Here is a 62,167-nt window from a genome sequence, read left to right as displayed (position 1 = left end):
GTCCCCCTTCTCAGGGCTGCAGTACAGAGGGAGAAAGATGTACAGAGATGCTTGGGGGGGGGGGGGGGCGGAAATGGAAGGAGGGGACTGGAGGCAAGCCAGAAGGCAGGGTGATGGGGTCAACATATCCAGCAAACCCCAAGTATGCCTGTGTATGGGGGGAGGGCCAGTGGGGGAGGGGGCTCTCCTGAAGCCATGTAATCTAGACCGGAGTGTGCACGTGCATCTGCGGGCGCTCCAGTCACCGTCAGTGGCGGAGGCTCCCCTCCTCCACCCCGCGCCTCCCTTCTCCAATTAATCACCAAGTCCTGTCAAATCAGCTCATAATCACTGCTCCAGCCCGCCCCACCTCTCTTCCTTGCTGCCACCTCGGCCTAGACCAAGGCAACCCCACTCTGGCCCAGGCCACGCACCTCGGCCTCTTCATGGCTCCCATGGTGTCTAGGCCCCACGTCTTCCCTCACCACGTCTGCCACGCCCCTAACCCTTCCATTCTGTGGATCCTGTCACGCCCCCAGCCTAGGACCCAACAACACTTGATGTTTTTCCTGGGGCAAAGTTAGCCTGGTGCTCATTTGCCCTTCCCTGGTCTCCCATCTCTCTCTCCTCCCAGCCATGTGAGCTGCTACAGGAGTCCTTAGGATCTCTCTGTTTCTGTGCCTTTGCACACGATTACGTGACTTTCATGGTTTTATTATTTTATTTTTTGGTGCCAGTACTGGGATTTGAACTCGGGCCCTCTCACTCTCATTTGGCTTTTTGACTCAAGGCTGGCAGTCCTATCACTTGAGCTATGCCTCCACATCTGGCTTTTTGGAGAGGAGTGTCTTGGAGAGCTGGGAATGTGTCTTAGCAGTAGAGTGCTTGCCTAGCATGCACAAAGCCCTGGGTTCAATTCCTGAACCCCACATACACAGAAAAAGCCAGAAGTGGCGCTGTGGCTTAAGTGGTAGAGTGCTAGCCTTGAGCAACAAAGCTCAGGGACAGTGCCCAGGCCCAGTACAAGCCCCAGGCTGGCATCAAACCTGGTGGTCTTCAGGTCTCAGCCTCCTGAGTACCTGGGATTAACAGGCCTGCGCCACCAGAGGGGCTGCAGGGCTCACCTCTGACAGGAAGCTTTCCAGGACTGCTGTGCCCCATGCTGGGTTAGGAACCTCCAGTCTCCTCATGACTTAGCTGCCCTCTCCCGGCCACACACACAGCTCAGCTCGTGTATTTCGAATGATTTTCTTTTCTTGAAATGTTGTAGATTTGGAAGAACAGAAAAATATACATTAAAAAACCCAAACCCACTCATGATCTTCTCGGATTAACTCAGTTTATTTCCTTCCAGACTATCTTTACATGAATTGATGCGATATTTTTATAAAATTGAGATCATCCATGTACGGTTTTGTTCCCTGCTTTGTTTCAGTTTTCATATGGTGAGCATTTCTCCAGGTTATTAAAAATTCTTCAAGAACATGACTTTTAAGGTTTGCATAATATTCTTATATTTGGATGTATCATAATTTATTTAACCACCCCTCTGCTGCTAGACATTTATGTTGGTTGTGACTTTTCACAGTTACAAATAACAGCAGCAAATATCCTTGTATGTGGTTCATTTTTGTTTTTTTTTTAACATCTTTGGTTATTTCTTAGATTGACTTCCTGAAAGTAGATTAATGGAAGCAGAGAGTCTGTTCGAAAAGCTGTTGACACCAGCACCCAATGGCCTTCTAGAAACGTCCTTCTAATTTACCCTTCCATCAGCAGAGTCTGAGAGTGGCCCAGATTTCAACTCTTATGAACACTGGTGCTGTCTTAAAACAAAACAACAACAAGACAAAGCAAAATAAAAACCTGTATTAATTTCAATAGCTGAAATCTGGTATTGTCTTGTTTTAATTTGCATTTCTTTGATTACTGGTGAGGATAAATCTTTTGTGCTCCTGTTTTTGTGTCAGGCATGGTTCACAATGAACTATAATTATATTTGTAGACACTGCCCCTGTCTCACCCACCTCGGCTCCTGAGGACGGGAGCTGGAAGAGAACAAACAACTCCTGTAGCGCTGGGTGGGTTGAGATGGAGATTGACTTCAGACTGAGCTTTGGCATCATTAATACCTGAGTTAGGCTGGCGCCCGTGGCTCACACCTGTAATCCTAGCTACTCAGGAGGCTGAGGTCTGAGGATAGTGGCTTGAAGCCAGCTCCAATAGAAAGTCCATGAGACTCTTGTTTTTGGTTTTGCCAGTCCTGGGGTTCAAACTCTAGGTTTGGGTGCTGTCCCTGAGCTCCTTTCTGCTCCAGGATAGTGCTTTACCACTTACTTGAGCTACAGTGCCACTTCCAGCTTTTTCTGTGATTAACTGGAGATAAGAGTCTCAAGGATTTTTCTTCCCTAGGCTGGCTATGAACCGAGACACTCAGATCTCAGCCACCTGAGTAGCTAGGATTACAGGTGTGAGACATGGGTGCCCTGCCTTCATGAGCCTCTTTTCTCCAGTAAACAATCCTGCAAAAAAGCTGGAAGTGGAGCTGTGGTTCAAAGTAGTAGAGCACTAGCCTTGAGCAAAAGAAGCTCAGGGTCAGCACCCAGGCTTTGAGTTCAAGTCCTGGGACCAGCACTAAAAAAAAAAAAAAGGCCTGAGTTAGCTTGGCTTTGAGACTTGAACGTGAGCAAAATCACTTCACCACTTGGCCTTGGTTTCCTTCTAGGTTAAGAGGATTTTGAGGAGCTCCGGGTACAGGGAAGGGTGTGAAGAGGCCAGGGTTAAGGACTGTGAGAGAGGGTGACTGGTGGAGGCTGGGACACCATTTTCTAGTTATCCCTGGAGTCTCGGCCTTGCACAGGGGAGCGTGAAGGCGTGGGCAGGGCCAGCTCCTCCCTCCCTGGGCCAAGATGGTGCTCACAAGCCTTTTGGTCCAGATGTGGGTGGGAACACAGAGTAGGGGTGTATGCATAAGGGGAAGGGTCATAGCACTGGACAGGCATGAGTTCAAGTCTAGCTGTGTCCTCATGTGAATCTAAGAGCAGTTCCATCGTCATCTGCAAGCTTTGTGTGCTGTGGGCCATTTATCTGTGCCTCTGGCTGGTGTGACTTGTTTACCAGGATTGATACCCAAGGAACAGAAAAGCAGAGTGCCTCTGCTTGGGTGGCACAGCACCTTTTCCGGAGCTGGCCCATTGCCACAGGGAGCATCTTAGAGACAAACCTCTGCCAGGGGTGCCTCACCCATTTTGTCTCAGGATGTGTTCCAACACAGACACACGCAATTTCTCCCTACATTACCAGCCTAATGACACTGTCGTGTGGAGTTGGGGAATGAGGAGGAATTGGCTTTTTCTCAGTAATTAATGTGAGTGATGGGCCTCGAGATGGAACAGCAGCCCCCCCCCCAAGTGAGAAGCAAGCTCTCAGGAGAGCCAGCTGGGCCCATCCCCCTGCCTCTGGGAAGTCGGGGTTTCCTCCTTGGCCTCTTCTTTGCCCCCTTTAGATGGGCTAGGCCTCCAGTCCTTCCTCTTCCTCTCAAGAGATCACTGTGCACCCATGGCTAGGAAGTTCCTTTCTGAGCCTGCCCACAGTCCTTCATGCTGCAGGCCAGTCTGCGCTAGAGAGCTGCCATTATTTTTAGGGAATCCTTAGCCATAGGAATGTTTTCTTCATGGCATTTATTGAAAACCAGATGTGCAAACACATCTGAGTGGGGTGGCAGTGGCTATTTCCGGCTTTGTGAGGGCTCAGTAAAAATCCCGGATGGTCTGTGAGCAGGTTTGGTTCTGATGAAAGCCGACCTGGCTTTCCTTTCTAAGAGAAGCATTCAACAGTACTTCTGTGCCTCAGTGTCCCCTCTGACATCAGCAGAGTGTGTTTACTCCATCCCTTTATCTTCTTGGATGGAGATGGGAGTTAAGTCAGCCCCCTCTGCCCCCCTGAGCAGCTCCAGAGACCCCAGCCCCCCCACCCCGGTGGGGTTTACAGAGAGCTCTGGGAAGGGAGGAGCTAATGCGAGGCCTGAGGATGCATTGGTGGCCAGCAAAGCATGTTGGAAGAGCAAGCTGTGCAGAGGGGCTTGCGAAGTTTTGAAAAAGAGTGCCTGGTTCTGGAATCCACAGAGGAGGTGGCAGGAGGGAGGGCTGGAGGGTCCACAGGAGCCTCATGGTGGAGGTTGGTGACACCAGGTGGCAGCTTGGACTTTTATTCTGACAGCACCAGGGGGCCATGGAGGTCCAAGCAAAGGAGGTGTGTGGCTGGGCTTCTTCTCCTCAGGGTCACTGCCTGGGGGAGATATGGGGAAGATGTAATGGGCGGGCCTCTGGGGTTCCAGGGGAGACCAAAGGACAAGACCAGAGACAAGCAGGGTGAAGGTGGGATGGGCGGTGGCTGGAGATCCGAGATCAGGAGTTCAACATGAGTCTCAGCACAGTCCCAGCCTCCCTCCCTGAACCATCCCTGGCTCCCAAGGTTCTCCAGGGGAATGTTTGTTTGCCTTCCCTGGAGGACAGAACCGGTGTGGCCTCCACTCCCTTCTCATCCTGTGCTCTGGCCTAAGGTGGTTTCTCCCTTACCCTTGAGCTCATTCCAGGATGCAGGGATTCTGTGACATCACCCAGGATTCGATGACATCACCTAGGATTCAATGACATCACCTTTCCTCCCCCCCTTCCTCCTCCGCAAAGCCAGCCTTGTATGCTCAGCTTCCCCTCCCCCCACTCCACCTTCCCTCCCTTTCCTTCTCTCACTCAGCACAGGCCTGGGCAGTCAGAATAAGCATACATAGTTGCTTAAAGATCCTCAAAGAAGCATTGCGGGCTTTGGCCCCGGCCAGGCCAGGAAGTTGCCGGCCATCCTCAGGGGCCATGGTGGGGCCAGGCCTGGGTGAGCAATCTTATCACAGATATCTTTCTTCAGCCAATGGAGCTGTCCTTATTGCTCCAAATTAGGCACCAATTTGCCCATGTAATTGTTTACTAATTGGCATGAAATCCTAATGTAATTAGTTGGGCCCCTTATCTGGGAGCCTGGGGAGCCAGAGGCAGTGGGGGGCCCGCTGGAGCAGGCAGGGTCTCAGGAGACTGGGGACAAGTGTTTGGGAGAGGAAGCCCTGCGCTACCATCAGGGATGAGTCAGGGTGACAGAAATGGCAGAACCTCACAGGCAAGGGGGCCATTGCAGAGACCAATGCTTGCCACCCATCTCACAGATAGGGAAACTGAGGACACAGGAACTTCCCAGAAGAAGGTAGCAGAGTTGTGGTGGATATCCAGGTCATCAGGGTGGCCTAGCCTGTGGCCTTCTGGTATGTTTCTAAAGAAAGGAGATAGGAAAAATGGGTGGGGTGGGGGTGGGGGTCCACCCACCTTTTCAGCACGAGGCAGAGGCCTGGCCTAGATGTCACAGGAGCAACAGGGGCAAATAAGAGGCACAGAGAAAACCTAGCTTTTCTTCTTCTACCAACAGGTGGAACGCCCCTACTCATCCCCCAGACTTCCCATCTCTCTAGAAAGGACCTGGAGAGGCCTCTAGAACAGGTTCCCCCCAGCTAGTGAGAGCTGCTTATTAAAGTTTTAGGAATCGTGCCAGCCAGTTGGCCATCCTGGGAGGATTTACACCCTGGGAACTGGCAGATGGTACGGACCAGGGCTACCCATCTCCAGCCCTGGGCCAGTTTGTTACCCAGGTACTGCCTTCATTATTGACTCAGTAATCTGACAGTGATGATGTCTCCCTAGAGGTTCTGGTCGTGCTCCAATGTCCCTCCGGTGCGGAAGCAGGCTCGGAGGCCCCTTGGGGAAGTTTGCGACCCAGGCCTTCCGGTGCTCCGACCAGGCTCCTCTTGGTCCTCAGGTTTGATAGCAGCTATGTGGAGGCTGCGGGGTGACTTGTGGAATCCAGCCTCAGCTTGAAGAAGGAGGAATTGCTTTGATTGACAGGATGGGGCGGGGGACAGTGGGAGGCCACAGGAGGCCATCTAGGAAGGGGCTCCGGTCAATAACCTAGCCTGTTTCCCTGTCTCTTTCTCAGGCAGTCAGGTAGGAATGGAGGAGGGGAGGCTGGTACAAAGGACCATTCTGGGAATGTCATTTTCATCACATGGCCCCCACATTTTAACCCTATCCCTACCTGCCAATCTCTCCACCATCAGTTCTTAGGCCTGCAGTTTTCCTCTGTATCAGTGCTGAGGCTTTAATCCCTATCTTTACCCAAATCACTCCTGTGTCCTGGTCACTGTCTCTGGATGTCCTGAAGGCACCTCAATGCAGCAAGTCCAAAATAGAAATGATCGACTTCCCACACGTCTTTCCCCATCTGAGTAAATGGCACGCTCCCCCACAGGGCCTTTGCACTTGCAGTTCCCCCGATTTGGATTGCTCTTCCTCCAAACACCTCTTACCTCCCTCAGGTGTCTGCTCCAATGTCACCTCAGAGACATCTTCCTCGGCTACCTTCTCTTAAAACAGCTCCCACCCTCCTCCTCCTCCTCCTCTCCTGGCCCCTTACTCAATATGGATTTCCTTCTTTGTCATTATTAACAGAGACAAACTCCCCATCTTTCTAGCACAGCAGTCTTGAGGATCTAGATGTTCCTTGGAGGTTGAGACTGAATTTGTTTGATGCACACAGTGCTGGATATTTAATTTCTCAGTAAGTGCTGGTTTTTCTTTTTTGGCCAGTCCTGGGGCTTGAACTCAGGGCCTGAGCACTGTCCCTGGCTTCTTTTTGCTCAAAACTAGCACTCTACCACTTGAGCCACAATACCACTTCTGCCTTTTTCTATATATATGGTGCTGAGGAATCGAACCCAGGGCTTCATGTATGTGAGGCAAGTACTCTATCACTAGGCCATATTCCCAGCCCCTTCAGTAAGTGCTTATTAAATGAATGAATCTACCTTTAGCCAGTGCCCTTCTCAAATACTTCTTATCTAGCCCAGTTCTTCCCTCCCCTTCCCTCCACTCTTTCCTTCCCTCCCTTCCTTCTTTCCTTCTTCCTCCTCCTCCTCCTCCTCCTCCTCCTCCTCCTCCTCCTCCTCCTCCTCCTCTTCTTCCTTCTCTCTCTCTCTCTTTCATTCATTGTCAGTACTGCATTTGAACCTGGGTATTGTCCCTTAGCTTTTTCACTCAAGACTGGCACTCTACCACTTCAGCCATAGCTCCACTTCTAGCTTTTGGGTGGTAAGCTGGAGATACAAATCTCATGGACTTTACTGCCTAGGCTGGCTTTGAACTGTGATCCTCAGACCTGAGCCTCCTGGTACTTAGGATTATAGGCATGAGCTACATAAGTCCCTGACTCCAGTTGTTTCTTTCTTTCTTTTCTTTTTTTTTTGTTTGCCAGTCCTGGGGCTTAAACTCAGGGCTTGGGCACTGTCCCTGAGTTTCTTTTGCTTAAGACTAGCACTCGGGCTGGGAGTATGGCCTAGTGGAAGAATGCTCGTCTCCTATACATGAAGCCCTGGGTTCGATTCCTCAGTATCACATATATAGAAAAAGCCAGAAGTGGCGCTGTGGCTCAAGTGGCAGAGTGCTAGCCTTGAGCAAAAAGAAGCCAGGGACAGTGCTCAGGCCCTGAGTCCAAGCCCCAGGACTGGCAAAAACAACAACAACAACAAAGACTAGCACTCTACCACTTGAGCCACAGCGCAAATCTGGCTCTTTCTGTGTATGGTGGTACTGAGGAATTAAACCCAGGGTTTCATGCATGCTAGGCAAACACTCTGCCACTGAGCTACATTCCCAGACATCTTTTTTTTTTTTTTTTTTTCAAATTGGTCGTAGGACTAGAACTCTGGGTCTGGGCACTGTCTCTAAGCTCTTCAGCTCAAGGCTAGCATTCTACCACTTGAGCCACAGTGCTACTTCCTTTTTTCTGAGTGGTTGATTGGAGATAAGAGTCTCAGGGACTTTCCTGCCCGGTTGGCTTTGAACCGAGATCCTCAGATCTCAGCCTCCTGAGTAGCTAGGACTACAGGCATGAGCCACTGGTGCCTGGCTTCCAGTTGTTGTTGTTGTTGTTTTTCTTTTTCTTTCTTTTTTTTTTTTTTTTGCCAGTCCTGAGGCTTGGGACTCGGGGCCTGAAAGCACTGTCCCTGGCTTCTTTTTGCTCAAGGCTAGCACTCTACCACTTGAGCCACAGCGCCACTTCTGTCTTTTTCTGTGTATGTGGTACTGAGGAATCGAACCCAGGGCTTCGTGCATGCTAGGCAAGCACTCTACTACTAAGCCACATTCCCAGTTGTTTCTTAAACAAACAGGACAGTGATTTTTTGCTATCCAAAACCATTCAGAGAGAGATCATCTTTTCTTTTGAAACAAAACCTACCTTTGGTTTTGCTTACCAGGCCCTCAGTTGTATGTTTCCACTTCCCACTTCACGCAGCCTCCCCCAAGCACATGGGCATGCGCAGACATGTACACATGCACACACATGCATGCACAGAGCTCGAGTCAGTGGTTCTTTGTCTGGACTCTCATTTCTCAGCTGTTTCTGCATTCCTCTGTTTGGTCGGTCAACCAGCATTGCTGCGCAGGTGCTGCGTGGCAGGCTCTTGGGAGAAGATGTCCTGGGAGAAGTCATCCCCCTCCCTTCCTCAGCGTGCTGTGGGTCTGGCAGGACAGGAGGCCCTGAAACCCTCATTCCATCTCTCCTTCCTCTTTCCTGACCCCAGGCATTCTGACATCACCTCCCAGCCTGTGCCCAGACAGTACTCCAGGGACCCCATGAAGAGGCAGCCTGCGGGCGGGGGGGGGGGGGGGCCTTAACAGCCTCTGGCTGTGGGACGGCCCCTTATGGATGAGAATGGATTTGGGTCTACCCCTTCCCCCAATCTTCGTTCCAACACTGCCAGATGCTGGGATGTGGGGTGAGCCCCCCTCTGGGTCCCCAAGCCAAGAATAGGTAGGGGGTTCACCAAGTGACTCAGGGCTGCTCTGTTCTCTGTAACTTCTGAGTCTTGGCCCTCTTTATTCCCAGGATTTAGGGCCCAAGAACGAGGGGTGGTGTTCAAAGGACCACGAGGTTGCCAGCACGCTGTGGGTGTCAGGGGTCCTTGGGAGTGTTGCCTGGCTGACTTAGGACTTGAGCATGTAAGCATGACTATGCTATTTAGACACAGTGGCGGCTCCAGACCCATGGTCCTGCCTGCACGCTAACTGGAGTCTCCACCCCAGCCATAGACTGCGAGGATCTATCTCACAGCGGGAAGGCCCATTGCCCAAGACAGATGAGTTGCCCTAAGCTCTCAGCAGAGCAAACAGTCAACCAGGGCCACCCGCCCTCCCTGGTAACGGCCCATCCTCTCCAGCCATTGCCTCCCCAGAGCCATCAAGCACCCACGGGTGGGTGCTCTGGCCGCTGCAGGGAGGGGCAGGCATGCCCCGGGGGGAAGGCGCCTTCCCTGTGCAGAGAGGGCCATGCAGAGCCCTCCCCGTGCCCAGAGAGGGCACACAGTTGCTCACCTGCATGGTGATCACACACTCACAACCACACACTCACACAGATGCACTTGCAAAGATGCACAGTGACAGCCAGGCACATAGCACACGCTTGCAGACATACACAGGGGCTGGAACACAAACACACGAAGACACGACTTGCCCAGCTCATCTGTAAGCTTGTTCCTAAAAATACACACAGAGGGGCTGTGCAAAGCCTCACACACAGCCTCACAGAGGCCAGCACAGAACATATGCTACACTCCCAGGCGCGTACTTGCAGACACACCAGCAACGCACACACAGTGGCCCAATGCGGTAGCACTTGGGGCCTTAGCTGCCTTTGAAATTCAAATCTGAGCTCCCTTCCTCCACTCAGTGGCCCTGCGGCCTGGGCACCCGCTGGCTCTGAGCTCATTGTGCCTCTGCCCTCCCCGAGCAAGCGGAAATTAAAATTCATTCCAGGGGAGACCTGGCCAGTCGTAGGGCACAGAGGGCCTTCCTTGGCTGTGGGGCCCTTTGTGAGTGGAGAGCCACATGGAGCCCTACACTGGGAGTACTTCTGGGTATCCTCTCCACCATGTGACCTTGGCCTGACCCTGTGCCAGAAGTCTTGGGGTTTCCACAGAAGAGGACTAGCCACAGGAAAGACAGGCACAGAGCTGGCCATGCCAACTGGCAGAGGGGGGCATGGTCAGGGTTTCAGACCACGAATGGGAGGGGCTGCCCAGAAGGCTAACACACACGTCCCCCGGCTTGCAGAGCTGCGGTTCCATACCACATGCTCACCTAGGCCCACAGCCTCCGGAGACACCGCGCAGTGGTGTCACTCGCAGACCCCACTAGAGGCCCAGAACCTCCTGGTTCTCCGGAGCTCATTCAGCAAAGGCAGGCAGAGACACACCAAACACCAACACACAAACACACAGACATATCACATCACATCCAAGCCTACAAAGCCACACACACACCAATGCCCAACACACAAATGCCTATGTTTTCCCTGTGGGCATGCGCACACACACACACACACACACTCACAGATACTGAGCATTCATACTCTGACAGCACACAAACTTCAAGGACACAAAAACACAGGTCTGTCAACCCCCATTTTCTTGATGCTGAGTGGATATGATGGCCCCAGCATGACACCGTACATACACGTACACAGGAAAAGTAATGCATGTATATGCACACACACACACGCTCACACACACACACACACACACACACACACACACAGAGCAGAGATCCCAGAGCCAGGACCAGGCTCCTGACGTACAAGGCCTAGGGAAAGCTACTGAGGCACACACCATATACACACACAGACTCTCCCCCTACACATTGACGCACACAACCACCCACTCGTGTACCCGAGCTCAGCCCCACTCACTCCCACTCTGACACAGAACACTTGCTCAACCAGGCACTCTGGGCCCTTCCCTTCCAATCACAACACTCAGGAGCCCTCTCCCCTTTCCCACCCCACTCACAGGCCTTCCCCTGGCCTAACCCTCCCCACCCCAAGTCAGCATTGAACCAGGGCTGGTGGAGAGCTAGAAGGCCCGACCCACCCAGCACTGCATGGCTGAAGCAGCAGCAGTGGGTACTGCCAGTGCCCTGCCCTGCCTGGGCTCCTGCTGGGGAGTGTTGCTGAGCTAAGGTGTCAGTGGTCCTGGGCCTTGACCTCAGCCCCCTCAGCAACCCTGGCCACCTGCCCCTGAATCTGGGCTGAGCACTGGGAGTCTGCCCCCCACCCCCTGCCCAGTCTCTCATCCTGAGGGAGCTGATCTTCTCTAGAAGATCAACTCTAATCCTGAAATAAATTGTTTTCCACAGCTGGTGCTTGGTTTGTCCTCTGGGGGTTGGCAAGGAGGACGAGACTGGGCCAGGACTGAAGCTGGGCTGAGGCTGGGCCTTACATGCACCCTGAGTGAGGTGGGGAGCCGTCCTGCTGGTCTCTTTCTAAGCCAGTTTCCCCATCTGTGCAATGGGGCAACCATACCATTTGGAGCCTTCTGAAGCAGGAGTGAAAAGCAGCAGATGCAGTCAGGCTACAGAGGGACATGGCAGCAGGGGCTAGCTCCCTCAACGTCTAGGTCCTTCTACCCTGTCTGCTCAGTCCATTGTGTCCTGCTTGGCACAGGGCTAGTTCAGCAGGCCCCAGGCAGAGGACCTGGTCCTCCTCAGCCAGTGTGCTGTGTTTGTGGAGAGTCCTAGCCCTTCCCCAAGGACTTCTCCTGTGCCACCCCTGGGCAGGAAGCTGGGAGCAGCTGCTGGCATGTCCATAGGCCTTCCATGTGATACTGTTGTTGCTGGTCATACGGAGTGACTGCCAGCGCCTGACCTTCAGGCATGGAGCAGGCCACTTTGGGATATATCTGACCCCAGCCTAGCACTAGGATTTGCGGGGGGGGGGGGGGGGGGGGAGGGGCTGAGGTTTTGTGTGTATGGTGTGACTTTTTTGGCCTGTACTAGTGTTTGAGCTGAGGGCCTAGGTGTTGTCCCTGAGCTTTTGTGCTCAAGGCTAGCGCTCTACTACCACTTGAGCCACAATCCACTTCCTGCTTTTTGGTGGTTAGAGATAAGAGTCTCATGGACTTTCCTGCCTGGCCAGGCTTTGAACCTCGATCCTCAGATCTCAGCCTCCTGAGTAGCCAGGATTATAGGCATGAGCCACCAATGGCCATCGTGTGTGTGTGTGTGTGTGTGTGTGTGTGTGTGTGTGTGTGTGTATGTGTGTGTGTGTGTGGTTATATACTTGCAAACCTCAGAAGAGCCTGTGGAGTAGGGACTAATTGGGTCAGTGTGTGAACAGGAGTTGTCTGACATGCTCGACCATGTACCTGTGTGTTTATACAACTCTAGCCAGCAGAAGAGCAAAAAGCTTCTAAAAAAGGGAGGGGAACCCTGTAAAGAAGATCTGGAGCTAGGTGCTAGTGGCTCACATCTGTAGTCCTCGCTACTCGGGAGGTATGAGGATCACAGTTCTTTTTTTAAAAAATTAATTGCATTTATTTTTTGCTTATGTGGTACTGTGGAATTTAACTCAGGGCCTCATGCATGGTAGGCAAGCACTCTACCACTAAGCCATATTCTCAGCCCCCGAGGATCACAGTTCTAAGCCAGCCTAGGAAGGAAAGTCTATCAGATTCTTATATCCAATTAATCACCAGAAAATCAGAAATGGGGCTGTGGCTCAAAGTGGCTCTAGCCTTGAGCAAAAGAGCTCAGAACAGTGCCCAGGTCCTGAGTTCAAGCCTCATGACTGGCCACAAAAAGTAGATCCTCTCTCAGTTTCTCTTCAGGGATCCAACATGCATGCTGACCTGGTCACATGGTCAGGACCAGAGTGTGGGATTCCTATGGTGTCACCCCGTACTTGGGATCCCTCTGGGCTCTTCTCTGAATGATCTCAGCAGATACATCTCCCCTTAGAGTGTGTGTGTGTGTGTGTGTGTGTGTGTGTGTGTGTGTGTGTGTAGCTGGAAAGGGATCAAGTTCAGGACCCCAATTCTGAGTCATCTCCATATCTTCAGTCTGAAAGGAACCCACATTCATGCAGATGACAGCACCCTGGACACAGCTCTGGGTGAAGTTCACTACCATGTCATCTCTGTGGCTTTGCTAAGTTGAGGTCATTATTTACATTTTTTCAGAAGGAAACACTGAGGCATTGAGAACGTAAGTGCCTTGTCAAAGGTCACATGACTGATGGGAACAATGCTATGGATCCAGATCACCCCAGAGCCTGAACTCTTTCTGGTTTTCCCTGCGGGAAATGGTAATGCTCCTCCACTGGCAAGCGTGGATCAAGGGTCACAGACAGGAAACCGAGAGGAAAGGCCCTCGGCTCACCCAACCATTCATTCACTCAACAAGCACTTACCTTGTGCTGGCAGAGTGTTAGGTGCCAGCTGTGCATGGAAGGACAAGGTCCCAGCCTTCACAGAAGTCACAGCTCACTCTGTGTGTGTGTGTGTGTGTGTGTGTGTGTGTGTGTGTGTGTGTGTGTGTGTAGTGGGGTGATGTATAAACAAAGAACAAGTCTTCAGAGTCATGAGTGCTCCCAAGGGAACATAGTGAGGGTATAGGATGGAACACCTAGGGGCGCTGTTTTTGAGGACTCCCGGAGGAGGTGATGTTGGAGCTGAGCCTTTCCTAATAGAGTTTGCCAAGAACAGCAAGGAGACCATGCAGCCCTGGCTGGGGCATTGTGCGGTGGGCCTAGGGGAGTAGAGATGGGTCTGGAGAGGCTGGTAGTGGCCAAGGCATTCAGGGCCGGGGAGGCCTCCAGATACAGTGCAGAGGGAAGCCCCTGGGGCATAAGAGCGGCCACTAAGTCACACATGGGAGAGATGGCTGATGGGAGAGGGGGTTTGGTACAGAAGGCAGGCGTAGGTGATGAGGTCCCAGCACTGGCTGATGGTGGCCAGAGCACTGTCTTGGCAGTGAGGATGTGAATAGAGCAGAGTGGAGATATTTTTGGAGGTAGAAGCAACTGCTGAATGTGCCGATGGACTGGATCCCAGTGCCTAGAACATAGCAAATGCTCGGTAAATACTTGTTGAATGAATGAAAAAATGAATCTTCTTGGTGTCGGGCACTGTAAACACTCCTGCATAACCTTCAGTGTGATATGTGTGTGAAAATTACCCAAGACCCTAAAAGGTTTCACCATCCTCTGCCCCATGGGTTCCAGGCCAGAGAACACAGGCTACACACAAACCAGCATTGGTCCTCTGGAGATTCTGGTGAGGGAGAAAGGAACCCTCACTCCCTTCCCAATTAAAGTACATACAAATTAAAAAAAAAACCCTTCAAAACAAACGAAGACAATCACCAAGATTGGGCCTAGCCCATTTGACTTCTGCAGCAGAAGGAGGGAAGCTAGCTCTGCAGGGTTTCTTGCAGGTGTAGAGGGCACTCTGCTTTTTCTAGGATAGCCCTTCAGGATCTGTGACACCTGGAGTAGCGAGGCATGGGCTATATGAGCCCTGAGGTAGACCTTGGTGAGATTGTCACATGGTGTTGAGTGTCTGTGGGGACATAGGCTCAGTTCCTGATAAACTGATGTCTGGGGTGTGTATGGGGCTGGAAGAGACCTGAGACCCAGAGCTTTAGGTGGCCCTGGGGTGCCCGGCTGAGTGGCCTTGGCAGGCAGGGGTTGAGTGGGGGTGCTCTAGGTCCCACCAGCTGGAAGGAAACCTGCCTAGGCGCTGGGCCAAATAAATCATTGGGAAAGGAAGAAGAACATTTTCTCATCTGTTTAAAGGGCAATGAAGCATATCGGCACTGGCCCAGCGGGAGGCAAGGCTGAGGCCAGGCGGGTGAAGCTAGGGAGCTCTGTGACTCGACACACCGTCCTCTCATGAGCTGCCCCATTGGCTTGTGCTTTCACGCCTGTGTGTTCTCCTAGCCGGGCCAGCAGGGTTGTTATTACTAACAGCAACAACAGCAAATACATTGCTTAATTAGTGATCATTATTAGCAAAGGCTCCTTTTCAGGGCCCAGCCCTTGCCAATCTATACTTTGATCCCTGGAATCCAGGCTGAGATGCTTTATACCATTTTACAATAAGGAAACTGAGGCCCAAAAAGCTGAAGGGACTTCCTCAAGGTCACCTTAGCATGACAGCATGAGAGCAGGGCAGGAGGCCTTGGTCTCTAGTCCTTGCAGGATTGGTCCCTCCACCTCGTTTGAGGTTCCAGAAGGGACCCCAATGGGGCCAGATGATATGGGTCACTGTCCAGGTGTGTGGTGGGGGTGGGGGAGGGCCCTACCACTCTGCCCAAGCCCTCCACCTTCCAGTTGTGGATGGTGCCCCTTCTGTGCCCCAGATTCCCTGGAGGCCCCTCCTGGGGCTAAGATTTGTTTTTCCCACCCCCGCCTGCACTGCTCAGAGAAGCAATTTCTCTTCAACCAGCTGGATTTGAATATGGAAACGATTTGTAATTACTCCAAGTCCTGCCAGGCAGGGTGGCATTATCCCCACGGTGAGTGTGGAAGGGCAGGGGCTCCTGGGGAAGGAGGTGGGGAAGCCCTGATGTGGGAGTCACCGCTGGGGGGAGAACTTCCAGAGCACACTTGCAGCCTTGCACACTGCCGAGAGCTCTGGCTCTCATCATCTGGCTCCCTCACAAGCCCCTCTTGCCTGGCTGACCTACCTAGTCTGCTCTGCAAGACTTGGGGGGGGGGGCGGGGGAATGGGGTACAATTCTGCCAGTCTCCTACTTTGTTCCACTCCCTGTCTCCCCTAGGGAGTACATTGTTGCAGCTGAATGAATGGGGTCAAGAAGTCAGAGGTCTACCAAGGAACTGAGAAGCAGACAAAAACTGGTTGCTAGAGCCAGCACCTCTGCCGCCCCACCTCAGCTGGATCAGGAGGTGGGGTTGGGGAGAGGAGAGGAAAGCCTTAGGAATCCAGCTGCATCACATCTGCAAGAGACCTGCCTGTTTATCCAAGTGCTGGGTCTCTAGTATGCAAATAATCATGAATATTCATGAGAGAGGCAGGCTACCTGTAAGAGAGCAAGAGGCTCAAGCCCTGGAGGATCTTGTTCTGGAGTCTTCTAAGGGTCTGTCTTGCCTCCTGATGGGCAGCCTGATGGCCATGTTCCCTGCTTTTGCTTAGCACCCTCTTTGCCTCTCTCAGTACCCAAGGAAGAAGGGACCCGGGATTTCCCACTGTGCCAGGAGGGCGCTCAACACTGCAGATGACAAGGCCCGCCTGGCTCAGCTTTCACAGTAGCAGCTGAGCCTTCACACTCAAAGATGCCAGGGTGCCCAGCAAGAATCCAGGAGCTCTGCCAGCCAGTGCTAGGCCCAAGGCACCGGTTTCCTTGGGTTCTGTTAGGGAAAGGGAAGGTGTCAGCCCAGCCTTCCTCTGTGCTTCATACAGTCTCATAAATTCCCTTAAGGTGACAGGTGAGATTCCTTCATCGCCCCTTATTACCTCCTTCCATTAAAGTCGATAATCTCTCACAATCACTCAAAACAAATGTCACTGCCACTGCTGGAGGGGGAGGGACAGAGGGAAGGAATAGAGGGGCCTGTCTTCTGCCCCCAGAGAAAGGTGGGCTTTTCTCATTTAGTCTCATTCTCTAGAGTGACAACCCTGGAGAGGTAGCATGGAAATGTGGAGTTAGGGTTGGGTGGACTGAGGACTTCCTTGCCCATCCTGGATTGGGCCCCTCCTGGCCAGAGAGCCATCAAAAGTATGTCCTGAAGCCATCCCACCCTCATTGCAAAGCTGCCCCCTGCTGGCCTCTCTGATCAAAGCCGTCAAATTAACCTACTTGTTCTGGCTGCAGTCAGTGGTGTGTCCCCAGTCTGCCCACCTTCCTGGTGGCAACATGCCCAGGCCACAAACCACCTGACCAGGGCCTTGAGCCATGGGCATCTCCCTGGGTACTGCTTCAGCCTTGTGGGCTCAGGCCCCACCCAACTGTTCCTGGGCACAGTGCCAGAGTGGGGAAGGGGTGGGTCTGTGCATCTCCTTGGCTTCTACACAAACAGATGCAACATGGGGGCGCCCCTGGCACCGGGAAAGGCACTTGTGAGAATAGATACTGGGGAAAACATGGAACACTGCACACGTGCAGCGTGCCCGTGCCTGAGGACATGCAACACCACAGCGTTCACACCAGGACATGCATGCATCCAACATGTCACACTGCGGTGTACACATGTGGCACCTGTGAACCTGTATGCTAGCTATATGCCTCCCGACGGTCCAGAAACAAGCAATCCGCATTCGGGACTTAAGCACATGTCAATGCACTGTGCATACGTGTAGCACTTGCATGCACAAGCCAGGCAACATTGTGGTGCACACGTAGGGCACCTGTATGCTTATGCAAAGTTCAGTGCCCACGAGTGGCACCTGCATGCACAGGGACATGCAATATGCAATGCATACGGGGGAGGAGGGGTGGTGAGAAGCAAACGTCTCAGCCTCCAGAGGCCGGGAGACCCCGGCGGTGCGAGATGACTGGCCTGGGGTATCGCTGGAGGGGCGTCGTGGATCGCCTCCCACTGCGGTCCCGGAGGCCACGAGCGGGGCGGGGGCTTACCCGGGGCTTCTCCCGCGCCGGCGCCAGGGGCCCAGGGCGGGGAGGGGGAGGGCGCGCTTGGCTCGGCTGGCGCTGCTCCCCCTTTAACAGGAGGCGGCGCGCGTCGCCCCCGCCCCCCGCCCCTTCTCCCGCGGCTCCTCGCGCCCGGCCCGGCGCGCGCCCCCTCCCGGGCCCGGCCCGCGCAGGCGCCGCGTCCCGCCTCGGCCGTCACTCGGCCCGGCGCGCGCTGCGGGCAGCGGCCGGAGCGGCCCGCGGAATCCGGCTCGGCGGCGGAGCTCGGAGACCGAGGAAGATGCGGCACCGGCGTTGCGAGCCTGGGGCTGCGGCCGCTGCCTGCGAATAGGAGGCGGCGCGCGGCGCGGGGCGCGCGGCGCGGGCGGTGCTCAGGGCGGGAGCGCGGGGGGCGGCGCGGCGAGGAGGCGGCGGCGGCGGCGGCGGCGGCGGCGGCAGGAGCCCGCGCCCGGCCCGGCGCCCGCCCGCCCCGCGCAGCTCCGCCGCGCGTTTTCTGCACCCGCCGCTCGGCGGAGCGGGAGCCACGGCCCCCGGCGCGGCTGCCGCGAGCTGCCCCGCGCCCGGCCCGGCCCCCGCCTTAGGGATGGCAAACTTGCGCCCCGTGGCCGCCTCCGCCCGCGCCGGCCCCCGCTCCTGCTGCTGACGGCGCCCAGGTGAGTGCTCGGCCCCCGACCGCGACCCGGACCGCACCGACCCCTCCCGGGGCGGCCCCGAGTTTCCGCACCAGCCCGCACTCGGGGCGCTCTCCCAGCCCGTCTCTGCTGAATTCTCCCCCAGCCCGAGCTGAGTCCGCTCCGCGCTCGCCCACCCCCGTCCTTTTGGGAACTCCCAAGCCTGGGGCCGAGGCCCCCCTCGTCTCTGGTGAGTCCCTTCTCGGTCCCCGCCCCCAGCCCCGGCCGACCCCCGCCACGTCGGTCTCACCGAAAGTCCCCCCACCTTTACACTCCGGACCCACGCCGTCCCCTCCTCGCCCCATCGAGTCTGTGCGGGTCTCGGCCCGGGTCCCGGCAATGCGCCCCACGCCTGGATTTAGAGCCCCCCTGTCCAACCTGCAGCTCGCCTGCACCCCCCCGCCCCCCCTCCGCCCCTGGCCTGGGCGTGAGATCCCGCGCCTCCCCTCCCACCTCCCGCCTGCCCGGAGCGGCTCCCCGCCCGGCCGCGTCGGTCCTGCCCTCCCCCGCGCCCGCGCCCCGGCCATGCTGCCCCTCTATTTCTGCCCTGGTGCCCCCGCCCCCATATCGGCCCAGAATCCCGCCTCCCCTCGCCAGTCTCTGCTGCAAGCCCCCTCCCCTCCCCCAGTCCAGAATTGGGGCCGCGTCCCCCCCCTGTCTTCCCGGAGCCCCCTCCCTCCGCTTGGGATCGCCATCGGACCCGCACTCCCGACTCCCCGGTTCATCGCTGGCCGGGCCCTCCCCCACCCTCCCCCTCCCGCCGCTGGGCACCGAGCCGGGCACCAGACGCGCCCTCCTGCAACCCCCGGGGCCCGTAGGACGGAGGGGGTGGGTTGTAGGCTGTGAAGTTGGCCGCCAATCCCGCAGTCGGCTGGGTCCGAGGGCGCCGCCGCGGGAAGTCCTCCGCGCCACGGCCGATGCGGAGCGGACGACGGGTCTGCTGCCCGCGGGGGGAGGGGCGCCCGGGCCGCGCGCGGCCGCCCGCCCGCTCGCCCGCCTCGCCAGCTGCCTGCCGGGCCCCTGGGCGTCCTCTGGCGCCCCCTGCCCGCGGCCTGGGACCCACCGCCCCTTCTCCTCTCGCGGGCACTCCCGGGGTTCCGCAGCCCGAACATTATAGCGGTGGCTGCGGGACTGGCGCTGGGGAGTTCCCTTGGGGAGATGAGGTTGGTGAGCGAGGCCCGGAGCCTCCTCGTGCCACCCGTGACCTAACACTCCCGGTGGCCAGGCGACATGCTTTGGGGACGGATGGATGGGGTGGGATGGATGGCGCATCCCCTCAGCAAGTCTGGAACCCTCTTGAGCATCAGGCGCAGACCGCTGGGCTGGCGCTGCCTTCAGGACGGTCTGGTTTGTTTGGGCTTAGGTAGATGTCCCTAGGGAACCCTCTGTCTGTCTACCTCATGACACTACCTACAGTGTGGGGGGCAGAGGTGGGTTTGGGCATGGAGTAAGCTGTGGAGGAATACATCTGACCCCACCGCGAAACCTAGCAGGAACCCAGGGAGCGAGGAGTGTCTCCTGCACCGACTCGGGGGTGCCGGTCAGTGTGGACACGGGGCATGTATGCACTGGTGATGGTGGTGGGGAGATGATGGACCCAGACAGAAAAGCCATGCTTCCCCTCTTCCCTTCCCTGCCTCCTTCCTCGCCCTCCTCCTCCTCCTCCTCACTTCTGCTCTCTTCCCCTCCTTGCTCCTAAGGAGGGGACAGGTCTAGTCTAGGGTGTTTGTCCATGGTGAGCAATTCTGTGAGATGAAAGGGAGTCCCAACGGTCTGTGCTCTCTTCCTTCCAATCCCCAAGTAGTGAAGCTGAGTAAGGAGTTAGGAACTCAGTTTTAGATCAGATGACCTGAGTTCACAAGAGGTGGGACCTGGGCAAGCTACTTAACCTCTCTGAGCCTCAGTTGGACCCTCTATAAAATGGGTCAGTGACTGCTGCTGCCTCATATAGCTCTTAGGACAATGAGATTAGATTGCTCTTATAGAGTGTTTGGCACCTATCAAAACCCAGCAATGATGGGTGTGTTAGGCTGTTTCTCTTCAGAATCAAGGTCAGGTCCCTTTTCCTCTCCTTTCCTAATCCTGGAGGAGATGACTGCAGAACAGATTCTGAAGCCTTCACTCCAGCCTTTAGGAAAATAAAGACAGGAAGTATCCTCTACACACACCACCATCCTGCCCACCGCATTGGTGCAGGGCGTCTGTGCTTGTCTTACCCCCTATGCCTTGCCTATTCGGCCACAAACCACCCGACCTCTGGGATGGCTCAGGCCACAGGGGCCACTGTGAACTCCTGTTGGCTGGGGTCTGGGTGCACATGTGAAGGCTGGCGACGCGAGATCAGTACAGGGAACTAACAAGTCAGGGTCTCCAAAGGCACCTGGCTATTGGGGGTGGTCCATGTGGAAAGTCAGCCACACCGAGGTCCAGAGGAGCCTCCAACGCCCTCCCACCTCGCCCCTCAGGAGATCAGGCACTTTGAGATCAGAACTTTTTGGGACCTCACTGCAGGTCCAAGTGAGGGGGAGACCTGCCCTTAGGGCCCCAGGAGTGGGGAGAATTTTGGATTTTGGTGAGAGTGGCCTGGTGAGGGGCGGTTAAGGGGAGCGAGGGGTCGCTAGTCTGGCCTTCTGGGCAGTGTGGCCGGACTTGGGTCCCCTCGGGCAGTGGCAGCCCCGCCCGCAGGGGCGACCCTGACATTGGGGAACAAAAGCTTGCGGTTCCTGTAGCAACCGCGGCTCCAGCAGCTGCAAAGTTCCGGGGAGGCGGGCGGAGGGCGGCTGAGTCACCGCCCCCTCCCCTCCGCCTGCCTCCCCGCCCCCGGGGCCTCCGGGGTCCGCCTGCCTTGCCCCCTTGGGGCGTGCTGGAGCCCCCCTCTTGTGACAGAGGGGGAAGGCCTCGTGAGGGTCCCGCCCCCCAGCTCGGGAGGCGGGGTGGAGGGCGCGCGCCTTCCCGGTGCCGGGGGCGATCTGGCTGGCCCCTGTCCGGTGCACGGGCCCGGAACCTGGAGGCCTTGCATGGGGGTCCCCGCCTTCGTGGAACCCGGGGCTCGTCCCCGCAGCGCGCACCCGGGAGATGAGTGACGGGCAGGCGAATTGGAGCTGCCAGGTGGATAAACGCGGAGGAAGTGCGGTGGCCCAGCCCCTCCCCCGCCCGCCGCCCGGACCACCGCCGCCCGGACCACCCCCTCCCGGGCCCGGCGACCCTGCTCACCCCGGGCCCGTCCCCCTGCCCCCCTCCCCCACCCCGAGGCCCGCCCGGCTCCGAGGCGCCCCTCCCTGTCCCTCTTAACCTCTCTGCGCCCCCTCCCCCTCTCAGCCTTCTCATGGCCTTTCCAGCTGCTGGCAGAAAGCAATGGGCTCTTTTCCGGTGTAGAGGGGGGAACCCGAGGCTGGGCAGACTCCAGGGGTCTGTGAGGATCAGGACCTGAATATACCTGGTCAGCGTGGGATCCCTGGGTGTGCTGGGTACAGACTCCCCTAGGCCGACCTGACTCCAGGCAGCTCCTCACCCACCTCAGCCCAGAGTCCTGGAGGGAAGAGGCCTTCGGATCCTTCCGTGATGCAGGAAATTCTTCCTCACAGCTGACATCAGTCCCTCTTCTTTCTTCCTCTTCTGCACTGGACTACTTTGTGGCCTTCCTGGGCTTGATGGTGGCAGAGCCACCCTGAGAGTTCCAAAGAGCTTTTCCCAGGCAATGGCCCGGGCCTGGCAGCCAAGAAGAGAGCTACTGCAGAGACCAGCTAGGGAACTGGTCAGAGTTGTTTTAGTGGGCCAGGCTCGGCTGGCTATTTGGTAGGAGGCCGAGAGGGAAGGTGGACATGGGCCCTCCATTTCAGTGAGGGAAACGGGCTTTGGTTTGGTTGCTCATGACTAATCGGCACTTGGGCTGCCCATGAGGCAAGATCCTTCTAAGTAAGACCCCTTCCAGAGGGTAGCTGGGGAGGGGGGTGCTTTGGGTCAGTTCCCTTAGAATGACAGGCCCTGGCCCTGCACTTCGACTCTCTGTGACCCAGCTTGGATTGGAGGAGTGGGAAGGACATAAAAGGGCCCATCACAGGTCTTATTCTGCAGCAGGAACTATGATGTCCGCACATGGCCAGGATGAAATTGCAAAATGGGTGTGAAGGTGTCTGGAGGAGACCGTGTGGATGAGGGGGGCTTAGGCAAGTGTTTACAGGTGGCTCAGTTCTGGAGAAACCAGGCTTTGGCTATGAACAGTGTGCCCCCAGTGCTTCCTAAAGGGTTGGGAATAGCAGAGATCCAGGAGGTGGAGCCAGGGGGTCGGTTTGTGCTCCCAGCTTCAGAAACACACACAAAAAAAGGGGTAATGGAGGCAGATCCAGCCAGCTAGCCCAATACCTATGTGTTCACATTGGGACTAGGTGCGCATCTCTTGGTGTGTGTGTGCACCCCTGCACACATGTGAAATCCAAGTTCTGTGGTTTTCTTGGTTGGTGTGCATGTCTGTGTGCATGCATATCTGTTCATATGCAGAACACCTGTGAACTCTGTCTTCACACACAGCTGTGCCTGCCTGCTTTTCTGTATGCATCTTCAGGGCAAAAGGATGTTCAGGCCCAAGCCTCTTGAGGTATGTGTCCGGATGCTCCCTGCCTTGCTCTAAGTAGGGGAGGGGAGGCCAGTTATAATGAGCCCCCACCTCTACTGCACCGAGCTATAGCCATGGCCTGAATTTTGCAGCCTGCTTAAAAATAATTGGGGGCAGCGGGGGGATTGGATGTCACTCATCATCAGCTGGGAGCTTCCTGGTGCTGCAGTAGGCTGGGTTAGCTGAACAGTTTGGGGCAGGCATGATGTAAGGTAGGGAAGGCCAAGGGTCTGGTCCTGGCTTCTTTGGTTCAAACCAGGGTGCTGGTGGAGGGAAGACAGCCTGTTCTGGTTTTTGTAGGGGTGGGGGAGCTCCTCCCTGTTGAATGGGCTTGCCAGGTGAGCCCTTGGTGGCCCTGTCCACTGTGTGGCTTTGTGATTGGCCCTGGCTCTGGGGGCAGCATGTGGGAATGGGGGATTTGGAGCACTGTGGATGCGGCAGCAGCGGTTGAAGTGCTGAGGTTCTGATTCCTGTGCCCCTCCTACTATTAGCAGCGCTAAGAGGAAATCTGTCCCTGGGGAGCAGCTGTGTCTGGGGAAAACGAAGCCACACCTGTGAGCTATCGTGTGTTTGTGATTCAGTACCCAGGTCCAATAGCATGTCCACTTGGCATGAATCCTGAGCAGCTAAGCAAAGGGAAGGAGCAAGATGCTCTACAGCAGGGAGGAACTGTGGGTGGGTGGGGGGGGGTGAGGTTCTGGATTCCAGTCCCTATCCCAGGCCACTCTCATGTGATCCTGAGCATGTGGCCTCCCTTCTCAAGGCCTCGTCTTTCCCCCTCTAATGTGGAATCACGGGGCTCTAGGGCCCCATCCAGAGCTGTGAGCTGTACTGCTGCAGGGAGCTGGGGAGCCACATGGATAACTTTTGGGGATAGGACTGGACGGCCAAGCTCTAGGCAATGGGGTGGAGCTGGGTGGCTTTGGCCAGTGTTTCTATCCTGGCCTAATGGATAGCAGGGCGACTGTAGTCCTCTGGCTTGACTGCTGCGTCTGGAGGGGGCCTGGGTCCTCCCATGTCCTCCCACCTGGAGTACACTCGCACCTGCTGGAGTCTCAGCTGGTTGCACCCCGGAGAGGAGGTAGAAGCTAACAAATCCTGGTCCTCACTCGTAGGTGCTAAGCCCTGGAGAAAGAGCAAGGGGATAGAGGGACATCCTGTGTCATTCTGTAGATGAGGAAACTGAGGCCATGACACTCAGCCAGGAAGTGACTGCCTAGGCTGGCACTAAAGCCCAGTGTCATCTTACCCAGCCCTTCTTGTTCTGACCAGGAAATCCATGGCAGTGATACTCATGGCGTTTGCACTGGCAGTGCCCTCCCTCCCATGGGCATGGCTGGGTTGTGCATGGTCCCAGGCACATGGTCTATGGCTCCATTCCTTTCTCTTTCGTTTACTGAAGAGAGTGATGGAGGATGACACTGTTGCAGGAATAACCTTGAATTGCTCTGATTTATAGAAAAGCAAATCGTTGTCAAACATCACCACTGTGACAATCACTGCTGGATTATTCGTGACACTCCTCACAGCTGATCACGACACAGTGTGATTGAGAGCAACAGTTATGGAGAATAAAGGCAGGGTGGTGGGGCTGGGTTTGGGTCTGAGCATCAGACCCAGATGCCTGTAGTTGATGGGCTGAACAGGAGGAATCATACATAGAACGGTGGTGACAAAAACTCAAGCCTGTGGAAATTCAGGGCTTACGAGATTCCAAGCATGTTCCTGAGCCCTTCCCCTCACTTATCTCATTTCGCCCTTGTAGGAGACCTGTGAGATAGGTACTGGCATCACTCCATTTTACAGGTAAGGAAACAGGCTCAGAGAGGTCAAGCGCCTGTCCAGATCACACAGGTGGATGTGAGTGACTTTGGAGGGTGTGGTCTGCACCCTAAGCCCACTACCCATGTCTGGCCTCTGGAACTGCAAAACCTATGCTAGCTGTGCTGGGCCCTGCTGACTTCTGTCTCTCTCCACAGGGCAAGGGACATAGGATGACCCCAGCCTGTCCCCTCTTACTGTCTGTGATTCTGTCCCTGCGCCTGGCCACCGCCTTCGACCCTGCCCCCAGTGCCTGCTCCGCCCTGGCCTCGGGTGTGCTCTACGGGGCCTTCTCACTGCAGGACCTCTTTCCTACCATCGCCTCAGGCTGTTCCTGGACCCTGGAGAACCCCGACCCCACCAAGTACTCCCTCTATCTGCGCTTCAACCGCCAGGAGCAGGTGTGCGCCCACTTTGCCCCCCGTCTGCTGCCCCTGGACCACTACCTGGTCAACTTCACCTGCCTGCGGCCTAGCCCCGAGGAGGCTGTGGCCCAGGCAGAGTCTGAGGTGGGGAGGCCAGAGGAGGAGGAGGAGGCGGCAGTGGGTTTGGAGCTGTGTGGTGGCTCAGGCCCCTTTACTTTCCTGCACTTCGACAAGAACTTTGTGCAGCTCTGTCTGTCAGCTGAGCCCTCAGAGGCCCCACGCCTGCTGGCGCCTGCTGCCCTAGCCTTCCGCTTTGTGGAGGTCTTGCTCATCAACAACAACAACTCCAGCCAGTTCACCTGTGGAGTGCTTTGCCGCTGGAGTGAGGAGTGTGGCCGAGCTGCGGGCAAGGCCTGTGGCTTTGCTCAGCCAGGCTGCAGCTGCCCTGGGGAGGCAGGGGCCAGCCCTGCCACCACTACACCTCCAGGTCCTCCTGCTGCCCACACCCTGTCCAATGCCCTGGTGCCTGGGGGTCCAGCCCCACCTGCCGAGGCCGACTTGCACTCGGGGAGCAGCAATGACCTATTCACCACCGAGATGAGATATGGTGAGTGTGCGCAGGGCCCTGGTGGGGTGGGGTGGGGTGGATAGGGGGCTGATGGTGTCTCCAGGTCTCGTCCTGGCAGCTTGTCATGGAGTCACTCATGTTTGTCACCTCTGTGCTCAGTCTTGAGCAGAAGTCGTTGGAATGGTACAGGGTTAGAGCTCACTCTGGAAGAGTGAGTGCACTGCCCAGTGAACGGTGAACGAATGGGGCCAGGCGAGGGTGCAAAGCCAGGTGAAACCCTGGGAGGCGACGCCCAGCTGGGCAGTCAACGGGAGACCTCGTGAAGGGATGGGCGCAGGACAGAGATCTGCAGAACAAGTGGGAGTGGTATGAGCCACGGAAGGGCATTCCAGGCAGATGGAGCAGTGTGCAAAGGCCCAAAGCTCACAGTGGCTCTGGCAGGCTCTGGCACTGTGAGTTGACAAGTTTGCCCAGGGGCTGGAGTAGGCAGGAAGCAGAGTTGTGTCCCTGCCCACACAGGTCAATGGTTTTTGGCAGTGCCCCACAGTCGGGGCACAAGGAGGCGAGGAAGAGTGTGGCTGGGTGACGAGGCCTGAGCCCTGAGGCTGCCTCGGAGGCCCCAGCTGGCCCAGCTCCCAGTGTCCCAACTCCCCCCTCCTCCCACCCCCCACCGGGCCCATGTCTTCTGGGACCGAGGCTGCCAGCTGCTGAAGCTTCTTGCTGACTGGGCAAAAACTCTTGAAGCCCTTGTGCCTGCCTGTTCCCACACCCACCCCAGCCCCAGAGCCATGGCCACCTTCCACTGCTCCACTTTCTGCAGCTTCTAGGCCCCAGGCCCTCTAGCTGGACTCTGCATGCCTGTAGCCAGTACTGAGCCAGGGACTGGCCTAGGGACCCAGCAAGGCCAAGGACAGGGGTGGAAGTGGGAGGAAAGCAAGTCTGGAAGCTGACCACTGTACAGGGAGACCCTGCCCCTCTCTGTGGCTTCATTTCCCCATTGGATAACAAGTACTGGCCTACCCCCAGAGGCTGGGGTCAGGGCTAGTGGGCTGGTGTAAAGGCTGCTGGGAGGGCTGGAGATTGTCGCCTTCTCCCATCACTGCTTTGGAGCCTAGCTCAGGAGCACCTGGACATGGCCTTTAGCTGTTACCTTGAATGAATGACCAGGGCATGGGTTTGTCTGTAAAATGGGAAGGTGTCCTTGAATTAGTTAGAGAGGGGACTTACAATGGCCGTAGCCTCTTCTAGTGCTTTGGATGGGGGCCTTTGTGGCTGCCTCCACGAGATATCTGCCATCATGCCCATCTACCGTGAGTGCCCAGTGGCCTTGCTGTGGCCTCTCTCCCAGGCCAGTTTGGACTCTAACTTCGGTCAATGAAGCCGTCCGAGTGACAGCTAGGCCGTGGGCAGGTTACAGGCCCTGGAGGCTGGCCTGGGATTTAGTGCCTGCAGGAAGAAATTGAATTTGCTTCTTTGTCGAACATCGGCGGAGAGCACCACGCGTATATCAGGAGGTTTATGGCTCTTCCTGCATGGCTGCCACCGCCTGTCACTCTGGAGGCCTCTCCCATTCTGCTTAGCCGAGGGCAGGTTCTTTTTTTTCTGGCATTTTCTGTGGTCCATTGGCCTAGTGGTCTGCAGTGGGCAGAGCAAGACTTTGCCCTCATGGGCTGGCACTGGCTGGGCAGGCTGCCATGTGGAGCACAGAGCCAGGAGCAGCCAGCTGGGCTTGGTGGAAGCCGGAAGCACGAGTTGATTGGTAGCCCGGTGTCGTCAGGGGTCAGGAAGACCAGGGACAGGAATGGCACTATCATCAGCGCCTCTGTAGAGCCCCCTGGGACTAGAGGCAAATGGAGATTGGATGGCTGATTGTTCTTGGGTAGAAGATGGTTTTCTGAGCAGGGATCCCTGGGTTGGGATTCCCAGCTCTTCCTAAGCTTGACCTTTGCTCTTGTCCTCTGTCCTACTTGGCATCTGTTCATGTAGTTGCTCTGCAAGAAGGGCCCCTGTAGACAGTAGACATGGGGCACGGTGGCCTCAGCCAGCATAAGTGAGCTCACATGGTACGCTTGTCCCCGGAGCTGGCTGGCATGGCCCCTTCATCTCCCCTGGCAGGTGGGAGGTTCCTCTGCTCTGCCACCTCCTCCCTCCTGCTCAACCTTTCTGGTGCGAGAGACAGCAGGCACGTGACTCAGTGTGTTCCATGTGGTGGGGCGTGTCTGTGGGCTGGAGGCATCATGAGGGCTTTGGAGTGTTCTGTGCCCCGGGGTGGGGGTGGGGGGGAGGACCACCTTCGCTCAGTCCTTGGGTCCTCTCCGTGCCCTGCTCCGTGCCTCACTGTGGGTGGGCTTCAAGGGAATGGGCTGGCACTCAAAGCTGCTAGAGAGTGAGGTTCATGGGGATCGTGGTGACCTGGAAGAGACCCTCATCCCAGCCCCTCTGCTGGGCACTGGAAGTAGAGAAGCTGGCCTCCCCTTCTCTTGGACGCCCTTGAGTGAGGTCAGCAGCAAGACCAAACAGAATGGGCTTAGGTTGGTCCTGGAGGAGCAAGGAGGCTGGGGGCAGCTGGGCAGTGACCCCTTGGGGTTCCTTGGCCTGCCTCAGAGCTGAGTGTATTTGACAAGAGGGTACAGGCGCCTGTTAATTTCACGCAAACTGCCTTTGATAGATCTCTTGTTATTTTTGGTGAGTTGAGCCATAAATTTGTGCCATCTTGCTGCCGCAATCTGTTAAGTGTGGGGAGAGGAAGAGAGGAAGGCAGGCAGGAAGGAGCTCGCGGAGGGCTGGCACAGGCCGGCTGAGGCTGAGACTCGGAGGTGGATGGCAGAAGCAGTGCCTGGTGCAGAGCCTACCTCCCGAGGACCAGCCTTGGCCTACAGCTCAGCCCACTGGTCCTCCTGTCCCCAGCAGGTACTGACCCATGAGGGCTGGCTGTGCAGAGTGAGCCCCGTGTGCGACACCTGCCCGCCTCTGCCAAATATCCCCTTTTCCTGGGGCACTGTCCCACCTCAGATGGATGCTGCTGCTAGTTAGTCCCAGGGCTTGAACTCTGGGCTTAGGCACTGTCCCTGAGCTCCTTGTTATTGCTTAAGGCTAGCACGCTACCATTTGAGACACAATGCACTTCCGGCTTTTTCTGTGACTAATTGGAGATGAGTCTCATGGACTTTCCTGCCCAGGCTGGAACTGCCATCCTCAGATCTCTCTCAGCCTCCCGAGTAGCTAGGATTACGGGCAAGGGTCACTGGTGCCCAGCTTATTTATTTATTTTTATTTGAAGAGACAAAAATCTTACTATATCTCCCTCAAACTAGCCTCAAACTCTCCATCTTTCTGCCTCTGCCTTTTGAGTTCTGGGATCGTGGACCCATGCCACCAGATCCAGCTGGTCTGCCTTCTAGAGATGTGGTCATTAGGGGAATCTGGGGGCTCCTGGGAGGCAAAAGTGGGTTCAGCTCTGACTCTGGTTCTGCTGTCATGTGACTTGGACAAGGTGATGCCCCGTCTTGGTGCCTCAGGATCCCCGATTCTCTGCATGACTTCTCTGATCCAGTGTCAGAGACCCTAGTTCTGCCAAAGCATCCCGACCTGGCATTCTAATCCCAACTCCATTTTGGGAACACTGCCATACTCTTTGGAGCCTCCTCTCCACTTCCCCCTCACCCGTTCAACTGCCGCCCTCTGTCCCCAGGTCCCCCTGCTTGTCAGCCTCCCTGCCTGTGCTTGGGCTGTTCCCTTCCTCTGAAACACCTTGCCCTCAGTTATGCAGAGATCTTCCTCCGTCTAAGCCACATGTACAATGTACTCCATCTTTGTTCCCACTTGGAAGGGCCTCTGACCTGCCCGATTGTGTTGTAAGAGTGGCCTTGCTCCTTGTTCAGGTCCTCTGGTCTGGTGTCAGGAAGTGGGGTCCCACTTGCCTGCTTGGGGCTCTGAGAGTGAGGAGGCAGGCCTTCGCTGAGAGCCAAGTCTGGCAGTGGGTTTTTCTGAAGGCTCTGTACTGTTGGAGAGCATATGCTCCTTTCCAGGATGGGGAATGGGGGAGTGGGGCTCAAACTCCCCCCAACCTCTCAGCAGATCATCCCTTATTAGTATAGGCCAGACCTTGGGTTGATTCTGGATGGGTGAGATGAGAGGGGAGTGAGGAGCCCTTTCTGCCCTCCAGCAGAGGGCCGTTACTGTATGGTCAAGGCCACAGACAGGAGTCAAACTGGCCCTGACCCTCAGCACTCTCTAGGTACATGACCATGACAAGTTGCTTCGCCAGCATTTTACCACCTGTGACATGGGGAGAGTGGGATCTGTTCCATAGAGCAGAGGGGAGGATGCGTGGGAATGTGGGTTAGCACCTAGCGCAGTGCTTCTCTGCGTTGGCTCATGTCCCGTTGCTACCAACACACTATCACAGGCTGGATAAGTTTAAAAGCAAGGAGGTTCATTTTGGCTCATGGTTTGTTTCAAGGTCAAGAGCCCATTATCCTGTGATGGTCTCTTTGCTGCAGAGTCCTATCATTTGGTGAGAGAAGGGAGTCAATGCGCCTAAGTATATTTGTTTCTCCTCTTCTAAAGCCACCAGAGTTCATCCTGGGGGCTCCACTCACCAAGGCCTCCCAGAGGCCCCACCTCTCAAAAACCCTATTCAGATTAAGTCTCCACTCTCTTACTACCTTGAAATGGAGATTCAGTTTCAACACATGAGCGCCTGGAACACCCTCAAGCCACATCCAAGCCTTAGCACTGGCATGCCATAGATCCCGAATAAATAGTGGTAGAGTTTAGCATGCCAGATAGGACTGCGTGAGCTGGATGCCGAGGGGGACGGGAGAGTGGGGAAGCAAACCGCAAAGGGACGGGGAAGGGAGTAGAGAAGTTCATTCAGAGTTGGGTTTTGAGGAGTGAAGAAGAATCTCACTAGCCTGTGAGGTTGCTCCTTAAGTTGAGTTGCTTTTCAAGTTTAATGTATTAGAGAGGTTTTTGAATCATAAATGGGCAGAGTATCACTGTCTGAAATTGAAGATAAGCAAGGAAACAACCACAGGGGAAATGAAGCAACCTTATAAAAATCTAGCTCCATGCCCGTCCTGCCTCTCCACTTGTTAGGGAAAGTAGCACGGTGGAGATCTGTGCAAGTGCAGAGCTGCACGGAGACTGGCCTCCATGCAGGTGGAAGGCTGCCTCTGAGGTGACCGCAGGGGAAGTGGCCTCTATTAATCATGGTAGGACAACAAACTCCAGTAGGACAACAACCCAACTATCTCAACCAGGCAGCATATTCTAGACACCCAGGAAGGGGCAACTTTCCCAGCCGGGGATGATGTGTTAGTTCATGGTCACGAGCCTCCCAAGCCACCCTGCCCTGTGCTTTGGGAAAGCCTCAAGGAAGGGCTATGGCGGCAGGGGGAACAGCCTGTGCAAAGGCGGAAAGGTGTGAAATATCCAGAGTAAGAGCTATAAGAGGATGAGCTGCTGGCTGGCAGCCCTGGTGGAGGGAGATGGGGCCAGGGCTCTGCCTGTCCTCCCAAGACAAGCTAGGACCTCATCCTGTTGGCTAGCAGCTTAAATAAGCAGCAAGAAATGGGGCGTCGCGGAAGAGATGGATTGAGTTCGATGTGGGTCCCTGCTCTTCAGGAGCTTCTGGCCACAGGAGAGGGCAGAATGGCCCAGCCAGCTCACGTGGGAGGCTGGGTGAGCAGGTCAGCTGCTGGGGGAGGGAGAATTCTTGCAGGGGAGTTGGACATGCTGTCTGCATGCCTGGTCTCACAGGGAGACCCTGTTGACTGGATTTGCAGGATAGAACCAGGAATTTCCAAAAGCATGGTACACTGTAGAGCCCAGAGGCCCTGCTGGGGCCGGGGAGCCACAGAGAGGGATAGCAGAGCCGTGTTTCAAGGGGACCAATAGGCACCCATTCAGGGCCCCGGGGTGGACCCCAAGAGGGTGCAGACATTGCTGGGAAGGGAGGCCTGCTGTGTACATCTGAGCACTCTTTCCCCATGGAAGTAGTGATTACCATGGTTATTTTTAACACATTCAGACACAGGAGGCTGAGAGGGCCAGGTTGTGTGGGGTTTGGGGAGCATGGCCTCGCAGGAATCCACAGCCCTGCAAAGTGGGGAAGAACTCATGAGCCCTGTCTGCTGAGGCCAGGCTGAACTGAGAGTGGCCTCTGTCAGTTGGTGGGGAAAGCCCCCAGTTTGTGGGATGCTTGTTTTGTGCTCTGCGTCCAGAGTCCAGGTCCTCTGTATGAGAGGGTGCTAGACGCTGAGACCCTTCCCTGGCGGCTGCAGAAGAATGAGCCAAGGTAATGATAGCTAGAGCAAAAGGTGACCTGGGGACTAGGCCACAGAAAAGGGATTAGCACCTCCAGAGCCCTGTGTGGCCCGCTTAGGAAGGCTTCTTGGAAGAGGTGGCACTTGACATGTTGCAGATGTTGGCAGATTGAGACGGAGGGAAGAGTATTATGAGAGGAAGGATGGAGGAAAGCATTTTCCCTACTCAAGGGATGGTGAGAAGGAGATGCCCCCAGCCCCATGTGGGAGGAGGCGCTACCTTTACTTTCTGTTGAAGAATCTGAAGCTCAGAGAGGTACAGCAAGATGGTGGCAGAGCTGAGCATCAAGCCCACCTCAGTCTGGCTCCAGAATCCGTGTCCTCCCTCCCACTGGTCCATGTGGCCTTGCAGTCTGCTTGCTGCCTTGTGGGAAGGGAAAACAAGACTGGATCTGTCAGTAGGGGGTGGAGGCTTATAACCAAGCCCTCACAGTGGGGAGCCGCTGGAGGCAACCAAGGAGATCCAGGTTCCTGCCAGGGGAAAGGGAAATACATGTGCCAAGGCCCCAGCTCTCGGCAGGCTTGAGAAATGACCTGGGTCCCGTAGCACCAGGGAAGGAGAGTCCAAGGAGGGCTGCATTTTGTCCATCAGACCCAGCATAGTTTAGTGGAGAAAGCAGACCCTGGGAATTAGGCAGGTCTGAGTTCATGTCCCACCTCGGCCTCTCTCCAGTGGGATGTGCTTTTGGAGCCTAGCTTTTCATTAGTGAGGTGGACAGACTGATCCTAGTGAGGACTGAGCACAGTGCTTGGCAGTGGAGTGCACAGTGACTGGTGCCTGCAGGTGTGTGGTGCGTTATCTTCATTCAAAACAAGAGACAGCAGGTGGTTGAGTGAGGAAGGATGTTGTAGGCAGCAGGTCTGTCTGTGTTTGATGCTGGTGGCTGATGGGAAAGCAGATGTACTGTAGGTCTTCAAGGACAGAGCCCTACAGGTACCTGTAAGAAGTACCTGCATAGCAGGTATCCACAGTCCTGCAAAGTGGTAAAGAGCTCATAAGCCCTGCCCGCAAGCCAGCCTCTACACTTGGGGCGCTCATGTACTAACATGGTTCCAGGCTCCTCCCAGTCCTCTTGGATGATGCGTGCCTTAGCTTTCCCTTCTGCCCTGTTGTAGACTCGGAGGCAGCTGGGGCCTGTGCATAGAGGCAGTATTAGGGTTCCTGGCAGCAAATGCCACCTGGTCTCTGTCTCCTCCCCCTTCTGGGATCACTGGCCCGGAGGTGGGGTGGGATGAATCACTGGCCTCTCCTGAGTGAGAGGAGCAGTCAGTGTAAGACCTCGCTGTGCCACCTCAAGCCTACTTCTTCCCTCCCAGCTCAGGAGACCAAGAAGGAGACCCAAAAGCTGGCTTGGGACTTCCTATAGGGCGTATGGCCTCCACATATATCATGGGGCTGGCCAGTCAATGGTTGGTGAGCAGTCTGAGAACCTGGTTCTTTGGGGAGCAGGCGAGTCCACAAGTGGCTCAGGTGGTCTCTGACATGGTCATATGGGAAGGGCTTATTGCATGCCAGGCTGTGGGGAGAGGGGCACTATCTAGAGCCAGTAATGGGCCTGGTGGCTAGGGGGCTAGGCAGGAGGATTGGGCCACACTTGGGACACAGCGTCTTCAGAGAGTTTATTGATAATCAGGTGCTGGGCTGGAGGTTGGTTCTGATAGAGGCCCAATATCGCATCCCAAAGCCTGTCTTAACATGACTACAATGAAGGTTGGCACTGCCAGTAGAGCTGACATCTTGTGGGGGACTATTTCCACTTACTCCCTCCCCGGCGGGGGAGTCAGCAGCATGGTGTTCATTGGCATTCATTTATTGATATTTTTCTGGTCTGGACTCTGTGCTGGTGTTCCCAGGGGCCAGAGAGATGACTCATATACAGCCTTCAGTCCTCAAAGGACTTGCAGTGGGGAGAGGGCATTTCAGACAGCCGGAAGACGAAACCATCTGTAATGAAAACGACATAGAAAAGGCTAGACCGTCCTACCCTGGGAGTGGACGAGAAGGAAGGGCTTCCTCCAGGAGAGGTTATTTGGGATGGGATCTGAAGGTTGAGTAGGAACTTTCTAAGTAAAGAAGGTGGAGAGCGAGCAGGTAGAAGCTCGAGAGGAGCTGACGAGTTTGGTGGTTAGGAGAGTTGTTCAAGAGTTCATACAGCTGTGCTGCACTGGACAGGCAGGGCCTGGATGTAATGACTAGGAGTGCTGGGGCAGAGGAGGCTCATTAAATGTTGGGGTGCATGTGCATTAAGAACAGGACAAAACATGATGTCTGCCGTGGGAAGCAGCAGGGAAGTAGATTGGTCAAGGGGACAAGACCCATAGAGCACCCCCCATACAGAGGTGGGGGGAGCATGTGTCAAGGCAGGAAGGCTAAGCGGGGCCTGCTGCAGCCCACGGTCCAGCGAGACGAGGCCTGTGAAGTGTCCCAGCATTTCACAGCCAGGAAGATGGTGATGACGATGCTGAGAATGGTTTCAGCAGAAGGATGTGGGCAGCCGCCGAACTGCAGGGGATCGACAGGGGAGGTGACATTTGAGCCAGGAAGTGGATGACAGGTGAGAAAGAGCTGTGGCAGCGCAGGAGCACTTGGCGTTGGAGGGCAGCCCGGGGCAGGCAGAGGAGGAGGACGGAGGGTGCAGGGAGGCCCCCCTAGAATGGAGGGTCGGTCATGGGCTGCCACGAGGAGAGGATGAGTTGGAAATGCCGGCTGGAGGCAGAACAGAAGGTGCAGGGCCAGGACTGGGGTGGCTTCTCCTTGAGGGAGAAGCAAAGCGAGGAAGTGGAGAGGGATGATGGGAAGCTAGGAAGCCCGAGCTCTACTCAGTGAAGAAGGCCATGGCTGAGACAGTGGCAAGGTGGGTTGGGTCCTCCGTGCCCAGAGGCCCTGCGTGCCTAGCCTGTCAAGTGCCAGTTGGCTCAGCTACAGATTCCCCAGCAGGCTGGGAGTGGGTGTGGAGAAGGCAGCTAGTCACAAGGCTGGGACGGCTGAGCGGGTGTGGCAGAGGGGCTGGGTGAGAGGACCGAGGAGCTGCTGCCATGGCCTGGTTCTCTTCTGCAATCGGCTAGAGGCAGGGAGGGTCTGTGGGAAGCCAGGAGGACCCCTGGAGGAGGCAGGGAGGCTGATGGATGGCTGAGGAGGGGGCCGTAGGGGTGAGAAGAGACAATCAAAGCGTTTCTAAAAACCTAATGAACGTTTACCCCAGACCAAGCCTAGGGCCCGTGGCTTTGCATTATGAGGTGCCAGGTGGGGATGATACGGGTAGTAGTCGCTGGACAGGAAGGCAGGGTCAGAGAGGGAAAGAAAGGACTTACTGTGTGCTAGCCTAGTCAGAAAGGGCTTTCAGGTGCAGAGCCTGGGCTGGGCAGCAGGGGTCATAGAGAGCACAGCCCTCTGGGGGTGCTTGTGTGGTGCCGCCCAGCTTTTACAAGTAAGGGAGAGATGTGGCTGGGAGAAAGTAGTACCTTGTAGTCTGGGGACAGCGTGGGCTGAGCCTTGTTCCCAAATGCTCTTGCAGTCCCCCTTCCCGGTGGCCCCTTCATGCCCCTACATGAGTAAGTCCTTTCCCCTCCCCCTCCCTGCTGCCTAATCTGAGGGCGTTAGTCACCTGTCCATGTGACTACCTGAGATGAAAGTACACTGATGAAGAGGGAAGGTTTATTTCACCTTACAGTTTTGGAGGTTTCAGCCCATGGCCAGTTAGTCCAGTTACTTTGGGGATTGGGGCAAGGCCACACACCATGGAGGGAGTATGTGGAAAAACAAGCCTGTCCTCCTTGTGGCGGGGATTGACAAGGAAGGGAAGACGGAAGGGGCAGGGTCCCTAATCCCCTTCAAGAGCATACTCCCTTATAACCAGAAGACCTCCCACCAAGAACTTCCCACCACCTCCAATATCCCTGACCTGAGAACATTCCAGATCCAAACTACAGCAGAGAGAGAGAGAAAGAGAGAGAGAGAGAGAGGGGCCTGGTGGGGCTCCTGCCTGTGTGGCAGAGCAGGCTAGGGAGAACAGGCCTCAGGGCTGGTGGGGACTGCCAAGGCCTAGACAAGACACATCAATCTAGCAGCTGAGAGGCCTCCTGGGGCACCTGCCGCTCTTCTGTCCGTAAGGGCAGTTGGAAGAGGGCTCTGAGTTGTAGGTCCCTGTTCTATCTCCTTGGGTCTCAGAGGAGTGACATTCCAATCTGCACCTCCACATCCCAATTCAGTACCACTTGTGGGGCAGAATTGCCCCATACCCAGCCCTAGGCCCAGCAGTTGTATTCCAGCTGAGCTTCGAGCTCACTGCGTTGGCAGTCCTTCCTAGGGAGAGGACAGGAGAGGCAGGTGTGGCCCAGAGCTCATTAATAGGGGTAGCCATTCTCCACATCTCCCATTTGGCCAAGGCAAGAGATGGAAAAGCCGTAGTTTCCTTCTCTGCAAAACGGTGGCAGGGAATGGGGCAGGATGAAATGCTCTCTCTGCATCTCCTGCAGTTGCTTCCAGGCCCTCAGGCTGAGGACCAGCAAGGCTGCTCTCTTTGTGCCACTGTGGCAGGACGGAGCTGGCTTTGCTGAGCCCCTGCCGCCACCTCCGTGTTCCAGGTGAGGAGCCGGAAGAGGAACCGAAGGTGAAAACCCAGTGGCCAAGGTCTGCAGATGAGCCTGGGCTATACATGGCGCAGACAGGTAACTCGGGCCCGCCTCCCTTCCTCTGTGGCGGGGGCCCGACTGTGTGGCGTCCGGTGGCATGTGTGCTTGGCGTGTGCCCGTCTGTGTCTATGTCTTGGAGCTCAGTTGTGTCTCTGCCTTGTGAGGCCTGTGGGCAGGGCTGGGTTGTCTCCCAAAGAGCCTGCCACTCGGGGGGTCAGGGTAGGAGGGTCCCTCTGATGCTTCCCCTGCCCCTATCTTGTTGGTACTCCCCCGGCCCCATGACATGGAATGTCTGGGAGGTGTCCCCTGCCGCCGACGCTGTCCCTCTCTTGTAGGCGACCCGGCAGCTGAGGAGTGGTCCCCGTGGAGCGTGTGTTCCCTGACGTGTGGGCAGGGTCTGCAGGTGCGGACCCGCTCCTGCGTGTCCTCCCCCTATGGGACCCTGTGCAGCGGGCCCCTGCGGGAGACCCGGCCCTGCAACAATTCAGCCACCTGCCCAGGTAGGCCCGACCTCCTCCCTGCCCGGTCTGCCAGCAGGGTTAGGTCTTATCTGGTACTCGGGCAAATGAATCTTCTTTAAAAAAAAAAGCTCAGCTACCCTCTCTTTTCACTCAGCAAACTCTCCTACCTCCCATACCATGCCTAGCTCCATGCACTATGTCAGCTGGGCATGGAGCTCGGGAACACAGATAAGCCCCGCCACTCTGGGCACCTCACTCTCCTGATGCCTACCTGTGTCCTGGTTATCAAGGCTCAGCCTGGCCTTCAGTGCCTCCCCGTAGTGCTCCCCTAGCTCTGGGTTCTCCAGTACCCCCACCACTGTCTCAGCTCCCTGAATTTGTTTATTCTTGTCCTGCTCCCACCTTGGCTAAGCAGTTCAGCTCCTTCCTGAGAATCTAAGATGAATGCCACTTTTATTGTTAAAACGAAGCCTTCCTGGACCTCTTCCCTCTCTGCTCTGGGCTCCCCATCCTCCTCCCCAGGGGGCCTCCCCTGGACCCTTAGGCCTTTCTCAGTTAAGCATGGAGTTGGGGAAATGCATGTGCCTGCCTGGGACAGTGGTGACCACAGGGGCAGGCAGGGCAGCCTGCTCCTCACTCCCTGGGCCGGGTGAAGTGCTGGCTGTGCATTTAGAGTTAAGGCCTATCTGGGGAGGGCCCTTGGTAACTGCGAGTGAGACAGGAGCTTGTGGAGGGCAGGCTTGGTAAGGGGGGTCAGGGTGAGACAGGAGCTTGACAAGTTGTGTTCCAGCGTGTGAGATCGTTGTGTTGGTGTCCACGTACCGGTTCATGTATATTTGTGTGTCCATGCACTTGGGGCTGGGAGGCGCACTTCTGTTGCCCCTAGACTGCCGTGTTGGATTCAGGCTCTGGGTCTGAGAGTGGGAAGGGAGGGGGAGGGTGGCTCTTGGATTGCCTTGTGCCTCCAGGAGAGGAGGACCCGTGGCTCCCCTCTTTGGTTGGTCCTGCTCTCCGGGTGTCCACAGGGTCTGTCCTGTGTGACTTGGAACCTGTCTGCCACATTCCCGCGGAGCTCTGGGACCCTGAGAGATTTCCCAGGCAACAGACCCCTGGCAGAGCCAATAAGGAGCAGTCGCTGAATTGCGGAGCTCCTCATTGGTGGGCGGAGGGGCAGGCGATGGCAGTGGGCGGGGCCGAGGTGCCGCCCAGCCACCGGCCACGTGCTTCCTTGCAGTGCACGGCGTGTGGGAGGAGTGGGGGTCCTGGAGCCTGTGCTCCCGCAGCTGTGGGCGCGGGTCCCGGAGCCGGATGCGGACCTGCGTGCCCCCCCAGCACGGCGGCAAGGCCTGCGAGGGTCCCGAGCTGCAGACTAAGCTCTGCAGTATGGCCGCCTGCCCGGGTCAGTAGCGCCAGGGGGCTTGTAGGCAGGCGCTGCCCAGCCGGTGGGGGGTGGGGGGCAGGGGGGGACCCAGGGGAGACAGTCAGTTCCAGTGCCCTGCCCCTGGGAGCCCCCATGAACTTTGACCAAGCATGGGGAGACCAGAGTCAATGCCTGCAAGAGTGGGAGGTAAGCCCCACCCCTGACTTGGGGTTGGCACACTGTGACCCAGACAAAACAGGACTGCTGCCCGATGCCCCTACCTCCAAACCCTTGCCTGCCTTTGCCCTTAACAGCACTTGGGTGCCTCCAGCCTGCTGGACCGATTGGACACAAAACTGGGCTCAAGTGCAGGCAAAGATTAGAAGCAGCCCTTGTCCTCAGCAAGGGGAGAGCTCATCCCGCTGTCCTGAATGGAGAGGTGTCCCTGTTCCTAGAGCAGGCGACAGGCAGGCAGGCTGAGGCCCAAGCATCACCTGTGCACTCCCCTTCACATGCCCTGCTTGAATGGATCTGGCCCGGCACAGGTCTCTGTGCCAACCAGGTTTCTGTTATCTCCCCCTAATACTCTGCCCACGGCAGTCCACCCACGTTCTGCTCAACGGCCACCCCTGCTTGTTTCTCCCCATGCAGTGGAAGGCCAGTGGCTAGAATGGGGTCCCTGGGGCCCATGCTCTTCGTCCTGTGCCAACGGCACCCAACAGCGCAGCCGGAAGTGCAGCGTGGCAGGCCCAGCCTGGGCAACGTGCACAGGAGCTCTCACTGACACCCGTGACTGCAGCAACCTTGAGTGCCCCGGTAAGTACTCTGTGTGAGGGTGGCATGTGGCAGTTGGAAGCCCTGGCCCTGGGGCCAGGCACCTGCAGCCTCTCCCCCCTCCCCTCCCACAGCCACTGATGGCAAGTGGGGGCCGTGGAATGCCTGGAGCTTGTGCTCCAAGACGTGTGACACAGGCTGGCAGCGCCGCTTCCGCATGTGCCAGGCTGCAGGCACGCAGGGCTACCCCTGTGAGGGCAGCGGAGAGGAGGTGAAGCCCTGCAGTGAGAAGAGATGTCCAGGTATGCTGACACGACCCCTCAGGGGGCTGGAGCTGGCGTGTGAGCCCCACTGAGCCATCCTTGTCTCCACAGCCTTCCACGAGATGTGCAGGGACGAGTATGTGATGCTGATGACGTGGAAGAAGGCAGCAGCTGGCGAAATCATCTACAATAAATGTCCCCCCAATGCCTCGGGTAAGGCCATCACAGACCCTCGCTGGATCCCCTTCTGGATCCCCAGCTTCTGAGTCTCCATCCCGGGGAAATGGATGAGAGCTTGGCCCTCATGCCCAGCCCTCCCTTCCCCTTGTCTCCCTAAAGGGTCTGCCAGCCGCCGCTGTCTCCTCAGCGCCCAGGGTGTGGCGTACTGGGGACTGCCCAGCTTTGCCCGCTGCATCTCCCATGAATACCGCTACCTATATCTATCAGTGAGTGTGCCCTGCCACATCAGATGTCCCAGACTCCCGTAGGGAGTGGAGGGAGCTCAAAGGTGGCCTCCCATGTGCCTTAGCATCTGCTGTACTCACCTTAGACGTTAAGAATGCTCATCTAAGTGTCTCTACCCCACTAGAGTGGGGGTTCCTTGAAAGCAGGGGAAAAGCTGAGTTTGTTTTTGTTTCCCCAATGCCCAGCCAAGGGCCTGCCCTACTGTCAGGGTCCATTTCAGCGGCTGTGGCACACAAGAGTATATGTTTCTGACTCCATTAGGTATTGGTTTGCATTTCAGGCTTGTGTTGGGTAGGGGGGCAGGACTCACTGCACTGCACTGAATGTGAAGGACCCTTTGTGATGGGGAACACGTTCTTTCTTCAAATGCTTCCACTGGAGTCTTTTCAAGTACCTTTTGGGGTGCTCCCTCCCCCCACCTCCATTTCCTCTCCTGTCTCTGAGCCCCTTTGAGCAGTTCTCCCTAACTTGGTATGAAAGCAATGGGTAGGTGGGAATGGGATGGCCCAGGGTCTGCTTCAGGTTCTGCAGCTCCAGTGACAGGAGCCGGCATGTCACCTGCAGCTTCGGGAGCACCTGGCCAAGGGGCAGCGCATGCTAGCGGGCGAGGGTATGTCCCAGGTGGTGCGCAGCCTGCAGGAGCTACTGGCCCGGCGCACCTACTACAGTGGGGACCTGCTCTTCTCCGTGGACATTCTGAGGAATGTCACTGACACCTTCAAGAGGGCTACCTATGTGCCCTCGGCTGATGACGTGCAGGTACCATCTGTGCTGTCCTCAGGAAGAAAAGCCCCAGCGTGGAGGGAAGGTTGAGGCCCAGGTTCCTGGGTGCAGGGCAGGGATCCCTGACCTTCCTTATTCTCTCCCTAGCGCTTCTTCCAGGTGGTGAGCTTCATGGTGGATGCAGAGAACAAGGACAAGTGGGACGATGCTCAGCAGGTAAGGGCCACACCTCCTTGGGCTTCTCTTCTCATGACCCATCCCTGCCATGAACCCTTACACCTTACCCACTCTCTGTCCCCAGGTGTCCCCTGGCTCTGTGCACTTGCTCCGCGTCGTGGAGGACTTCATTCACCTGGTGGGCGATGCCCTCAAGGCCTTCCAGAGCTCTCTGATTGTCACAGACAATCTGGGTACAAGGAGGCAGGCGGGGGAGGGGGTGCTGGATGTGATCGAACCCAAACTACCACCGTGGGTGAGGGATGGTTTCTGATGGGCTCTTCCTATTACTCTTTCACGTATGAGTTCTGACTTTCCCCCAGTTAATCCTCTGATTGTATCTTTCTCCCTGTTTCTTCCTCCCCTCCATCTCTGCGTTGCCTGCTTCTCTGTGTTTGTACCAATCTCGGTACTGCCTTCCGTGGTGTGCGTCTTCTTCTGGGCCTGTTCCCTTTGTCTGTGGTGTGGTGTGTTTCGCCTGCCTCCTCCCACTGCAGTGATCAGCATTCAGCGGGAGCCCATCTCCGCTGTGTCCAGCGACATCACCTTTCCCATGCGGGGCCGCCGGGGCATGAAGGACTGGGTACGGCATTCAGAGGACCGTCTCTTCCTGCCCAAGGAGGTGCTCAGCCTCTCCTCCCCAGGGAAGCCTGCTACACCTGGGGCCGCAGTGGCAGCGGCAGCAGCATTGGGCAGCCCGGTCAGGGGGAAGGGCCCAGGAACGGTGCCCCCAGGGCCAGGCTACTCCCACCAGCGTCTCCTCACCGCAGACCCTGATGAGTCCTCTTACTTTGTGATTGGTGCTGTGCTCTACCGCACCATTGGCCTCATCCTGCCACCCCCCAGGTGAGTCCAACCTGAGCAGAATGGTCCATGGGCAGCCCTGTATCCTCAGGGACCCCTCACTGGGCTCTGGAGACAGCCGCTTACCAAAGGCTATGCTGGCATCCAGGACTTGGTGAATGGACCCAACGTCTTGGCCATTGCGCTCTAGGCTTTCCCCTGGGTATTGGCTCCTGGCAGTTCTGAACCCCATCCAGAGCAGCTTCAGGGTTCCTCCTGGGAACCTCTGCCATTAGCTGACCTCAGTATCTGTTCCCCAGGCCTCCCCTAGCCGTCACTTCACGGGTGATGACAGTGACCGTGCGGCCTCCCACCCAGCCGCCAGCAGAGCCCCTCATCACTGTGGAGCTCTCCTATATTATCAATGTGAGTGGGGGCCCAGCTGGGGACGCTGACTCTGCCAACGAGGGTGGCCAGAGCCTGTCTGGTGGGAAGGTAGTCTCTCTCCATGGCGGGCTGCATCTCGGCCCTGTGTGGGAGTGCCACGGTGGCTGGGGTGGTGACCGGGGACTGTGTCCTCCCCACCCTGAGCTGCATGCCTGTCTTCTGCTCTCCAGGGTACCACAGATCCCCACTGCGCCAGCTGGGACTACTCCAGAGCGTGAGTGGGGGCAGCTCCGGAACTGCCCATCAGAAAAGAGGAATCTCTTATGTAGTCATCATAGTCGATGTGCATTATGTTGAAAATGAACTGCATGACTTGAGGGCAGGGATGGGAGGGGGCGAAGTAGGGGAGAATGAAGGAAGGGGTGACATTAATCAAGAAGCAGTGTTCTTACAACCTGCCTTAATGGAATTGTAACCCTTTTGTACAATTACTTGAGAGAGGGAGGGAGGAAGGGGGTGGAGGGAGACAGAGGAATCTCCCAGTGGCATCTTGGTGCCATCCTTGGCCTGAGTGCTCAAGACCATATGCTAGGGCTCTCTGTTGTCACCTCATGGATGTAGCCTTGTCCTTCATTTCACTTGTCCCTTGCCAGTGGGCAGCACTAGAGAGGCAGGGCTCTAGAGCTGTGCTCAAGATCCATGCTACCTCTCTTCCACCCAAGAGATGCCAGCTCGGGGGACTGGGATACTGAGAGCTGCCAGACCTTGGAGACACAGGCTGCCCACACACGCTGTCAGTGTCAGCACTTGTCCACCTTTGCTGTCTTGGCCCAGCCTCCCAAAGACCTGGTGAGTAAGAGAGAAGTGCCACACTGGGCAAGGGAGGAGACCCCTGGGCTGCCTGAGCTGTCTGGTGCTGGCAGGCACTGGGTGATCTTCGACATGCCTCTGTGCAGGCACACCTGTGGGGTCACACATGGAGCTGGAGCCCTGGGGTGAGGCGGATAGCCGTGACATCTGCCCAGGGGGTATGGGTGGGTGTGCCCATGTGTGCATCTGCTTATACGCACCACATGAGCGAGCAGGCTTGGTCTGCGCTGTGTGAACAGTAGTGAGTGTCCTTCTGCATGAGGGTGTCCCCGTCTGCAGCAGACGGGGCCTGGGCGCCCTGCTGCTGGCCCTCTCCCAGCAACCCATCTCCCACAGACCCTGGAGCTGGCGGGCGCCCCCTCCGTCCCCCTGGTGATAGGCTGTGCCGTGTCCTGCATGGCCCTGCTCACACTGCTTGCCATCTATGCTGCCTTCTGGAGGTAGGTTGGATGTCCGATGGGGTGGGAGGTGGCCAGCCACCCCGGGTCGGACAGGCAGCCAGCGCCTCTGCCTCTGCCTGCTGTGCTCCATCAGGTTCATAAAATCTGAACGCTCTATCATCTTGCTGAACTTCTGCCTCTCCATCCTGGCTTCCAACATTCTGATCCTCGTGGGCCAGTCCCGGGTGCTGAGCAAGGCAGGTGCAGGCTCCCGGGGGTGTGAGAGGCTGAGGGTGGGGAGTGCCTGCAGGTGGGGGGGGGGCGGTGCGTGTGTTTGTGTGAATGTCTTTAAAGGATATTGGGGAAAGGGTGTGTGTGCGTGTGTGTAAGTAGCATGTGAGCATAAGTGAGGGCGTTGGGAGAGGGGTGTCTGTACTCAGTGATGAATGTTTGTGTACACATCAGTGAATGTGTGCGTGAGCTGAGTGCCTGGGTGCACGTGTGTTGAGCTGGTGGCATTGGGCCTCCCTCTTACTTGGGGGGGGCTCCTCTGCCACCTGCCTGTGACTGACCCGTACTGCCCTCTATGCTTTGGCCTTCTCTGTACTGTGTACTCCGTGGGTGCCTGGTGTGGGGCTTATTCAGCCCCCTGTCTATCCCCCTCGCTGCCAGCCCCGTCTGTGTGTGGGTGGCTTGCCTGCCTACCTCCCCGGATGCGGAGTGTTGTGTGCATGTCATTGGGCCCGTGTCGTGCTGTGTGTGGGTGCAGGAAGGCGGGGGTGCCTGGCAGGACTCTCGGGGGCGGGGCTCTGGTGGGCGGCTGGCCACAGCAGCGCCCAGCAGCAGGTGAGGGAAGCTGGCGCCTCCCACCCAGGCAGCAGCTTAGGGCCACTCCTTCCCGTCCCCTCTCCCTGCAGGGCGTATGCACCATGACGGCTGCCTTCCTGCATTTCTTCTTTCTGTCCTCCTTTTGCTGGGTGCTTACCGAGGCCTGGCAGTCCTACCTGGCTGTCATTGGGCGGATGCGCACCCGCCTCGTTCGCAAGCGCTTCCTCTGCCTGGGCTGGGGTGAGCGAGGCCAGTGCTGGGCTCTGCTTCTGGGCCTTGGGTGGCAGGGGCAACCAGAGAGAGACCGCTTTAGCCCTAGTTCAGCTCTCTGGGTGTGTGGGTCATCTGGGCTGGGATAGTCAGGGGAAAGAAGAGGGTCCTGAGTACCCACAGTCTTCTCAGTATGGCTCCTGTGCTCCCCTAGGTCTGCCTGCCCTGGTGGTGGCTGTGTCTGTGGGCTTCACACGCACCAAAGGATATGGTACATCCAGCTAGTACGTGAGCCTCCTGAGTGGGGGCTGGGAGCTGGGGGGCTGGGGGGGGGGTCTGGGCTGAGCATTTGCCTTCTTCTACTAAGATTCTGGCTCATACCTTTTGTAGGTCTTTGGGCCAATTCCTCCATAGCTCTGAGCCTCAGTTTCCTTGATTGTGAAAAAGACATGCTAGGATTAGATAATGTCCCCTCACCTTGGAGCTCAGAGGTCAGCCTCCTTTCATTTGTGTGGTAGCCCCGGAGCTGGGCCTGTTGTTCTTGACCTTTGTTGGAGGGAAAACTGAGTTTCAGTAAGAGCTGACTCTAGCTCCGCCTGAGGCTCAGTCTTAACTGGTAATGTACACAGAGTAGCAGAGTCTGAGAGGTGGTGTTTGGGGGTGGGGCAGGAGCATTCTGGGTGCCTGATGCTCCCTTCTCCACCCCCCCCCCCCAGCTGCTGGCTTTCTCTGGAGGGTGGTCTGCTCTACGCCTTTGTGGGCCCTGCAGCTGTCATTGTCCTGGTATGTTCCCTTTACAGCATCCTGGGAGAGATGTAGGCCTGCTGCCCTGTCTTCCTGTCCATCTGCTTCTTCCCTGCCCTCCAGCTGCCACCTGGGGGCAGGGGCCCACCCCAGAGGGCACCTGGTGATCCTGTCTTCCCCCTTTGCCCCTTCCGGCCCCCAGGTGAACATGCTCATTGGAATCATCGTCTTCAACAAGCTCATGGCACGTGACGGCATCTCAGACAAGTCCAAGAAGCAGAGGGCTGGGTAAGGGGAGAGTCTCTGCGACTTGGCCTTTCTGGAAACCTCAGGGAGAGTGGGCTGAGGGCATTCTTGGAGACTCAGGGCTTGCCAGTGCCATCTGGGCTCCCTAACCTTGGAGCATCAAGGGCGCAGGCAAGGTGGGCGCCCGAGTGCTCAGCTGCAGCCCCTTGCCCACCCTAACCCAGCTCTCTCTCTCTCATCTGCCCTCCCCTCCCACCCCTCTCTGGGCTCATTCTGCCCTGTCTTCCGGCTTCCCATGTGTTTCCCCCTTCTCCCATGTCTGTGCTGCCCCCCCCCCCCCCCGAGGTCGGAGCGGTGCCCCTGGGCCAGCCTGCTCCTCCCCTGCTCGGCGTGTGGAGCGGTCCCCAGCCCCCTGCTCAGCTCAGCCTCGGCCAGGAACGCCATGTTAGTCCTGGGGGGCAGTGGGATGGGCGGGGGCAAAGGAAGGGGGGACAGTGCCTGTGGTGGGGGTGGGGAGGGAGGGGCATATATCAGTGTAGTGCTCGGGAGAGCCTGTCCTGCCCTCCAATTGCTATGCACTCTTCAGGGCTTGCGAATGAAGTGACAGTGGGCACTGGGGAGTGACTGTGCCCCCTCAAGGTGCTGGGTTCCTTTGCCCACCCTTTCCTCCCACCCCACCCCTGCTTCTGGCTAATGTTCGGCCCAGGCACGGTTACAGACAACTCCTCCTCACACCACTCTAAGGCCCTCAGAATTTGTGAGCTATAGAACCTGAGAATTAGAATGATAGAGTCTTAGAATAAGACAATCAGAAGCTGAGAACATTAGAATGAGTGAATCATAGTCTTATCATCTGTCACAGAATCAGACCTAGGATTTCAGAGGCGTTGAATCTCACAATCAATTGGAGACAGAATCAAGGAGGTAGACAGTTTTATTACACTGAGGACCCCCACCCCCCCCAGCCTCAGAGAATTTTAAAATCCCAGCTATGCCAGAGCAGAAGCACCTCAGGCCCAAGCCCCCACCCAGGGCTGGAAATCTGCCTGAGCCTCCCTGACCAGCGAGGGGCCTGGGGCTCTGGAGGGTACTGGTGGCTGGTACTGTCACTATGGAACAATAACGAGCCCAGAGCACTCTTCCTTGGGCTACCATCTGCCTTTCTGCCCAGTCTGCTCAGACAGCAGTTCAAAGCTTGGGTTTTGGAGTCACCAAGCTGGGTTTGTGTCTCACTTCTCCTCTCCTCTGCCCATCTGGGCACACTCCAGTCTCCTCATCTATAAATTGGGACACTAGTCCTTGGGCCTGTTTATTGGAGTTGTTTTGATCACAATTTGGAATAATCTACGTAAAGTGTTCAGTGTAGGGCCTGGCAGAGAATTGGTGGTTAATCAATGACAGCTCTTATTACTGTGATTAGGCCCTCTCTTGATGTTGGCTCCGCCCCTAGAGCTTCAGAAACCATTGTGTCCACCCCCCTGCTGGGTCAAACGGTGATGAAACACTCTTCCTAGGACAGATCTGGCCCCCTGCCCATCTCTGCCTTGGCATCCCTGGCTGTCTCTGCAGAATGGTTCACTTGGCCTTGTCTGCAGCTGTGCCTGACTCCACTGGGGGTGCAGAGCAATGGGGCAACATGGGATGAGTGTGGCTTTGGGCCCTTTGGTCCCTCGCGGGCCGTAGCAGGTGTGGGAGGGGAGCAGCTTGGAAGCCAAGGCTCATCTGCCTTTTTTCTCTGCCCTTCCCTTGCACCGAGGCCAGAGTTGTATAGGCTTGCTTCCCCCCTCCCCCCAGCTAGGATCCTTCTGCCCAGGGCACTGAGCAGCCACGGGCACTGAGAGTTCCTCCATGGGAAGCTGGGAGGCTGGCCTCCACCTCACTGGTCCTGGCCCCCATCTTTACACCAAGGATTTTTGTTCTGGCATTCTTCCCATGTACTGCCTGTTTAATCTTCTGGGTGCCTCTTGTCAGTCTCTTGCGCGCTCTCTTTAACTGTGGCGAGTGTCTGTCTTCAGTCCTCTCCTCTTCTCCCCACCCCAGCCTACCCAGTGTGACCCAGACGTTTGCATTTTTCAAAGTTCCCCAAGTTGGTGCCTGCCACTCCCCATGTCCACATCTGACGTCTTCTCCACCTCTGTTCCCTGACCTCGTGTCTGCTTTGGCTCAGTCCTCCTGTGTTTGTGTGTCCATCCCACTTCTGCTCCCCGCCTCTGCCCTGCAGTCTCGGCCGTCTGTCCCTGTGCCTCGATTTCTCTGGCTGCAGCTCCTTAGTCCCTTTTTGCTTGAGGATCTTCCCCAGGTCCGGGAATTTGGGCCCCTGCCAGTCCCCAAGCCAAATAGAGGCCTAGGCTCCTGCCACTCTGTCCTGCAGAATGTCACTCTGACAAACCCTTCTCTACTGTCCCCTCAGGGCCTCACTTTGGAGCTCCTGTGTGGTGCTGCCCCTCCTGGCACTCACCTGGATGTCTGCTGTCCTGGCCATGACAGACCGCCGCTCCGTCCTCTTCCAGGCCCTCTTCGCTGTCTTCAACTCTGCGCAGGGCTTTGTCATCACGGCCGTGCACTGCTTCCTGCGCCGAGAGGTAGGCTGGGCTTCTCCCACCCTGCCAGCCTGCCACACTGGCTTAGGCCCTGGGTTCTCCCTGCTGGGGGACCAGGAGCAGCCCTGGAGAGGCTGGAGCCAGGCCTGGGAAGCCTGGCCTCTGGCTCTTTCTTCCTGAGAGCCCAGCCCAGGTGGTAGGACTTCAGGCTGGATTGGTGTCTTTCTCTTTATACCTACCTGGGTGTCTGGGGTGGGAGGTCTAGCCATCCTGTGTTTAGAGTCCTGTGGGGGACTCCTCAAGCCTCATTCTTTCTTCCTCCTGCCCTCTGTCCCCAGGTGCAGGATGTGGTGAAGTGTCAGATGGGCGTGTGTCGGACTGATGAGAGTGAAGATTCCCCTGACTCGTGTAAGAATGGGCAGCTGCAGATCCTGGTGAGTGAAGAGGCCTGAGCCTCACCACTCCCACCCCCCTGTCCTCAGCCACTCACCGACCCCTCTGTGGCAGGGAGGCGGATGCCGCCTTTGATTTGGATTTGATCACTGACAACTGGGTGAAATCAGAAGGGTCTTGCCCCTCACTCTGGGCCTCCCCCGCCTCGGGAGCTCTGTTGGTCTGTGTGCTGTGGGTGGCAACCCCCCCCAGTAGGGGACAGGGAAGAGGTGTGTAGGGAGGGGCCTGGGCCCCTTCCCACTCTGATACATTGATCCTTCCTCTGCCCACCTGCTCTCTCCCTCTCCGCCTATAGTCAGACTTTGAAAAGGATGTGGATCTGGCTTGTCAAACAGGTGAGTCTGCTGGGGAAGAACGGAGAATGGCCCCAGGGATGAGCAAGAAGGGGACCTTGACGCCTGTCGAGGGCGGCCCTGATGGAGGCCTGGCTGCTGGAGTCCACCTTTGGCATCACACAGGCCTGAATGGGATTCAGGCTGCAAGTGGCTTGCTGTGTGCCTCTGGGCAAACAACCTCTCTCTCTGAGCCTCAGGCAACACACTTATAGAGGGGAGAATGCCACTGTTTTTGGGCAGGTGGGGGGAGTAGGGACGACAAATTTAGGACACCGCAGGAGCTCCTGCTTATGGTGCCATTTCCATGACTCTTACCAGAGTCTCTTTCCAGTCCTGCCTCCTAGGTAGATGCTGCCTCATGGGTGTGGAATAGAGGTCAGGACCCACATTAGAGCATTGTGGGCCCTGGGCTTTGGCTTTGCTTCCTGCCCCGCTTTTCTGTGGGCCTCTGAGCCAGTTGTCTTCCCATCCCCTTTGGTGTGTACAAGAGTGGCATCCATCTGTACTCAGTTTCCCTCCCTGTCAAAGCTCAGGAGGTTGGTACCTGCTCAGCCTGGGCAGAGGTTCCTCAAGACTCATCCTTCCTTCCCCTCCGCTCTCAGTTCTGTTCAAGGAGGTCAACACTTGCAACCCATCCACCATCACAGGCACGCTGTCCCGCCTGTCCCTGGACGAGGATGAAGAGCCCAAGTCCTGCCTCATGGGTCCTGAGAGTGGCCTCAGCTTCTCTCCCCTGCCTGGGAACATCCTGGTGCCCATGGCAACCTCCCCAGGCCTGGGGGAGCCGCCGCCCCCTCAGGAGACCAACCCTGTGTACATGTGTGGGGAGGGTGGCCTGCAGCAGCTGGACCTCACATGGCTTCGGCCCACCGAGCCAGGTTCCGAGGGGGACTACATGGTACTGCCCCGGCGGACTTTGAGCCTGCAGCCTGGCAGTGGAGGGGCAGGAGGTGAAGAAGCCCCCAGGGCCCGGCCAGAAGGGACCCCCCGGCGGGCTGCCAAGGCACTCACCCACTCTGAAGGCTACCCCAGCTTCCTATCTGTGGAACATTCGGGCATGGGGCTGGGCCCTGCCTACGGGTCTCTACAGAACCCCTATGGAATGACCTTCCAGCCCCCTCCACCAACACCCAGCGCCCGCCAAGTGCCCGAGCCGGGGGAGCGCAGCAGGACCATGCCCCGCACCGTGCCTGGCTCCACCATGAAACTGGGCTCCCTGGAGGTGAGGGGCTGCAGGGCCTGGGGTGGGGGCTCTGCCCACGGGTGGGCCTGAGACCATGTCCAAGTTGTGGGTGGGGTCCTGGAAGGGACACCTCCAGCTGTCCCAGAACACCTCCTCAGACAGTCGCTGGATCCACCGCAGCTCCCAGTGACATTGTGGTGGGCTTGGACTCCTCGGAGAGACAGGGACGCCGTGCCAGAGGGTGCACTGCCCAACCTCTGCATCCTCACTCAGGCCCCGGCTGTAGGGTGACTGCTTAGGGGGAGGCCTCTCTAAGGGAACTGTGGCCCAGGCACGGTGCTGTACGGCTAGGGAAGCCACCTAAGGGGCCGCGCCTGGGCATCTGTGCCACACAGCTCTGCGTTCCAGTCTTCTGATGGGCTGTGAGACACTGAGCATGTGGCAGGATCTCAGCCTCTGCTGCCTTTTGTGTGAGGCGAGGACAGTGTAGCAGTCTCTTTGCAGGATTGTGTGAAGGAGTGGGTGGTGTAACCTGTTTATTTCTGTGTAGAACAAATAGAAAGTGAAGTATTAGAAAGTTGGGGGTCAGTAGTGCTAAATCAGCCCCAGGCACTGCCCAGGGCGCCTTCCTGAGAGAATGCAAGCCCATTCTGTAGTCCGCCTGGCCAGCCTTGTGTTTTCTGTCCATGTAGGCTTTCCCTCTGGCCTGCTCCCTTCAGGGGATTGTTGGGAACAAACAGGTGGTAGTGACTCTTGTAGAACTCTGGATCATTCTCGAACTCCTAATTGGATGGATGTGGAGGATATGGATAAGGAAAGAGGCCAGAGTCCTAACTCAGACATGATTGGCGGCTTGTGTTTGGCCTCAGAAATCTGTTCCCCATCCTGTACACAAAGAAGATTAAGTTAGCAGCTAGAGGGGTCACAAGTCGAAGTTTTTCTCCTAAAATGTTTCTTGAACATTTGGTGCCGGCACAGATGGCAAAAAGGAGAAAGGCGTAACAGAGACAGAAGAGGCAACTCTGGTGTTGGAGAGGGGCAGCAGTGACGTGGCAGGCTTTGTCCTGTGGACACCTGTCTGTCTGTGGCTAGGCCAGTGACGAGGGGACAGTGTTGGGCTCCGTGTGGGGGAGGTAACAATACGGGTGGTGGCACTTTGAAGGGGTCAGGGCTGTGTGGGCTACGGTGATGGGCGGTGGGAATGCATACTGGGTCTGTGCACACACACTGTCTGCAGTGTGCATGGGGCAGGGAGAAGAGTGGCTGGGTGTGGAAGGACACACGTGTGGAGAAGGGCAGGTGAAGGGTCAGGGCAGAGAATGACAGTCTAGGGATAGGCAGAGCAGGCAGGGAGGTGAGAAAACCAGGAGATAGGTGTCACAGGCCATTGGTGGTGTCATGCCCACCAGGTTGGGACCTGGGGAATTCTACGAGTCATGATTCTGGTTTCTTTGTGAGTGCAAGCCCCTTTGTGGCAAGCCCCTTTCCCACCCTGGCCTTATAGCTTCCCTGACTTGCCTGAACGTTGCTCTCCCAGTACCAGTGTTCTGACTCTGAAGTCACAGGACAGGGTGAGGAGACATGGAGGCCAGGGAGACAGGGCCTGGACTGGCAGGGTTATAGGGAGAAGGGAGCCTGGGGCTGGCAGAGATTAGAGCCAGGGTAGAGGGGTAGAATCCAGGCTGTGTGATCCAGTGTGACCCAGGTGTGTGTGAGCTCCCGGCAGCACCTGCCTGCTTGTGCTTGCACGCATATCCATTGGAGCACACAGCTCCAAGGTCCTGGCAGAGCCCTGGAAACCCCGTGCTCTGTGTAAAGTCCTGCCTGTGGTGAAAAGCTGTCTTTTCTTTCGTTGCCTCCTACTGCTCCCTCCCAGCGTAAGAAGCTACGGTATTCAGACCTGGACTTTGAGGTAAGTGGTGTGGGGTATGTTGGGTGGGTAGGGGGTGCCTGTCCGTGGAGGATCCACCCCCAAAAGTGGCTCAGGCCCCATCGCAAGAGTCCTGTCCCAGCCCTCCAAGCCTGTGGTTTCTGTGGGGTCTTTCCTGCTATTCCCTCCTGCACCAACCTGAGGCGGTGGGGGTGAAGTGAGAGCCAGCCTGCTTCCAGAGGGGCCAGCAGCAGGCAGGGATGTGGGGCTCAGGATGCTGAGTGCCCTCGCAAGAGGGGGCCGAGCCGTCCTCAGTGCTGCCCAGAGGAGCACTCCTCTGACGCCCAGTGGCTCCTAGAAGGTGATGCACACCCGGAAACGGCACTCGGAACTCTACCACGAGCTCAACCAGAAGTTCCACACTTTCGACCGCTACCGCAGCCAGTCTGCCGCCAAGGTGAGGCCCCCCGGTATCCCGGACCTGTGGCTCCCACAGCAGGAGGAGAGGCGGTGGCTTGTGTCTCTGGGAGGGACAGAAGGGGGCTCTGGGGAATTTGTACTGTCCCGTCCTCCTCCCCCCCCTGCCTAGACAGCCTCACCAGAGGCCTCCCCACTGCAGGATCAACTGTTCTGGGGGCCTCCCTGTGCTGGGCTGGTGGGGGAGTGTTGTGGGTAATGCACAGGACAGGCCACTGGGGATAGGGGAGGGTGAGCAGACAGGAGCCACCAGCACGGAGGCCGGGAGTGGGCGCCACATTTGTGTGCTGGCCCTGTAATGTTGGGCAGTGCTGGCAGTGTCTTGGGGTCTCCTCCATCTGTTCAGTACTGTGAGTGAAGGCTCCTGGCCCCTCACCACGGGCTCTTCCGGCTTCCCTACAGGAGAAGCCCAGCCCCGGGGACCGGCCTGGCCTGTCCCAGCATCGGCGGCACCAGAGCTGGAGCACCTTCAAATCTATGACACTGGGCTCGCTGCCCCCCAAGCCCCGAGAACGGCTGGCCCTCCACCGGACAGCCGCCTGGGAGCCCACAGAACCGCCGGAAGGTGACTTCCAGACAGAGGTGTGAGTGCCACGCCGGACTGCCCACTGCACAGAAATATATATCTCTCTATTTTCACACTCCACTTTGGAACTACCCAGGAGCCAGCGCCCCTCCCCCTCCCGGGCGGGGCAGGAGGCATGGAGGACTCAGCCGGGTGGGCGGGCCAGCTGGGGGAGCCAGACACCACGTGGCGGGGGGGCCAGGGCCCCTCCTTGTTTCTCAGAGGCCCCTCAGTCCCCCCCCCCCCCCCCAGAGCCTCAGAGCCTTGTCTTTGCCCCGGCCTGTCTGTCCCTGTCCTGGGCTGGGGAGGGGGGAGGGAACTTTGTTGGGAATAAACTTCACTCTGTGGACTTGGCTGCTGAGCTCTTTGCTTCCCCCAGGTGACGGCCCAGCCCTAGAACCCCAACTTCATTCCCCAGTGGGTCTTGTCAGATTGTGTGATGTGGTCAGGCCTGTCCAGGCTGGGAGGGGCCACCCGGCTCTGACCCTGACTTCCTGTGTGGCCTTACATGCTTCTTCCCTTCCTGGTTACCGGCTGGAATGACAAGGAAGAACGAATGTGTCCTTTGGCGCCTGCGGCTGGCATTCTCTGGTGGCTTTCACAGTCGTGGCTGTTGTTCACTGGGACCTTGGGGACAGACTCCCTGGCTAGGTTGTTATAAGAGGTGGGGGGCCACGTGGGTGCTCAGAGCTTCCCACACATGGTCTCCAGCCCTTCACAGGGTTAGGGTGCCCATTCTTTGGATGAAACATGAGGCCTGAGATGGGCAGTGATTTCCTCAAGCCCAGTTCAGAGGTAGAGCTGGGGCTTCAGGCCAAGCTTGGTGGAGGTCAAGCTTGGGACTTGACCTTCATGACCTGAGGGGAGCTGCAAGGATTTGGGTTGGGTAAAGCCTCCGGCATCAGGCAGACCAGGGGTTAGGGAGAGTGAGGTAGCAGTGGTGACTCAGAGACCCATTGCTGGGCACCCAGGAAGGAAGAGTGTAGATCAGCAGGTGGAAACATCTTGCACTGTGTGCTGCGACTTTTACGAGAGTAACGACACAGTTTTCAGAGGTCGTAGGCGCTATGGTCATTTAGCACCATGTCCACCTCTGGGCCCCTTCTAGGAGCCCCTAGGAGGGAAGAGTTAGGTGCTGTAGGAGCCTGGGTGATGTTGAAGGAAGAAGGGCTGGCTGTGGAGTATTCCCACATGATGGCCTCCTTCAGGGGCCTGGAGGAGGGCCGTTTGATAGGCCTTGATGGTACAGGTTTCTTCTGAGTCCCATTCACATCCTGCAAGCAGAGTTCTCTGTTCTGCGACTCTTCTGCCTCCCTCCCTTAGCATTTAGTTGTACAGAGGGCTTGCTTGGCACACCACATCTGGTTCTTGCAGGCAGGTGCAGTGACTGTCCCATTTTACAGATGAGGAAAATGAGGCAGATTGTACACGATGTGGCCACATAAACCTGGTTTCTAAGTGACTATATTGGGATGCGGCCAAGAGTGGGCAGAATCTGATGCCAGCCAGCTAGGCACAGGGAGCTTTCCTCACTCAAGAGAACATGCAGGCCCGGGTGCTAGTGACCCTAGCTACTGTAACCCTAGCTACTGAGGAGGCTAAGATCTGAGGATCATGGTTCAAAGCCAGCCAGGCAGGAAAGTTCATAAGACTCTTATCTCCAATAAATTACCCTAAAAAGCCAGAAGTGGTGCTATGGCTCAAGTGGTAGAGTGCTAGCATAGAGCAAAAGAAGCTTAGGGACAGTACCAGGTGCTGAGTTCAAGTCCCAGGACTGGCAAAAAAAAAGTGTGTGGGTGAGAGGGAGTTTCATCTTGGCCTGGCTTGCTCTGTGTGTGTGTGTGTGTGTGTGTGTGTGTGTGTGTGTGTGCATGCACGCATGTTCGTGAAGGGAGGGAGGGATCATCATTCTTCTAGGCAGGCATCCTCATCCCCCGGCCCACCCGGCCTTCCCCTCCCAGCTCCCATCACTCTGCCCCCAGAGGGAAGAATCTTTCCTCTTTTGAATTCCAAGTAGAAAACCTCCATGAAAGGAAGGGCTCTGATCAGTCCCAGGCACTGTGATTGGCAGCCCTTTCAGGAGCCTGGGGAGAAAGGGAGGGGTAGAAGGTCTGCAAATCAGGGGTCTTGTTCCTAAAAGGCTGTGAGGGTCTTGCACAAAGGCCTAGCTCCTGGTCTTGTGCCAGCAGATTTCTCCGTGCTATCCCCTGCCACCACCTAGCAGACCCCATGCCTTTCCCTGAGCTCCTGTCTGCTTCTCCCTTTCCCTGGCCTCCGCTGGCAAGGACTCTCTGGGGTGGAGTATGGATTTGCATTTCCCTCCCCGCTGGTAGTTTCTTGCTTTGTGTCTACCTGGTTGATTCTGCTCCATCAGTGGGCACAGCTGCCAGGAGAGGCTCCTGACAGCTTTGAGATTTGCCACTTTTGTGTTCCAAGACTTTCCTGGGACTGTGACGCCCGTTCCCCTCCCCCCGCCTCCCCCCCACCCCGTCCCTGCTCTCCTCCTAGGCACTGACTTGTTGTGTCTCTTTTTGGGTTTCCTTATCCTTGGCCTGAGAGCCCTCCCATTTGGGTTGATTTCTAACAACCTGCTATTTTGTTCCTGGGCTTGCATCTCTCGCCTCATAGGCTCCTTTATTTACTCACCTCAGACCTTCATGCATATGTCTCAATAGTGATCGTCTGAAAACCCAGATCTGGTGGGGGTGCCGCTGGCCCAGGATGCCCAGGATCCAAAAATTAGTCTATATGTCATGGTCCTTGGCAGTGTAGCCCTTGCCTACTTTCCCACTCCTCTCTTGCCTCTGTGACTGTGCATGCACCTTTCCTCCTAACATGAGCACACTCAGTTCCTGCTGAACTGGCAAAGCCCTTCATCCTTTTAGACTCAGCCCAAAACCCCCAGCTCCGCAGCTGCTCCTCAGTGGGGCCCTTACAGCCTAGTCACACACTGTCACCGCACCACTGACCCCAGAATGGCTCCTACAGTGTGTGGCCACTTGGGTGGTTGTGTGCTCTCAGCCAGGCCTGAGCAAGTTGGGCTCGGGGACCTCTACAGAATGAAAGGATGGGATGCCCAGAGCTTGCTTGTCCTTGCTTCTCTCATTTGCAAAATGGATGTGATGACAGTCCTTACCCAGCCTTCCTCACTGGGTATCCTGAGCATGTCTCTCAGGGAGGCTTTTCTGGGGAGTTAGGTGGGGGTTGGGGATCACATCTGGGGCATGTGCATTCTAGGCAAGCCCTCCACCCGCTGAAGCTCAGTAGTGGAGTGTTTACCTAGAATGTGTGAGGCTTTAGATTAAATCTCCAAAACGTGAGGAGTATTTTGTAGAGATGATCTGCTTTAGCAAGTTATTCCCTGTTGGGCCTCAGTACCAACTCTGGGCTCCAAAAACTCTGGACCCCAACTTGGCTGCTGTCCAGGGTGCTGAAAAGGATTTGTTCCCCTCCCCCAAGAGACAGAGGCCAGAAGCAAGACTAAGGCCCAGGCAGCCTCTCCATGCCTTGCAGACTGATGGGGCCTGCCTGGGTAGACAGACCATACTTCTTCCTTTAGGAGAGCAGTTCCTGGGGGCATTCACAAAAGTACAATGCAAATGATATATCTAATTTTCTAGTAGCCACTTTTGTTTCAAATTTTAGTAAGATATTTAACCCAATATATTACAAATAGTACAACATGCAATCAACATAAAAATTACCAAAATAGCTGATATTCTTTTTTGACTAAGTTCTTGAAGTTGCTTATGCATGTCACACACACACACACACACACACACACACACACACACACACACATATCTCAGTGCCTTCTGGACACACCAGACAGTATAGCTCCAGGCCACACACAGGCTCCTCTGTAAAAATGGGTACTCTGCCATGACCTGGGCCCTAGGGAGGAGGGAGGACCCCAGCCCAGTCAGAGCTAGTATCTCCATGTTCCAGGGATATTGCTGGGCACAGAGGGGGTCCAGGGAGGTAGAAGCCAAGAGAATACCTGTGGGCTGGTATTGGCCTCCTGAGGGCTAAGAAAAGGGTATGTCTGCCTTCCCACCCATCCCCCCATCCTCTCCTACCTGCAACCCCTGAGAGAGGGGAAGCAGGTTGGGGCTGGCATTTGAGTACACACATTAAGACTCAATTGGGCTTAATTCACGTTCATTAGTTACCAATTAAAAGGAAGTTGGGTGGCCTGAGGGAAGACCTGGGGTGGATTGTTGCTGACTTGGGCCTGTCTGGACTCTTCCCTCCAAACTTCCTCACACCCACTCTGGCAGCTCCATGGGGCTCACAGTGCACTGCATCTTCCTTCTCACTCTAGGAAGATGGACACGCTTTCCGGCTCCCCAAGGCACGTGCTGTGTACTTCGATCAGGGAGACCCCTTGAGGACTTGGGCTTTTAAAACTAGGGAGATGCCAAGAAAGGGTGTTGAGAATGGTGAGATTTATCTCTTAGATTTCTTGGTGGAGGTGAGGTGGGTTGGAAGGAGACTGAACAGTGAGGCTAGCTGCAGGGACCAGCAGGGAACCTGTCCATAGGAAGAAGACTTTAGGAGTATGTGCTGGGGGGGGGGGGGAAGGGGGGAGGAAGGGAGTCCATGCAGTGGGTGGAGTTGTCGGCCCTTCAGGTGGATTGAGCATAGGCCAGGAGTCAGGCATGACTCAAGCTTTTGTCAACACACCTGGGTGGATGATCATGCCATTGGCTTAAGGGCACAGGAAAAAGACCAGCTTTGGGGCAGACAATCATGAATTTAACCTTGGGTACCTTAATGTTAAGACAGTCACGGGGAGGTGGAGATTGCAGGTTAAGGCCAGCCGTGGCATCCCACTTCTCAAGACTCCCATCCCAGTCATTGGCTGGGCACAGCGGTACACACCTGCTATCCCAGCTGTAGTTTAGCACCATGGCTGGGAATAATGAGGCACGTCTGTCACTCCTAGCCACATGGGGAAACACAGGTAGGAGATGACCCTACCCTGAAAAAAGGCTGGATATGTGGTTCAAGTGGCAAAGTATAAGGTCCTGTGTTAAATCCCTGCCCCCCCCCAAAAAAAAAGACAGTCAATGGGAAGGTAATCAGGTGGGATGCAGCAGTTAGACACACAGGGGCGGGGCTTGGGAGGGGGCTGCCTCCAGAGAAGTCCCTGGGGGTGGGGGGGTAGAATTATCAGCTTCTCAGGTGGACTGCGCATAAAAGAGGAGCCAGGGACTGACTGACACCGCAGGAAGCTGGATTGGAGCGGGCTGTGAGTGGGAGGTGAAAGAATGAAGGTAGAATAGACTATTCTAGAAGTGGAGCTTGAAATAGGGAAGAGAAAACTCAGGACCTCCGGTAGGCTGTGAAGGTGAGTTCACTGGAGAAGATGTCCTCATCCCTTCCCAGATCCCACGTCATGACAGACCCAAAATAGCCAGGCCTACCACCCTGGGAGACAGGGTCCTGAGTCCAGGTAATGGGTGCTATCACAGAGATTGATTTCGCTCATTTGCTGGGCTGCAGGCCAGCCACTGTTCCTGGAGGGGGAATGAGGGGTGTGCTGGTGGGGAGAGGCAGGGAAGGGGGTGTTCCACCAAGCCAGGCCCTTCTGGGAGGAGGGAACTTGTCTCCGTGAGGAGGCTTCTTGGCAGGCAATAGAGATACAAGCATGGTCTCCCAGGCCCCCTGCAGCCTCACCGCTGCTCCTGAGCAAGCAAGAACAGGGGAGAGCCCTCTCCACCGTCCTCCGTTTCCCAAGGGGCCTGCTCCAGTCTGGTCTGTCCCCATCTCCTGTGGTGGCACCGCACAGTTCCAGCCATCAATCCAGGCGTCCCTAGAGTCCACCAAGAAAGTCAATATTTAATTTGGGCACCATGTTAATGCCATCGATTGCCAACCCCTCCCCCCACTTCCTCGGGCTCATTTGTCACTTCCCACCCAGGGAAGTGGTGCTGGGAGTGGGCTGGGATGCTGGAGTCCAGAGGAGGCTGAGCTCAGCCCTGGAGTTGGCTTGGGGAGATGCCTGCATGTGGGGGTGCTGCCTGAGCCATCCAGCAGGCCATTGCCCCTAAGAGTCACTCCTCGTCTGAGTTTCCTAAATCCTATTTCCGGAGAGCGCAACTCTTCCCACTGTTGCGGACTGGGTTTAATTTCTTTCAGGTCTGCGTGCGGAATTGTTGTCTTATCAAGTTAGGTGGGGGAGGGAAAGATGGGACGTGTAACGTGCACCACCACGAAAGAGGTGAGGCCAGCCCAAGACCCAGCGCTGTGGGCCATGCAGGCTGGGGCTCCCCAGGTCTTTCCTCTCCGTGGCCAGCAGGCAGACAGTGGTGACCACTTGACACGTGGGTCTACCTCTAGGTTCAGGAGCGGGGCTTGAGGGGAGCATGGAGCATAGAGGCTTTGAGCTTAGCTGGGCAGAAGAAGGAAGACAAGGGGCAGGACAGGGCCTGAGGCTGGGCTGGGTCCAGCTCCACTCTGTTCTTGTCAGGGGTCAAGTGAGCCGCTGGGCCCCTTGGAGCCAGCGTCATGTGATGGAGAGCCGTTGGATATCAGCCCTGATATCAGCACTGGGAAACCCAATGAACAACAGTCCAAGACCAGCTAGAGATACCAGCAAGGCAGCAATGACACACTGCACACTCATCTAAGCAGAAGGAGATTCTGCTTTAATAACCCTCTCTGGAATTTTTACTATTAAAAAAAAATCTAAAAAGAAGGCCAAATGCTGGTGGCTCATGTCTGTAATCCTAGCCACTCAGGAAGCTAGAGATCTGAAGATGATGATTTGAAGCCAGCTGGGGCAGGGGAGTCTGAGAGACTCTCAGCTCCAATTAAATAGGGTGGTAAAAAGCCAGAAGTAGGGCTGTGGCTCAAGTAGTAAAGTGGTAGCTTTGAGCAAAAAAAGCTAAGGGACAGGCCCTGGTCAAGCTCCAGTACCAGTGTGTGAACATACACACACATGCACACACATACACACACATCCAAGAAGAGGTTATTTTCATTTCAGTACACATGTATTATGCATCATGAAATAGTATAATTTCTGTTAGAATTATGTATGGGAACTCCACCCTTTTCCCAATGGGTAGAGCATGCATGTTTTAATCTAGCCCAGGTGACCTTCCATCCTGAGCTGCTCCACTGTGAGCCTCAATCCAGGAGAACTTGAGGTGGTCAGTCAGTATCATCTGGGTGGGGCCTTGGGTGGGGCACTGGCCACTGCTCTAATTCTCCTGTCATTCTTCTCACTGACTGAGCTGCCAGTTCATGGCTTCCTGTCTGCTCCTCAAACATGTGGTGTTTCTCCTTCTTCAGGGCTTTTGCATTTGCTGTAGCTCCTGCTTAAAAGACTTCCCTAGCTCTTTGTTGTCTCCTCCATTTGAAAGACTTTCCCTGTTTTGCTGGTTCCTGCTCTTTGGATTGCTGCCCCGCTCCAGTGCTCTCTGGAAAGGCCTTGGCTATTTTGTGCCCTCTGAATTTTTTTTTTCTGCCAGTGCTGGGGATTGAACTCAGGGCTTCTTGCTCTCACTTGATGCTTTTCTTCACAGCTGGAACTCTACCACTTAAGCCATACCTCCACTTCTGGTATGGGCTTGGTAAGTGGGGAAAGGAGTCTCTCAGATTTGTCTGCCTGAGCTGGCTTTGAACTGAGATCCTCAGATTGCAGCCTCCTAAGTAGCTAGGGTTTTAGACATGAGCCATTGATGCCCAGCTTCCAATCACTTAAAACAAACAAATCGTATTATCTTAATCCTTCCATAGGACTATTTCTGTTGGCCTGAAATTATCTCACCTCTTTCTTATTTCCTATCTGTCCTACTGGACTGGGAGCCCCTGATGGCCGAACAGCATGTAAGCTGTAATTACAGACATAACTTCAGTTGCCGGGCACATGATAGGAACTTCATAGATATTGCCAGATGAATGAATGATTGCGTGAGTCAGTGAATGAATGAGTGAATGGGGAGACATTGGAAGGGGAGCGTCCAAACAGCAAATGTCGCTGAGGGTCTGGGCTTAGTGCCCTGCTGGTAGCAGCCTGTGTCTGTCTATGCCTGGGGTGGGTGGGGTGGGAGGCCGCTGCTTGTGCAGGCCTGGGAAGTGGGGAGCCCCATAGGACACCAGCCTCAGGCCATGCATATTGCAGAAGGCTCATTCCTTGAATATTAACTCATGGCTGGACCGGCAGCCCTGACTATTTCTGAATTTTTCACTGTCAAGGCCAATGGCTGACGGGAGGAGGGGGATGGGAGGACAGAGCATCTGCATCCAGAAGGCCACAGACACACTTCTCTGTGAGGGTCACATGCATGCAGCCATGTAGGCAGAGGCGTCTGAGCGTGCTCTGCCTTTAGCTGGCCTGCAGGGCACACACGTGAGTTGGGTTTTATATGCCATCATTTCCAAGCTCAACTGAGGAAAGGAGGGGCCCTAGAGACCATGGAGTTCCACTCCCTCCATTGTGCAAAGGGAAAACAGAGGCCCAGATGGAAGAGGATGCTCCGGTCAGCCCCATGAATCCCTGGAGGATCTGGGTTGCAGCTCAGTGAGCAGTGAGCACTTGCAGAAAATCTCTGGGGTGCCTGGCCCTATGTGGGGAACTGGGGACTCAATTCGCTGGAGAATTCAGGACACAGGGCCTTGGGAAGAGGGAGGATGAACATGGGGCATGAGCTCATGCCCACGAGGCTCCAGAGAAGCAGAGATCGCTTTTTGCCTCATGGGGAGAGTGTCAGAGAAGAGCGAGAAGGAAATACTTGTGCTGTGCTTAGAAGATGAATTGAAAGCTCCCTAGGCAGAGAAAGGGGAAAGGGCACTTCAGGCAGAGGGTGCCACATAAGCAAAGGCACAGAGGCATGAAACAACCCAGCAAGTTTGGGGAATTGCAAAATGGTGCTGTGTGGTTGTGGGGAGGATGGGCTGCAGAGATGAGGCTGGGGATGCTGGTAGGGTTTGCATTTTAGTTTGTTTTGATGGCTGGGCCAAGAGGACCACAGAAGTACACTTGAACTTTAGAAGGATTTCTGAAGCTGCCGAGGACAACAAATATATCTTGAGTACTTACAATGTGCCAATACCATGCTGGGTCCCGAGGATACAATTGTGAATGAGGCCCACGTGGTCTCAGCTCTGTACCGGAGGCAGACACAGACAGGTGCCGAAGATAGAAATCTTGGCACACAGACAAATCTCTCTCTTTTTTTTTCTTGTGCTGGTTCTGGGGCTTGAACTCAGGGTCTGGTGGTGGTCTCCTGCTTTTTGCTGGTTATTTTGAAGATTGTTTTGGACTTTTCTGCCTAGTCTGGCTTTAAATTGTGATCCTCAGATTTCAGCCCACCAAATAGCCAGGATTGCAGGCATAAGCCACTGCTGGCACCCAGCTCTGGGTTTCCTTCTTTCCTTTCCTTTTTTCCTCACCCTCTCCCTCTCCCTCTTTCTTTCAGTCCTGGGGCTTGAACTCATGGCCTAAGTAGTGTCGCTTAGCTTTTTCACTCAAGGCCAGTGTTCCACCACTTGAACCAAAGCTTCACTTCTG

The 62,167-nt window shown here is 56.3% G+C and overlaps 1 protein-coding gene across 3 annotated transcripts; it reads left to right on the top strand.

Annotated features, from left to right (window-relative positions):
* Positions 1-24,702: 24,702 nt before the first annotated feature.
* On the top strand, positions 24,703-52,963 carry Adgrb2 (adhesion G protein-coupled receptor B2). Of its 3 annotated transcripts, XM_048350743.1 has the most exons (29): positions 24,703-25,589; positions 36,464-36,547; positions 36,847-37,011; positions 38,207-38,371; positions 38,984-39,148; positions 39,241-39,408; positions 39,481-39,582; positions 39,709-39,815; positions 40,399-40,593; positions 40,705-40,773; positions 40,859-40,967; positions 41,271-41,619; positions 41,877-41,982; positions 42,174-42,217; positions 42,666-42,792; positions 43,150-43,253; positions 43,348-43,450; positions 44,111-44,261; positions 44,446-44,515; positions 44,948-45,014; positions 45,178-45,263; positions 45,567-45,665; positions 47,632-47,803; positions 48,100-48,195; positions 48,510-48,549; positions 49,152-49,771; positions 51,609-51,644; positions 51,961-52,059; positions 52,482-52,963. In XM_048350743.1, exons 1-29 carry the CDS (start codon positions 24,731-24,733, stop codon positions 52,665-52,667), a joined length of 4,743 nt encoding a protein of 1,580 aa, XP_048206700.1. In that variant the 5' UTR covers positions 24,703-24,730; the 3' UTR covers positions 52,668-52,963. The 3 variants fall into 3 exon arrangements, with proteins under 3 accessions (XP_048206700.1, XP_048206701.1, XP_048206702.1); XM_048350744.1 differs by lacking the exon at positions 45,567-45,665; XM_048350745.1 differs by lacking the exons at positions 38,207-38,371; positions 45,567-45,665.
* The last annotated feature ends 9,204 nt before the right edge of the window (positions 52,964-62,167 follow it).

This window comes from Perognathus longimembris, chromosome 7 (genome assembly GCF_023159225.1).
Source record: "Perognathus longimembris pacificus isolate PPM17 chromosome 7, ASM2315922v1, whole genome shotgun sequence".
Taxonomy (NCBI): domain Eukaryota; kingdom Metazoa; phylum Chordata; class Mammalia; order Rodentia; family Heteromyidae; genus Perognathus; species Perognathus longimembris.
This window is presented reverse-complemented; position numbering and strand designations above follow the sequence as displayed.

Bases quoted from the DNA above. Each gene is read 5' to 3' on its own strand.
- Adgrb2 (XM_048350743.1), top strand. From the start codon at position 24,731: ATGCTAGCTGTGCTGGGCCCTGCTGACTTCTGTCTCTCTCCACAGGGC. The intron at 40,594-40,704 runs GTACCATCTGTG...TTCTCTCCCTAG, and splicing joins CCTCGGCTGATGACGTGCAG to CGCTTCTTCCAGGTGGTGAG. The intron at 41,983-42,173 runs GTGAGTGGGGGC...TCTGCTCTCCAG, and splicing joins AGCTCTCCTATATTATCAAT to GGTACCACAGATCCCCACTG.